This window comes from Gymnoscopelus braueri (genome assembly GCF_963280865.1).
Source record: "Gymnoscopelus braueri genome assembly, chromosome: 16".
NCBI classification, from domain to species: domain Eukaryota; kingdom Metazoa; phylum Chordata; class Actinopteri; order Myctophiformes; family Myctophidae; genus Gymnoscopelus; species Gymnoscopelus braueri.
Window position 1 is genome coordinate 23,403,064 of NC_137616.1, and position 60,270 is coordinate 23,463,333.

Sequence of the window (60,270 nt, forward strand, 5' to 3'; positions counted from 1 at the left end):
TGTACACTCTAGGCCTAGGGGCATTGTTTGTGTTGACATGAGAGGGGAGAATGTTTGTGTTATGAGAGCGAGGGGCATACTGTGAAACTGGGGTGGAACGTAGGGGCATAGAGTCTGGTACTGCTTGCTGAGCATCAAGTGCTATAGACTGATTTTGATCATATTGTGTCATGTCTTGGGCCACTACGTGGTTCTGTACATACTCACTGGTTCTTTGCAATGGATCTTGAGTGGCCAATTCTGTTAAGTCTCTATTGGGCTCGCCTTCCAGTTCAACTGCAGCCTCGTAGACCTCTGCCTCTGCTGAAGCTGCAACTGCTGCTCTCTGTATATGCAAGACATGTAGGTTGGCTTCTACCTCTGCTATGCGTCGTGCCTTTTCAGCTTCCACCTCTGCTCTCCTACGAGTTGCCTCAGCTTCAAGATCTGCTTTCTCTCTCATCATGTTTGCCTCCCGTTCTGCGTAGGAGACCTCTGCCCGTGCTGCCTCTGCCTTTGCTCTGGCTTTGGTGGCTGCAGCACTGGCTGCTGATCTGATGGAGCGCCCTGAAGTCTTGCTGGAGTGCGCTGAAACCTTGCTGGAATGCACTGAAGCCTTGCTGGAATGCACTGAAGCCTTGCTGGAATGCACTGAAGCCTTGCTGGAGTGCGCTGAGGCCTTGCTGGAGTGCTTTGAATCTTTGGAGCCAGAAGCTTGTGACCTGGTCACAAAACTCTCCTCCATATTCTCTGCAGTCTTCTCCATACTGGCTACTAGATTGATTGCAGCTTGGTATCTTCTGGTTAATTGAGCATGCAGAGTGTCAATCTGTAGACAGCTCCCATTTGTTTGATCGTTGAGTGGATGTCTTCTTACTATTCTGTCCTCACACTTGCGTGTCTGTGCAAAGGCTAGACAGATAGCGTACAAACTCCCAAGGCAATTTCTTTAGAAGAGTCTTTACTGTAGTTTTGCATTGGGTTCACATTGATTTTGTAAGACTGTAAAACATAAAAATAAACAAAGACATGGGTTTCAGAAAAGCATTCAAATCACAAACAAATATACTGTTATTATTTGCAACTGAAATACACATACACATAATATTCGAATTTACTTACAGACATATCTACTCCAAGACACACAAAGGTTGGAGAGCTGTGGAGAACACACTGCTGCATGCATGCTTCTCAAAAGACCATGTAGGAATGAAATACTTGCTTTGGACTGTACCATGTCAAGGAAATAATTAACACAAAGTAACCACAGGGTGGCGAAACTGGAATGTACCATTTAAGAGGGGTTGACATAACATAAAGCAACCACAGGGTGGCGTGTCACAATAACAATTAAAGAGGTCAGGGGACAGCACAACACTAACACCACCACAAAAAGAGAAACAGAGCAGAGAATCGCCTTCTCAAACACCACGGCCAGTGAAAAGACTACGGCTCCATCCCCCAACACCGCTACTGAAAACCCCTGGGGAAAGACAAAGTGTGGTAGAGGTAAGAAGTTCACATTTGTCACACAGTTGTCTTATTTGTTTTCTGTGTGTTTGATGGTGTTTTCTGTGTTTTTAGCATATTTTAGCTTGTATTTTGCATGATTTTCTGTACAGCACTTTGTAAACCCTTAACCCTGGTTGTGATATGTGCTATACAAATAAAGTGGATTGGATTGGATTGGATCAATGTGCTAACGTAATGCTATTTATTACCTTATTCGTCAGTATCGGAGGCAATTCTGCAGTGGTGGAAAAAGTACTCAAATGTTTTTAAGCAAAAGTATCAATACTACTATGTAGAAATACTCTGTTACAAGTAAACGTCCGGAATTAAGCATTTACTTGAGTAAAAGTACTAATGCATTGGCATCAAAATATATGTAGAGTACAAAAGTAAAAGTACTCATTATGCAGAATGTCCCATTTCAAGTTTTCAAAACGTATAAAACACTTTTGAAATGTGCAGATCTTCAAGCTCAGATCTGCTATTTTCAAGTAGCCAGAATATATATATATAGGGCTGAAGTGGTTAATGTATGTTATTGATAATACTCAAAACCTACAAAGTAACTAGTAACTGAAGTTTTCAAATAATTGTAGTGGAGTAAAAATATAATATTTGCCTCTGAGATGTAGTGGTAGAAGTAAAAGTATTGGAAATACTCCAGGTAAAAGTAAATATACTTAGTTACTTTCCATCACTGCAATTCTGTGGCTAAATCAAAACCACATAACGGAAGTTACGAATGTAACTATGGTTCTGTGAATTCCTGGATGACTGCCAGTAGGCAGTTACAGTAGTGAATAATGCCTCTCGCGCTCCGCGCAGGTCGAGTATTTATATAAACAAAGTCATGTGACGCGTAGGCTACCTGTGCGTCCGCCGTCCCGGCTACATAAGCACATGATAGCCTGCGCGCGGCCTCTAAGAATCTTCTCGCCCTGAAAGATTCCGAGTGACCAGTATTACTGGCAGTCATCCAGGAATTCACAGAACCATAGTTACATTCGTAACTTCCGTTCTGTTTCATTCCCTCCTGACTGCCAGTAGGCAGTTACAGTAGTGGATGACTTATACCACAAGTGTCACGAGGAATTGCACCCACCTCCTAGTCTGCCGTAGCAGCCAGTGGCAGGATAGCTGACGCCAGTGAGGATCCAGAGGCCACGTCAAGGCGATAGAACCTCGAGAATGTGCAAGGCGCTGTCCAAGATGCCGCCGCACAGACGTCCGTCAGTGACACCCCCTTCATCGCCGCCCAGGACGTGGCTACGCCCCTGGTAGAATGGCAGATGACATTTGAAGGGGCAGGTTTACCGGCTACTTCATAAGCCTTTTTAATTGTGTCAACTACCCAGTGGGATAGCCGCTGTTTAGACAGTGCACATCCCCTATTCTTTCCGCCGTAGCAGACAAATAGCTGCTCTGAGCGTCTAATACTCTGCGTTGCCTGAATATACAGTCGCAACGCACGGACTGGACACAGTAAGTGGGCCCTTTCCTCCACCTCGGATGTAAACGGGGGAGGATGGAATGCCGCCAACTCTATGGCCTGATTAGTATGATTGGGGGGCAATACCTTAGGTAGGAATGAGACATTCGGCCAAAGTGTAACCCCAGAGTCGTTCGCCTTCCAATGAAGGCATACTGGACTAATAGAAAGTGCGTGGAGCTCACTCACACGCTTGGCTGTCGTGACTGCTAACAGAAACGCAGTCTTAATGGATAAAGAGCTCAAGGACGACCCCGCCATAGGCTCAAAGGGCGCCCGGCTCAATGCCTGCAGGACCAGAGGTAGGTCCCAAGTTGCAGCACGCCCCACCCTAGGGGGGCGTAACCTCTTGGCACCACGCAGAAACTGTGTCACCCAGTAATGCGCACCAACTGACCTGCCATCAATATGGCTATGATTAAAGGATATAGCGGCCGTGTGTACCCTCAACGTGGAGGCCGCACGGCCGGCATCAAGTAGACACTGTAAATAATGTAATACATGTTGTACAGGGCAAGAGACTGGGTCTAGACCCCTGTCGCTGCACCATGATGAGAACGCAGCCCAGCAATTAGAGTACACCAACCTTGTGGAAGGGGCTCTTGCATTCCGCAAAGTCTCACATATTGAGGGGTCAAGCACACTCAAGAGTGACTGATCCCTCTCAATGGCCATACCCAAAGCTGAAGGAGGCTCGGTGATGGATGCCATACCTTCCCGTCCAGCTGGGACAGGAGGTCCATCCTCACTGGAAGCTGCCAAGGATCCCCGTCCAATAGACTGAGGAGCGTTGAATACCATAATCTCGAGGGCCACTTGGGGGCCACCATGAGAACTCTGTGATTTGACAATCTCACCCTGTGAAGCACAGGCAACAACAGGGGGATCGGAGGAAACGCATACAGGGGCGCTCTCGGCCAGATGTTGGCAAGAGCGTCCATCCCAAGCGGGGCACTGGTCTCTGCCAGGCTGAACCACAGAGGACAATGAGTTGTGCCCCTTGAGGCAAACAGATCTACACGGGCTACCCCGTACCAATCCCAAATCAACTGTACCACCTGGGGGTGCAATCTCCACTCCCCAGAGGGCAGTCTCTGACGAGACAGATAATCTGCCACAGAGTTTACTCTGCCTGGCAGGTGCATTGCCCTCATCGAGGAAAATAGAGGATAAGCCCATGTCCACAGTCGCTGGGCTTCCCTCAGGGACTCCAGAGACCTGGTCCCTCCTAGATGGTTGACATGAAACACCACTGAGGTGCTGTCTGTCCGAATGAGCACATGCTTCCCCCTGAGAAAGGGTAAGAAGTGCTTCAGCGCCAAGGAAACAGTCCGGAGTTCTAGCACATTGATATGGCGTCTTCTCCACCGAGAGCACCATACCCCCTGGACTGACCTCTTCTGCCATACCGCGCCCCAACCTTGAAGCGAGGCATCTGTTGTCACTACCTCTGGACTGATGTTGCCATCTGCCTGCAGCCGCCTGGTCCCGTTGCCAGGGCTGCGGCTGAGGACTCAGGTAGCCCGAGCGTCGCGGGTCCCGCGCGCCACGTGGCTTAGAGGGTCGAACGGGGGGGGCCATCATGCCTCTACCCCGTTGACCCCAGGCTTCTGAAGCCTGTCGTGACTGCTGCCTACGTTCTAGTGCTTTGTCTGCCTCTGGCCCAAACAACTGGCCCGGCACAACAGGGAGCTTCCGTAGCGCCTTTCTGCATTCGTCAGACATAGGCGCCTGAGCAAGCCACACCTGACGTCGTGTCACGACCAGGGTGGACATCAAACGGCCAAGTTCACTTGACATTAAGCCGAAGGTCTCAAGAGCCACATCGTTAATGTCGCCCAACTCACTCCCTGGTTGCCCGCTCTCTAAGATCTTGGACTGGGCGAGGAGGAGCACAGAGAGAGAGTTCCCCATGCAGGCAGCGGAATCATATGCCTTTGACAGAAGGCCATCAGTGACCCGGCACTGCGAGCTGGGACAGCGGGCTGTGTTCTTCAGAGCCTCATCCGGAGGGAGAACCAGCGCCGCAATGCACTGGTCCACAGGAGGTATGTGAACCAGTCCATGTTTTTCTGCCTCACTCATGGAGGCCAGGGCTCTTGCATCCTTGCCTCGGTGGGCAGGTGCGCCTGGATCAGCCCAACACTGCTTCAGCTGACTTAAGTAGTGAGGCGAGGGTGGGACAGCAAAGGGTGGAGCCGCAGCAACCCGTCGGAAGAACGGGTTACTCACAACCTGAGCGGCCGGTGGCTCATCCAAACCGACCTTAGCCAGGGCAGCACGCAGCGTTGCACGCAACGTGCAGGGCTCATCTCCTAGCTCAGTGCTTCCCGAGCTCCTGCGGGAAGTCTCTGAGCCATCCTCAGCCTGCACACTCCCAGGCTGGGGATTACCCTGAGACCCCCGTTCGGGGGAAGGGTCGTACCTTGGGCTATAACCCCCGTCATGGAACTCAGAGTCTGAAGCTCTAGTTGACAGGACGTCAGCATTGTCTTCCTCCGATTCCCAGGCCGCCTGGTGTGGGGGAGGTGCTGGAGCCAGGCGAGGCAGTGGCTGCATCATTGCCTTAAGGCGTTCTATTTCAGCTCGCAAATCGTCCATTTCATGGCGATATGGAGCTGTGCCAGTTGCCGCCGACTTCCTCGGGGCAGGGTCACCGCGCTCACCGCAAGACCCGCGTTTGCGCTTCGACTTCCCACCGGAAGGGACCCCAGAGGGTGGAAGGTCTCCCCCCTTGTACAGGAGGTTCTCCACCTCACGCAGCCTGGCCTGTCTCACAGAGAGTGGCAGGATGCTACAATTCATGCATGCCTGGTCAGTCAGAGTTTCCTTAAGATGACCGATACCCAAGCATAATGGACACAATTCATGGCCGTCCTCGACCTGAAGGTGAACCTTGCAGTACGAACACACCCTATCAAGTCGGTTGTGTAGCCAGGCAATACCAGCGAGAGCTGTACAATTACAGAACGTTAGTAACCTCCAGCAACAACCACAAAGTGTAGCTAATCAGACAGGCTAGCTTGCTGTTAGCTTATCAGGCTAGGAAATCTGAACACTAACCAGAACGTCCAGCAGATTTGATACTCACCTTCAACAGTTTAGAACAGCTTAAATGTCAATCAGGTGTTTAACTAGGCAATCCTAGCGAGAACTGTGCAGCCACAGTATGCGTCAGGAACTTCCAGTAACTTTTAATTAATTGATTATTATTATTATTTTCAATCAATTTTTTTCTTTTAATTAATTTAACTTTTTAATTAATTTAACCTTTAATTAATCAAACAAGCTATTATAGCCAGGTAAATCAGGCGAGTGCACAGCACGCGACCGACACCCAGTGTGGAGGAATCACCCTCACAACACTCTGTGTAAGACAGTGTGTGTGTAGCTGGTGAGTGAGCCACGCTCGAAAATCCTCCCGATAGATAAAGAAAAGAGAGGAGGAGATAGTTTGACAACCACAGCCTTAAGAGGGCAATAAATTGCGCTCTCGACAACTGTCACAGGCAGGATGTCAACTCACCAAACAACACGTAGTGTCTTTCTCTCTTTGGACCTGCAAAACAAAGAACCGATGCACGGATTCTCCAGAGCAATACTTACCCGCGATGCACGCCAGGTAGCGAGAAGTTCAAAGAGGCCGCGCGCAGGCTATCATGTGCTTATGTAGCCGGGACGGCGGACGCACAGGTAGCCTACGCGTCACATGACTTTGTTTATATAAATACTCGACCTGCGCGGAGCGCGAGAGGCATTATTCACTACTGTAACTGCCTACTGGCAGTCAGGAGGGAATGAAACAGAACAACAGCACCAGTGGTGGAAAAAGTACTCAAATTGTTTACTTAAGTAAAAGTATCATTACTGCGATGTAGAAATATTCTGTTACAAGTAAGAGTCCGGAATTCAAAATTTACTTGAGGGAAAGTACAAAAGTATTGGCATCAAAATGTACTTAAAGTACCAAAAGTAAAAGTAGTTTTACAGAATGTCCCTTCTAAAATGTGTGAAGGTTTTTGAAAATAGGCGACGCGTTGTGAGCTTGTAGATCGGCTATTCTCAAATAGCCAAAGTTTACATAGGGCTGAAATGGCTAATGTATGTTTTGTAATAACAATCAAAATCTACAAAGTAACTAATAACTAAAGTTTTCAAATTATTGCAGTGGATTAAAAGTACAATATTTGTCTTTGAGATGTAGTGGAGTAAAAGTATAGAAAAATGGAAATACTCCAGTAAAGTAAAGATTCCCCTACTTAAAGGGATACTTCACTTTCGGGCCGGGGACACATTTAAAAAAAATATTAAAAATAAATGAAAAAAGTTATGGAATATTCATGGCCCCCTCACGACACGCAGTGTCCTACTAATGTGTGAGGGGGCCATGAATTTTCCATAACTTTTTTCATTTATTTTTAATATTTTTTTTAAATGTGTCCCCCGGCGGAAAGTGAAGTACCCCTTTAAGTACAGTACTTTAGTACATGTACTTAGTTACTTTGCACCACTGAACAGCACCAACATTCTCTCAGTCAAGCATGTTAACAACACATTGGCTGCCAAAGATGCATATCTGCGTTCTAATTAATTTCTCGCCTGGCTGCCAAATACGCAGATCTGTGTTCTTTTCTTTTTTTTTCTTTCTTTTTTTTCTTGTTTTTTGACCCAAAGACCAAGGAGATATGATTTATCGAAGATTTAAACTCCTATCCACTTCCTTGTTAACTTAAAACTTAAAAATTCTGTATCTCGGCTCCTGAGTACTTTTTTTTTCAATGAAAAATCTCTGGCAGTCTACAGCAAAAAATTGAAATAATTCTGGCAGATTAGGTGTTTTACAATGAGAGAGAAGGGTTTCACTTAGATCAAGCATTTTGCTGCTCTTTTCCTGTTTAAATTTACAATTGATTAAGTTTGACTTGGCCATTCCACATTCTCTTTGGTCTGCAATGCTCTGCATACCACTTTGTGTTATATGTACACACGTGCATGCAACCACGTACACATATTTCATATGAATTGTCTTTTTACGATTAAAGATTGGAAATGTAAAGCTCAAAAGCCTATTATCATCACCTGTTTATTGATAACCGAAGCTGTAGCCTATAATAAACCTAATATTATTCAGTCAACAATATTGTAAATAGTAATAGTAATGCACTCTGTTTAATCTTTCAGGTAATGATTCAATATCCTTCAGCTAAACCAGCCACAGTGAAATGTCCCACATCTGCAGCAGGGATTGTGGAAAATGTTGCAAAGGAAAAATGGTCAACTGCTGCTAACCTCATCATGAAACATGACCTACTGCTGGAAAAAATCCAAGAATCTGTGCTCATTCTCCTCGACAATGAATGCAGGAGACTTTGCCATCCTAAACAAGAGTTCATGCTCTTTCGTTGTTCTCCCGACGACTTGAAATCCTTCTCATTTGCAGAGATGCAGTCAGATCTCCAGCGTCTGGCTCCATTTCTGTTCTCACTGTTGTCCACCATCACAAACCAGTCTTCACTTAAAACCTGTGCTGCTGCATCTGTACTCTTGAGAGGAAGAAATGACAAACTCCCATCTGCTTTTGCATATTACGTTAACAGTATTCTACAGTGTGGTGGTGCAAAAAAGACTGTGTATCAAAGGCTCTGCAAGTTAGGAATTTCAACCAACCATGGCACAGCAGTCAAGAAACGACATTTACTGACAAACACATGTGGTGATGCATTTCAGCAGCTCAGAGCTCCCAGAGCTCCAAACAAAGTGTTCCTCAACCCCCAGCAAGACTCAGATGGGCACATTAAGAGATTGTCCATTGCTGAAATCATATTGGAGTTGGAGTAGTTTTACAACAGGTAGCTCCATTGTAGCAGGTTACTGGTAATTCAACGAAAGTTTAGTTTTGCTCCGATTCTATTTTAGAATGACTTTACTTTAAAATGTCATTTGGATTTGTGGTCAAGGTCAACAGGAGTTCACTACGCAGGACCTACTTTTGGCTATAAAAATAAAATGTCTTATTTGCTACTTTAAATTCAAACTATTGACTCATTTGACTGTATAACTCTCCGGTGGTTAAAGTTCTGGGTCTACGCTGTACTGAAACACCAGGGGTCTCTGGGGTGTTCAAAGGAGTCTGCAACCACCAAATGATAGTCCAACTTCATGAAAATTCTATTCACTTTAAATTACAGTACTAAAAAATAAAGTGACTATTATAACGATGCATTTGTTTTTTGTGTAGTTTGAACTACCTTTTCTGAGTAACTATAGCAAACTATATTTATTCTGAAGGTGTTTGCTCTTGTTCAATTTAAGTGGGATGTTTGAGTGGGAATTAATGATGCTTTCTGGCTAATATCCTTGTAGAATCGGCCTAAGGTCTTAATGGGTTTTTAACCAAAGGAAGCCGGTTTACATCAGATGTAATTCAACAGGAGTCACCAAAGAACAAAAGGCATTGATGTATATGTATATTAGCATTTATTTAGCTTTAAATGTGATAGCAATGACAACACAATAAATAGTTCCTCAGTGATATACTGAATAGGGCAGTTTTGGATTCACAGGAAATAATACTTTAGGAGCATTCACAGTCACAAACACTTAACAGCTAATGGACACAAAAAGTCATGTTCACATGAAGCGATACCTGTCTTTAGTGAATAGCGTGGGAGATGCCTTAGCAATGATGAACAACGTTTTTCAATATTGCATATTTCATGCACCACTACTACCCTGTGAAAAGGTTGATGTGTAAAACACTGGATATAAATGAACATTTCTTTTTTCTATGCTAGCTGTTAAACTGGGCTTTAGTTAGTGTCATGACATCAAAGTGCATTAAAACCAGCAGATTTTCCCTTTTGGTCTAGTGGATGAACAAACCACTTCCCTTATGTAGAGGTAACCAAAACAACATTCAGTAACATTACATTTAAGAAATGTAATTTTTATTATAAATAACTTTAACCAGTTAAACCCTATACTTAAACTAATTGTTTCCCTCTACAACAAATCTCTGCAGAAAATAACTGCTCTACAGTCTCACAATACATTACAATGCAATGTGTTGTGAGCTTGTAGATCTGTAACTTTCGCAGAATGTTCACCTTTTATGATATGCCCAGAATAGAGTCGCTGTAGGGTCTAAGTGGTTAAGTGAACCACTTGGACAACAACCGCTGTAGATGGGGAAAAAGCGGTCCAAGTACAGAGTCAACTCAGGTCCAGTTTACTGGTAACTACATAGGGCCAAGGCTTATCCATAGAAGCAATGAAATGTCCATAAATGTCCCGCAGTGCAAAGTGGCATCGGTGCAACACTAATACTGGCTATAGCCCTTTTCTAACAATGACCACATAAAAACCAAGTATATAGAATTGGTCCAACTGAGATAAGAATTCAATACTGACACTGGATTTTTTAAGGTTATTTTTTAACCTTTGTAAGCAGGCCAACCCACCTGGGGCACAACCAAATATAACCAAAAAAATCAGCCTCAGACCCATCAACAAAGCAGTTGATATCCAAGTCCACCAAACACTGTGCAAATAATAATTTCTGACTGGTGAGCCCTTCCAAATGAGAGCAATCCAGAAGGCCATCTTATCCATTTCATTCACTTCTCAGTCACTCTGTGTAAGAAATGGACAAACCCTGACTATTTCCTCATTATTCACCTGGACTCACACAGAAAGTGTAGTTATGTGGGTGGCTAGTGATGCCTCATAGTGTTAAATAAGGTACAGTACATAATGCAGACTTGGGGTTTGAAGGTTTCAGAGTCGTGGAGCAGGGGGTGACTGCAGATGTGGCAGCATGGAGCAAAGCTACTCAAAGGCCCAGACCTCTAAACTGTGGATGTTGAAGTCCTGCTGAGCACTCGGACCTGAGGACTCGGACCTGAATTTTAACAGGCAACAGCCACATTAACACAACAGCCTACCATCACAAATATACTACTTAAGGGTGTGTTAAGGGTGAAGCTTATTGTTTAAGACTTCATGTACAAAGTATTCCCAGGCGGTGCTCGTCAAGACTTTTCAGGTGCCCGCTCTGTTTTGGTACCCACCACCCAGATTTACCAAGTGTCCATTCTGTTTTGGTGCCTGGATTTACCGAGTGCCTCTGGTGCCCACTGTTTTGGTGCCCAGATTTACCAAGGGCTCACTCTATTGAGGTGCCCAGTTTTACCCAGTGCCCACAATGTTTTGGTGCCCACCTTTCATGTATTCGTAGCAACAGGCCAATTTCAGAGCGAATGAAGAGGAAGGAAGATATAGTCGATTTGGCTTAGGAATTATTAATTCATAGTATTTCTGTAATAATGCGGTTTCATTTTGTAAATAAAGAACATTTGATAAAGTACAGAATAAGAAAATCCTATAAATAAGAGGTCACAATTTACTTTTATTAAATGGGTAACACCACTGAAGGTATAATGTTAAACACATGAACCCATCCCAAATGTTTAAGGCATTTAGCAGTCCAAAGTAACTTGCAAGTGTGTAATCAGAGTTGTTATGAACCCTAATCAACAAACGACAGTGTAAATAGTCACATAAGTTAGAGTGCAAACTGCAAAGAGAACAATCTAGTGCTTCAAGGAACTTATACCACGTAAACATCAAACATAGCACCTGTCTAAATCATATGGCTTTCTAGATAACATTCTTAATATTTGTGGTCAAGCAAAAACAAATCAAAATTTCAGGTAGGAAGGAGTCAAACACCCAAAAGGCACTTTTTTCTAGTGTAATAAATATCCATGGGAGCAGTGTACAGAATTTTTTTCTGTTTTCACGTGTTCTTCTGTCCAGCACCTGGTCTGTTATCCTTTGCATAGTTCATGTGAGATACCATAACCAGTTACCGGACATGGCCTATTCTTTTTCACATTATGCTTCTGCCTATATTTCTGTTTTATAAACTACACCAATGCGGGATTTCATGACTTACAGTATGCGTCAGCCCATTTGATACACTACAATGGCATTCATTGTAATATAATGCCATTATATTTTGTCCTCCGTCTTTTACAATTCATTGGGAGCTCTTCTTCACTTTACATTTAATTTGAAGCATTAACTCGTTCAACACATTCTTCTGAGTTGTTTGATGCACCCCGAAGGCACATTTGATTGAATTTCTGGATGGACTATCCTTAAGCCACTTCAGTAGGTACTGTTCCTGTAGAGACAGAGGCATAATTCACTATTAATTCAGTAACATAATTGTGTGTGTGTGTGTGTGTGTGTGTCTCTGTACACAGAAGGACAATACACAAAAGAAAATAATGAAACACAGATCTCACAATTCATTAGTCAACAACAGCACTCACTTCAATAAATCTCTGTGTGTTTGGAAGGAATTTATGTTCCATATGCTCAGAAATCTGGCTGGCTGGGGCAAGCACATGGAGGTGGAGGTGATCTACTGATGTGTATGGGGGTTGGTGGAAGCCCAGCCTGTTGATACATTGATGACATTGTCACAACAACTAGTTATCAAAAAGTATAGAGAGACAATAAATATAACAGAGATATTACCGGATGATATTCAGAATGGGGTGTGCCGTGCAGTGTTCATTTCATCGACTACAACTATGACGAAAAATGTTCGTCGACTACCCTTTTTCACTGATGAAAACTAAATAAACTAAATAAAAACTAATCTATGATGACTAAAACTGGCACAAAAAAAAAGACTAAATATATTTTGTCAACAAATAAAAACTAAACTAAAATGTTAGCGAGGGACTAGTGGAGAAGAGAAGCAGCAGAACTAAGACAAGTAATTTTATGCTTGGTTGCGCTCAGATGTTGCTCTCTGAAAATAGCAGATCTACAGGCTGACAACGGGTCGCAGCTCGGCTATTTTCAGCTACAACCAAGTGTAAAATCAGCCATTACGACGCCATCAAGGCCTGCCAAAATACATTTTAGTCGACTAAATCAACTGTAGATTCAGTCGACTGTAATTCTATGATATTTAGTCGACTAAAACAGTAAAACATTTCAGATGGCTAAAATATGACTAAAACTAAATGGAATTTGATTCAAAAGACTATGACTTAAAACTGAATCAAAAGGTGCTGTCAAAATCAACACTAGTGCCATGATGAGCCAGAATAAAAATGTTGAATGTCACAGTTATGGTGAATGCAACTAAAAATGTTTGAGTCATCAGGGTGCTTATACGGGTACCTTATATCCTTCAGATCGGTGATCCCTTGCTCACGTAATGCACATTTCCCCATATCCGCCATCCTTTCAACTGTTGCATTAATGCATAAATTACTAATAAATAATTACGTAAAAAATATATTGCTTTCCAACAGTGGTGACTTCTGTTTTGATGGCATACTCACCCAGCCCAACATGTTCTTTGTCAAGTGACAAGCAGCTGAGTATGTGTTCTCTAGGTATAACCAGGTAGTGGTGGGGGGCAGCAGGGTCGATATCCCGGAAGCAGAGCAGCTTATCATTCTGATGGGAATGAGGAAGTGGTGGAAACAGTACTCACATTTTTTACTAAAGTAAAAGTATCAATACTGCAATGTAGAAATACTCTGTTACGTAGAAGTAAAAGTCCGGAATTAAAAATGTACTTGACTAAAAGTACAAAATATTGGTATCAAAATGGACTTAAAGTACCAAAAGTAGAAAGTACTCATTATGCAGAATATCCCATTTCACAAGTTTTCAAATGTATACAAATCTTTAGAAAATAGCAGATCTACAAGCTCACAATGCGTCGCATTCGAGACGCATTGTGAGCTTGTAGATCGGCTATTTTTAAATGGCCGAAATGTATGTAGGGCTGAAGTGGTTAATGTATGTTTTGTAAATAATACAAATCTAAATCTACAAAGTAACTAGTAACTACATTTTTCAAATAATTGTAGTGGAGTAAAAGTAGAACATTTGCCTCAGTGATGTAGTGGAGTAGGAGTAAAAGTACTGAAAATTGGATATACTCCAGTAAATACCTCAAAATTGTACTTATAAGTACAGTACTTGGGTAAATGTACTTAGTTACTTTACTCCACTGATGAGGTGTGTGTGTGTGTGTGTGTGTGTGTGTGTGTGTGTGTGTGTGTGTGTGTGTGTGTGTGTGTGTGTGTGTGTGTGTGTGTGTGTGTGTGTGTTTAGGTAGGTATATTCAATTATAGTCAATCAACCATTAGTTAGATAAAGGCCAGCAGTGCGCCTGTGTAAATTGCTATATTCTTCTGTAAGAATTTACTGGCAGTTCACTTTTAATTTAACGATTAAGTCAAGACAGAACTTCTTTCTCGTTCACAATAGCTCATTTCATCATCATAGGGGACTAAATGGCAAATTGGAAGAAAGTAATTTGCAAACCCAACCCTGGTTCAAAGGTTTCTTTCAGGATAGTTTCTACAATTAACTTAGTCAGCATCCAAATATTGATTATACAAAATAATACTGCCTTGAACAGTTCAAGGAACTCGAACTACCATATATTATGAACAGTAGTCTTCCCTGGCGGTAGCCTACCTGTAGAATGATTTCAGTGTCTTTGTCTTGATCGCTCGCTATCGTGCAGAAAACACAATTTTCTTCCATATTTACAAATGTTCCTACAGTATCGCCGGATGTTACAGTGTGTCTGTTACAAAAGGGTCTGTTCGGCTCCTGGTTCGCGTCAGTGTTGCCAGATGTTGTGAGAGAAATAAGCAATCAGGTCTAAGGAAGCAAGCCCAAAAGAAGGTCACATGAGCACTTGCCACTTTAAACCTATATTCATTGGCTATTTTCAAAATAATCTTGGGGAAGAAATTGAACAATTTGGAATATTTTAAAAACACAAATCTTATACACGGGTCCCTGGCACAAAATATTCTCAGTCCGCAGACAAATACATACAATTTGGTAGCCCCTACGGAACCTCTCCCTACGCTAAGTAGCTCCGAGATGAGGTCCCTCGTTGGTTCCTGCCGTTTGCGGTCGACATTGTCGCACATTTTCCACTTTTACATGTTTCTTACCCCTTTCTGCACATCGTATCCAAAAAGCAAAGCAATTGCGCCACTCTCTCAGATGTTTTAAGTTCTAGCGGAACATAACAGCTTCCAACGTGTTGAAGAAAGTATTTAATTTGCATCGGATTTCATCCGGTTCCATAATATTTTGCATTAAAAGGTGCAATTCAACATTTGACCAGTAGGGTAATCAGTGATGTTATCTCTACGGGCGCAACTCTTGCGCAATGTCTTAAAAACATGTAACCGGATGAAAACCGAGGCAAATTAAATACTTTCTTCAACTCGTTGGAAGCTGTTATGTTCCGCTAGAACTTAAAACATCTGAGAGAGTGGCGCAATTGCTTTGCTTTTTGGATACGATGTGCAGAAAGGGGTAAGAAAAATGTAAAAGTGGAAAATGTGCGACAATGTCGACCGCAAACGGCAGGAACCAACGAGGGACCTCATCTCGGAGCTACTTGGCGGAGGGAGAGGTTCCGTAGGGGCTAACAATTTGGGAGTCCTTGACAAGAAAATGTTTGAGAACCGCTGGTTTAAACAACAACATTAGGAAACAAGCCCAAATAAGCAACTACACTTTAGAAACAAGCGAGCCCAAACAACTGCAACTACCATATTTACAATCAACTTTACAGAAAAACAAGCCCAAAGTTGCTTATAAGCACACATGGCAACACTGGTTCGCGTCTGCGTCACTGATTTCCATCCAACAACAGCGTAGGAGTAGTTTCAGGTATTTCAAATTCTAGTTTGCTGTGATTTTATTTTAGAATGACTTTTGTCATTGTGATTTGTGGTCCAGGTCAACAGGAGTTCACTACACGGGAACTACTTTTGTCTATAAAAGAAAAGAAAATGTCTTAAGTGCTACTTTAAATTCAAACTATTGACTCATTTGACTGTATATAACTCTAACCGCAACCGGTGGTTAAAGTTCTGGGTCAGACTACTCCTGTCCTATGCTGTATGCTGTTGTTGGATGGAGATCAGTGACGCTAACTAGTGACTACTGTCTAGCCTGGTAAAGTCTACCCTTCCCCCCCAACCCCTTCAGCCAATCAGCGTATCAAAACAATTGACGTCATCTCAACGCGCTGTTTGTTCAGTTTTTCCAACCACTGCTAAAGCTGTAGCCATAGCAGACAGTAGTAGCACCGCCATAAAACCAAATAAGAATAAGAAGAAGACAGTAGTAGTAGCAGCAACAACATTAGCAACTGCAGGCAAAGTATTAATCTACCCTATCCATTATTCGTTATGGCTGAATCAGATGTGAACGATTTTTGCCGGCTCTGCAAAGAGAATTGTCGTCAAGGCGGTCGTCTATCGCATACCAAGAAGATTTACGAACGTGAAGGACCTGACAACAAAAGCTTATTTATGCGTCTGGCCGCAGTTGGTCTACAGTTGCAGCCACAGGAGGACAGATCCTTTCGTAGCTGCTATAAGTGCTTCAGACTGGTTAAAACAATAGAGGAGTCGTTATTAACACTCAAGAAATGGAAACTTGCCGAAGAGACTGGTCCCGAACCGGCCGATACTAGTAGCCAACCCGCCGCAACTACACTAACACCACCACAGACAGAGACACGGAGCAGAGAATCTCAAATACCACGGCCACGGAAAAGACTACGGCTCCATCCCCCAACACCGCTACTGAAAACCCCTGGGGAAAGACAAAGTGTGGTAGAGGTAAGAAATTCACAGCAATGTCCTAACGTAATGCTATTTATTACCTTATTCGTCAGTATCAGAGGTAATTCTGCAGTGGTGGAAAAAGTACTCAAATGTTTTTAAGCAAAAGTATCAATACTACTATAAGTACTAATTATGCAGAATGTCCCATTTCAAGTTTTCAAAACGTATAGAAAACTTTTGAAAATTGCAGATCTTCAAGCTCACAATGCGTCGCATCTGAGCTTGTAGATCTGCTATTTTCAAGTAGCCAGAATATATATAGGGCTGAAGTGGTTAATGTATGTTATTGATAATACTCAAAATCTACAAAGTCACTTAAGTTTTCAAATAATTGTAGTGGAGTAAAAATATAATATTTGCTTATACTTTCCATCACTGCAATTCTGTGGCTAAATCAAAATCACATAACAGCACCAGTGGTGGAAAAAGTACTCAAATTGTTTACTTAAGTAAAAGTATCATTACTGCGATGTAGAAATATTCTGTTACAAGTAAGAGTCCGGAATTCAAAATGTACTTGAGTAAAAGTACAAAAGTATTGGCATCAAAATGTACTTAAAGTACCAAAAGTAAAAGTAGTTTTACAGAATGTCCCTTCTAAAATGTGTGAAGGTTTTTGAAAATAGGCGACGCGTTGTGAGCTTGTAGATCGGCTATTCTCAAATAGCCAAAGTTTACATAGGGCTGAAATGGTTAATGTATGTTTTGTAATAACAAAACAAAATATCAAAATCTACAAAGTAACTAATAACTAAAGTTTTCAAATTATTGCAGTGGATTAAAAGTACAATATTTGTCTCTGAGATGTAGTGGAGTAGAAGTAAAAGTATAGAAAAATGGAAATACTCCAGTAAAGTAAAGATGCCCCTACTTAAGTACAGTACTTTAGTACATGTACTTAGTTACTTTGCACCACTGAACAGCACCAACATTCTCTCAGTCAAGCATGTTAACAATGAGAGAGAAAGTTTTCACTTAGATCAAGCATTTTGCAGCTCTTTTCCTGTTTAAATTTACAATTGATTAAGTTTGACTTGGCCATTCCACATTCTTTGGTCTGCAATGCTCTGCATACCACTTTGTGTTATATGTACACACACGTGCGTGCAACCACGTACACATATTTCATATGAATTGTCTTTTTACGATTAAAGATTGGAAATGTAAAGCTCAAAAGCCTATTATCATCACCTGTTTATTGATAACAGAAGCTGTAGCCTATAATAAACCTAATATTATTCAGTCAACAATATTGTAAATAGTAATAGTAATGCACTCTGTTTAATCTTTCAGGTAATGATTCAATACCCTTCAGCTAAACCAGCCACAGTGAAATGTCCCACATCTGCAGCAGGGATTGTGGAAAATGTTGCAAAAGAAAAATGGTCAACTGCTGCTAACCTCATCATGAAACATGACCTACTGCTGGAAAAAATCCAAGAATCTGTGCTCATTCTCCTTGACAATGAATGCAGGAGACTTTGCCATCCTAAACAAGAGTTCATGCTCTTTCGTTGTTCTCCCGACGACTTGAAATCCTTCTCATTTGCAGAGATGCAGTCAGATCTCCAGCGTCTGGCTCCATTTCTGTTCTCACTGCTGTCCACCATCACAAACCAGTCTTCACTTAAAACCTGTGCTGCTGCATCTGTACTCTTGAAAGGAAGAAATGACAAACTCCCATCTGCTTTTGCATATTACGTTAACAGTATTCTACAGTGTGGTGGCGCAAAAAAGACTGTGTATCAAAGACTCTGCAAGTTAGGAATTTCAACCAACCATGGCACAGCAGCCAAGAAACGACATTTACTGACAAACACATGTGGTGATGCATTTCAGCAGCTCAGTGCTCCCAGAGCTCCAAACGAAGTGTTCCTCAACCCCCAGCAAGACTCAGATGGGCACATTAAGAGATTGTCCATTGCTGAAATCATATTGGAGTTGGAGTAGTTTTACAACAGGTAGCTGTTTGTAGCAGGTTACTGGTAATTCAACGAAAGTTTAGTTTGCTCCGATTCTATTTTAGAATGACTTTACTTTAAAATGTCATTTTGATTTGTGGTCAAGGTCAACAGGAGTTTACTACGCAGGAACTACTTTTGGCTATACAAATAAAATAAAATGTCTTATTTGCTACTTTAAATTCAAACTATTGACTCATTTGACTGTATAACTCTCCGGTGGTTAAAGTTCTGGGTCTACGCTGTACTGAAACACCAGGGGTCTCTGGGGTGTTCAAAGGAGTCTGCAACCACCAAATGATAGTCCAACTTCATAAATTCTATTCACTTTAAATTACAGTATTAAAAAATAAAGTGACTATTATAACGATGCATTTGTTTTTTTGTGTAGTTTGAACTACCTTTTCTGAGTAACTATAGCAAACTATATTTATTCTGAAGGTGTTTGCCCTTGTTCAATTTAAGTGGGATGTTTGAGTGGGAATTAATGATGCTTTCTGGGTAATGTCTGATATGATAGTGCTATACCAAATTATTAAATTAGTATTAATCTATGTTATCCCACCCAGACATTGCACATAGATTAATTTAATTTAATAAATTGGTTTGACTTTGTAGCATGGTATCCAGGTATTTAATACATGTAATTCAACACTGTGACCGGTAAGGCATTCGTGTCATTTTAGATTTTAACCACTTTATTCATTATTTTATACTTTGGCTATTCAAAAATAGTAGATCTACAAGCTCATAGTGCGTCACTTCGTGCCACGCTATGAGCTTGTAGATCTGCTATTTTTGAAAAATCTTAAAGTTGTGCAAATCTTTTAATATACGTTTTTTTAACTAAAATCTTTGCTTCTGGGGGTCCGCGGCCAAATACATTTAATTTTGGGGGTCCTTGACGTAAAAAAAGTCTGAGAACCACTGACATAGAAACGTACGTTTTTCGAAAAAACTTAAGATTTAAAAGACATTTGTAGAATCGGCCTTTGGTCTTAATGGGTTTTTAACCAAAGGAAGCCGGTTTACATCAGATGTAATTCAACAGGAGTCACCAAAGAACAAAAGGCATTGATGGATATGTATATTAGCATTTATTTAGCTTTAAATGTGATAGCAATGACAACACAATAAATAGTTCCTCAGTGATATACTGAATAGGGCAGTTTTGGATTCACAGGAAATACTTTAGGAGCATTCATTTTCAATATTGCATATTTCATGCACCACTACTACCCTGTGAAAAGGTTGATGTGTAAAACACTGGATATAAATGAACATTTATTTTTTTCTATGCTAGCTGTTAAACTGGGCTTTTAGTTAGTGTCATGACATCAAAGTGCATTAAAACCAGCAGATTTTCCCTTTTGGTCTAGTCGAGTGGATGAACAAACCACTTCCCTTATGTAGAGGTAACCAAAACAACATTCAGTAACATTTCATTTAAGAAATGCTTTAACCAGTTAAACCCTATACTTATTATTATTAACGAATTGTTTCCCTCTACAACAAATCTCTGCAGAAAATAACTGCTCTACAATCTCACAATACATTACAATGCAACGTGTTGTGAGCTTGTAGATCTGTAACTTTCGCAGAATGTTCACCTTTTATGATATGCCCAGAATAGAGTCGCTGTAGGGTCTAAGTGGTTAAGTGAACCACTTGGACAACAACCGCTGTAGATGGGAAAAAAGCGGTCCAAGTACAGAGTCAACTCAGGTCCAGTTTACTAAGTGCAGAAGGTTTAAGTGGTAACTACATAGGGCCAAGGCTTATCCATAGAAGCAATGAAATGTCCATAAATGTCCCGCAGTGGAAAGTGGCATCGGTGCAACACTAATACTGGCTATAGCCCTTTTCTAACAATGACCACACAAAAACCAAGTATATAGAATTGGTCCAACTGAGATAAGAATTCAATACTGACACTGGATTTTTTTGTCTCATGTAGTGCTTGTAGGGAATAGGGATACACTTTTTGTATCCATTGTTTTGGATGGTAAAATAAAGAAACATGGACATTCAGCATAACATACTTCTAATAAAAAAAAGATGAACATTTAAAACCATAAAAAAAAACTTTGTGAAAACAAACTGTGTAAAAAAAATAACAATTTAAAATCTTGTATAAAATATGATGAACAGAAAAAGGTATAAAAAAAAACTTTTGGTCATTGCAAACATTTCCCTTTGCACGTTACCTATCTGGCGAACGAGTTGTTTTAGATTGTGAAGGGGAAATGTTATGAAAATGATAAACAGCAATGGGGAAATGCAATGGAACATTCTCAGTCAAAACTATGACTAAAAATATGAGAACACTACAGGATGGCCATCTGAGGAAAGTATACCATTCCTCACTGTAAACAATTAACTCATCTGCCTGCTTTTAAAGTGGGTTTAAATGGGAGAGTATGCAGATTTGGTTAGATAATTGAAATCACAAATGCATCAACCCCGCCTACCCACACACACAGTAGGACAAATCTCTTCCATTTTGACATATGTATATATTCCCAATAATACACATTACAACAATCCGTTTTGCACAAAGGAACCTACAGCATTACTGGACACCCTTTTTTGATACAGATTATAAGCCAGCTTTTTTCATATACTGCAACTTCAACAGTAATTTAAGCATACAGGGGTCCTTTGGCCCTCATAGTCGTAGGGTTAAAACCCACCCTTATATTCCCTTACCTTTCCTTTTGGTATGTGGTGGTAAGGCAGTCCTACATGCTGGGATAATTGGAGGCATTGTGGAATGTCTAAGGCAGCATACAAAGTGAGAGGAAATAACAGCAGTGACATTTCACACTTCCTCTCTTCATGGGACCACAAACCAGACCTACAGTAAGCAGGCCAACCCACCTGGGGCACAACCAAATATAACAAAAAAATCAGCCTCAGACCCATCAGCAAAGCAGTTGATATCCAAGTCCACCAAACACTGTCCAAATAATCATTTCTGACTGGTGAGCCCTTCCAAATGAGAGCAATCCAGAAGGCCATCTTATCCATTTAATTCACTTCTCAGTCACTCTGTGTAAGAAATGGACAAACCCTGACTATTTCCTCATTATTCACCTGGACTCACACAGAAAGTTTAGTTGTTATGTGGGTGGCTAGTGATGCCTCATAGTGGTAAATAAGGTACAGTACATAATGCAGACTTGGGGTTTGAAGGTTTCAGAGTCGTAGAGCAGGGGGTGACTGCAGATGTGGCAGCATCGAGCAAAGCTACTCAAAGGCCCAGACCTCTAAACTGTGGATGTTGAAGTCCTGCTGAGCAGCAAGGGGTTGATTGTTGAAGGTAGCACAGCAGGTGGTGGTGCCCCGGTACAGTTCGGCGTCCAACCACAACCCCAACTGACCGCTGAAGAGGATGGAGAGTGTAAAGGAGCAGTGGAGTGAATAGAGGATTTTTTTTGGGATGCAGCATTATATTAGTCAATTGATGACAGTAAAGGTCCTTACACACCGGCGAATATACGCAAAATTCGGACTCGTTCCGAATAATTAAAAGACGCTTTTTCGTTTCGCGAAACTGATGGTGCATTGACTTTATAAGGTTTAAAAAAAAAACGTATTTATTCGCATGAAGAATTCGCCCCGGTGTGTAAGGACCTTAAGGCTTTTACAAGTCAAGGGCTCTAATGCGGCATGTGTGGCATGGGGTTTGAACCTTTGAAGCTTGTCCTGGAGTCCGGGATTGCATTTGGAATGAATTCACGTGCAATCGCAAGACGTGGCTACCAACTGAAGTTGTCGCTGAACAATGCTCAACAGTTTAAAACGTATACGAAAATGGATACCAAGGGAAAAGGGGGAAACGGTACAATCACCAACTCAATAAATTCTCTCAAACCTCTTTGTCAACACCTAGATCAACAGGCTGACGACTGACAGACATGATGGCTCATATGGTTAAGTACAGTATATCTACTCACCCTCCTCCTCCCATCTGGAGAGAGTCAGTAGAGCCTTTCACAAAGTACGAGTTATCCCCTGTCCAGCGATACACCTGCCGAATAAATAGCAAACTATGTCAGAAATGACCACTTGACTCATCTTTCAAGACGAAGATTTGCAATTTGCTTTGAAAAGCATGGATCGCCGTTTAGTTAAATAGGAAGCAAGCAAATTAGCATAAAGGGGCACAGCCAAGCCAGATTTCCATAGTTTTTTACCGAATGGGATCCCAGATCCCACTCGACTAATAAAGTCTAAAAGTTTAAGTAAGACAATTTATCGAAACGAAACTGTAAACATGTGTAACTTGGTACAAACCTTGATCTCAGGACAGAAGCTGTAGAGGAACGTTTCACCAGTGCCATAGCAGTGCTCGCTCACTTTGAAGGGATGAGTAGATAATGCCCCAAACACCTGAGTCAAAGAAGGATAATTAAAGTACAGGACCGAATACATTAACAGTAAACTGGCTATTACCTTGCGACATAATGATGTGCACATTTTTATGATCTGCATGCACTGTGTAGTGTATGCATGTTAGAGAAAGTTTCAGGCTAGTTGAAGAAATGATTAGTTAAGATTCAAACCACTAGAAGTTGCACTGGAGATGCTCTGGCAATTTAACCTCATGAATTGGGTTACTAGTCAAGGGCTATTTGAAGTGTTTTGTTACATTATCCACACACATTATCCATCTGGATACATGTATGCATGTGCATGCAATGTACAAGGTTCAATCAAATTCAATTCCTTTATTTTCATTGCAGGTGCAACAAAATTTCAATTTGCAAGTCCAATGCAGTAGAAATAGAATATACTGTATACCTGGTTGTCCATGTCTTTGATGACCAGCAGCACAGGACTGTCCACGTCCACCAGCATCCTGTACAGGGTCTTGAGGCTGGTCCCGTGCGCCACGGTGCCGTAGGCCAGTCTCCAAGGGTAACCCTGCACACGGGCGGGTAAGCGGCATGCAAGCTGGACAGCAATCAGAGAGAGAGAGACTGGTCGGTTTGTGTTTGGGACTACATGAAGAGTATCTGGCAACAAGTAGAGCTTAATTTATACTCTGTCGTACGATGGCGTCGCTTGCCGCCAAGAAACCGATTTACAAGACTGACGTTGCTTGCAGATCAGCTCTTCTCGGCAAGCGACACGGTCGTACGACAGAATGAAAAGAAGGCTTTAGAATGTCTTACCTTTCTTTTTTTTTTTTTTACTTTGACTTTATTTTTCAGACAACAAAACGTTTGTTCACAAAAGACATTACAAAAAAGGAATAATGTCTTACCTTTTCAATGTGCGTGTCCTGAAGTATAGAACTGAGATCATTGAGGATGGGCAGTGCTTCCACTGTCAAGTCTCCTTCATAGCTGCCGAAACTCTGCCTGCGCTTGGCCTCATCGATGGTGATGATCTGGTAGCAACGACCACAGTTCAAACACATGGTTATTCAAATAGTTAGATCATACATGATGAATAAATAGAATGACCCTGCCTCACAAACCTAAGTCTAGATTGACTGGTTTATGCTTAGTTTATGACTTGCAGTTGGATGAAGCTTGAAAACGTCACTGCTGGTGGACGTGTCAATAAATTGCACTACAGTGTGCAGACCTTCTTTAATCTTCCATTATTGTTCAGCAGCTGTCTTAAATGTTTTTTTGGATGTGCTCGACTGTTATATACAATGTTTCCAGTTATAAATAAATCCCTTTTGAAAAAGGTGTCAGTGAAAATTGATTGGTAGCATTCGTAACTGTCATAAAGCAGTGATTCTTAACCTTTTTACACCAAGTATCACGTCAGAAAATATTTGGCACACCAAGTACCACCATTATGACTGATGTTAAAATACAGTAGCGTAGACCTATCCAACCTATTCATCTATGCACAGTTCACAGTAACACACTTACAGGAGACACATTTATTCCTAATAAGAATATGTCTTTCACAGTTGTATGGTAGCACTAAAACTGCCACTTTAATTCCTGCAGTTGTCACACAACGCCACAGACAGATCTAACATTAACAAATGTACGTAATAACTGTACTACTGTACTAGCCTACTTCAAAACACACACACACACACACACACACACACACACATAGTTTAACTTTACCAGCTTTTGCAATGCAGAGAAATGTCTGCCTGTGGCTTTATACCCACAGGTGGAACAGGTGTTGACTTGGTCTGATTAAAGGTAGGGTAAGTGATATGGGTAAGTGATATTTTTGGGTTAAAACAAAAAGTATTTTGTTAAAAGGTTAAAATACTATATTCTGATAGTAATCATTGCTATAGAGTGTTTTTTCAGTAACAGATGTCTCCCTGTCTCTCCAGCTCTTTAATAAACAGAAAATACATTTTTCGGTAGGTGTCAAAATCTCAGCCAATCAGGAGAAAGTACCCATTTTTAAGCTTAATTTGTATAGTGTTCCAGTTCCAATTTTGCCTGCTCATTTCTTAGTGTCATCACTTCCAATTTCACTTGTTTAATCTGTATCCTGATTGAGTTCTCTGTCCTGGTTGGATAAAATTGGAAATGAAACAAACGAAAATGCATTTTCTGTTTAATAAAGAGGTGGAGAGACAAGGAGACTCCTAATACTGAACAAACACTCTATAGCAATGAGTACTATCAGAATATAGAGCTATTTAACAATTATTTTAACCAACGCAAATCACTTACCCTACCTTTAAGTTTGTCTCGTTAAGAAATCAAGTGCTTGTCTTTCAGGCAGCACTGTGTTTGATTGTAAGATGCCATTTGAGATGCAAGGGTTTCCTGCATTCATTGCATACCACACTGTCTGTAGGCTCTTCCTCAGCCCATTCCAGTTTAATTCAAATATTTGCGTCATATTAACTCTTTGACTGCGGTTGACTCGATAACGCGCCAATTGCTAGTTTGTCCAGTTGGCCGTCGACGCGTTAGACGCGCGTTCATTGTTTAATCTCTGATCGCGCTATTCTGATTATTTTTCATTCTAGGTTTCGAGTTCCACTTACTTCACCCACACCTGCATCCGGTTTTATGACGCAGATTCAGTTTCCGGTTTTCTTTTTTTTTTCCCCCGGTCATTTTCGGCCAGAATAGGGAAACACACCGCAGCTAGACAAACTATATGAAAATTAAATAACAAAATAACACAAAAAAAAACACAAAAATCGTTGGCACTGGGGGAGTACTTTATGAAAATACTCTGGCAGTCAAAGAGTTAACTGGTGGCTTTTTTCAAGTGTTCTGTTATCCTGAAAATACACTGGTCCTGTTACTCAGCCAGTCCAGTACAGACAGTCCAGACAACTTTCCCCAATCAATACCACAAATTTTACTGTCAGCTGAATCTCATCGTAACTAAGATATTCAATAGAAATTCATACTTTTTATTGCCAGATTTAGCTACTACGTCTGTGAACTTCCCTTGCAAACTGTGCTGCAACAACGCTGTGCTCCGCTCTGCCGAGCCTCCGTCTGATCAGCACAGCTGATGATATTTATAATGTGATAGTCATTCCGGCACATTCTTAAATCTTCCATTAACTCTCTCAGTGCCAGACCCCGAGTTATCCCGAGTTTTAGGGTTATACCCTCAGTGCCAGAACGAGAAATCCCGAGTTTAAAAAAAAAAGTGTTCAGAACCCAAGATATCATTATCTGAAGATTTGCAGCTCCATCCACTCTTTGTTTAACCTATAACTGAAAAAGGCTGTATCTCGCTTCCTAAGCACTTTTGTTTTACTTTGAAAAAAAAAAGAAAAAAGTTGGCATGGTTCGCAATAAATTCTTTTTTTCATTGGCACTGAGAGAGTTAACGGCTAGGTGTGCTGTCATGCTCATTTCAGCACGGCTGGAGAGACTATTTCAATCTATCAGATTTCTTTGGTCAGAACTACCCGCTGTATAATATATAATATTTCACTCTTTTCTCCTTTTTGGGAGATTCCTCTGCGTACCACCAGAGGGGGTATGCAGAGGGGGTTCTCAACCACTGGGCTAAAGGCTAATGCTCACATCATTCTATATTTCTATACAAAAAATGGTCTGCATATAGGGTGGTTTGTATGCTTCCTTTATTTAAGCAAAACATTACAAAAATAAACCACTTCTTTTGAGACAATGTTGTAGAGAGTGATCATAACGGCATGACCTCCCTGTCTAACCTTCATCCATCAATACTTAGTATGAGTATTTGTGTTACAATGCGATGTTCAGTGTCAAAGCTGCACTATACAGACTGCCTGCTTGTGTGGATGTTCTACTTGGACGGTCTATGCCTCGATTGGCGAAATGGAAATGGCAACTTTTATAAATACTTTTATAATTTCAGGCTTTCAAGTGGTTCTATGACTTCGTTAAGACATCATGCACATAGTGGCATAAGCTGTTATTGGTCTACTTTTGAGTGGACAGACATACAGTAGTAATAGTAGATACCGGTACATACATACAGACAAGCCTAGTTATAAATACCTTGGCCTGTTGGTGCCGTAAAAACTGCCTATTCCTACGGAGCTTACCTCCCAGCTACAAGATGCGGGATCACTGAAGAAGTTATCAATCATATCCAACTCATCCTTCTCCACCACTACGAATCCCTGCTCCCGAGCATCCTTCCCATATGCATCCGGAGACCATTGGACAAAGAATGCATACAGGTCGTTGACCCTGGAGCGGACAAATATTGCACCAGTAAGAATGACACACATACAAATAAAACAGATTTTGGGGTATTTCTATGAAGCCTACAATGCGTTATAAATACTTTTTAATGCATTAGAATTTTATGACACAGTATAATTACAGAAGGAGGAAGGCACTGGAGCACACTCGGACAATTAAAGCCTTTTTTATTTACAGGGTGTCTAATAAGTTATCCTTCTTTTAGTTATGAGACACCCAATACATAAAAAAGGCTTTACTTGTCCAAGTTTGCTCCAGTGCCTTCCTTACAAATGGTAAATTCCTTACAAATACCAGTCCCACTCCTGAGATGCACCGGACCAGCCTGAATTTGGCTTGAGGCACGTTGGAACCCCTTTGTTACTGTATAATTACAGTTATAAGTACTCATGCCTAAGTACTCATAAAGCATTACAACAGGCATTTTCTAATTACTTATAAAGTCAAATATCATAATAATACTTCATCATTGTTGGTCAGTCAGTCTTTTGTCTTTAGCCAGGATCGTAGTACATTATAATAAAGAAAAAAGCAGCATTAAATCTATGCAAGAACACACAAAACGTTTCCGTCTACACTTCCAGGAATGCCATTAATAAAATGCTTTCGACTTTATTTGTCGAAGAGGAACATAGGTATAAGTAAAAGACATGTATTTATGAGTGCTTATAACTATAAATGCACAGTGTTACAAGCAGATTCAAATGCATAATAATTATGTTTATAATGCATTATAGACATGGCCTTCATACAAAGTGTTTTTGTTTTTCAAGTAGGCTTAAGCGGCAGTATGTGGACATGTTGATGTTGATTGACTGTTCTCTCACCTTTCCTGTGGCACAGCAAACCAGTACTCTGGCTGCTTTCCCCGCCCCCCGAACCAGTGCGTGGGGCTAGAGGGCATCCCTGTGGCAAACGACTTCCTCATTGGCTTTCCCACTTTGAAGCACAGGAACATGGGAGGGCTCTTGCTCTTCTCCTCAGAGGAGCGAAGCATGTCTATACAGAACGAGCAACAGAAGAAAATTTAAGAAATTTTCTTTCAGTTTTCAAGCAAACGAATGCTGTCATTTGCAGCATTAGCTTACATTAAAGCAAACATCAAAATGGAAATGACCCAAAAAAAGGCTGGATGACTGACAATGAGTTTGCACACACATTACATTTATAGACACACGTATACAATAAACATGAAATAATCTGGTTTAAAACTTAAAAGGGACACCGCTGAAACTAAATCCCAGTGTCATCATCGGGCATAAGTTATCGCACGCCCGACGATGCGAAATGACACATTTGACGTAATTGGTTCGTGAAGTCAACATTTCGTGGAGAAGTATACACCATATATAAATGATCTCCTCACACAAAACAATGTGATTTAGTTTCAAAGTCGGCCAAGTATCCCTTTAAGAGACAGGTTATGAGAAAGAACTCTCACCTGCTATGGGTGCCTGCATCCTCTCCAATAGCCAGGTCTTCATCTCTGCCTCATAGGTCCTCTTCTGTCTCTCCGTCTCGCTCAGTCCTTCCCCAGCTGTTGGCCCGTTCTGCAGCTCCAAATTAAGACACAGGTCCTTAGGACTGCTGCTGCCAACGATATCATGTACACCGTTCATTAAGTCTGCGTCTGCGGTCCCTTTAGATTTGATGTCTTTGGTTTTCAATCCTTCCATGCCTGTAGGTTTGCCATTCACGTCAACCGTTTTTTCAGTTTCTGAGGAGGATTGCAGTGATTCTCCATCCTTTACAGAACCGCTATTCTGAGGCACGCCCTCGTCCTCTTCCAGATTCACTTTGGTCTGACAGAGCACTGGCGTCAGATGAGAGTCTTCCTTTTCAGATTCGTCAGGTCTCAGAAGCTCCTGCTGATCCCCGCTGATAGTGCCATGTGCTTTGGAAGACATCCCCTCCGATTCCTCAGCGCTCCCGTTGGCCGTGGGCTCCAGCTCTGTAAAGCCCTCGTCTGACAGAGTCTTCTCTGTCTGCTCGTCCCCTCCACTCCCTGCCATTTAGAAGATTACTCTTCAGTCAATTAGTATTATTAACAATTCAATTTGCTGAACATCAAGAACAAATATCTTCATTACGGATGCTTGTTGCACATTCAAGTTCACACTCAACAGTTGACAGTAATTCTTTCACCGGACACTTGAATTAATTCAGCTGCCACAGAATACAAAATGACCTGCATGGATCATGTTCGGCCCGTATAATTTGGGTTAGGTTACCAGTTTCTGAGAGGGCTGAGTCGACGTCATCCAGGATAATGGGGCGCTTGGAATCCAGAGCCTCATAGCGGCTGAAGGGGTTGAGATCACGCTCAGAGGGCAGCTGTTCCCATTCCCCGGGCCTGTACACAGGACACAGATCCTGGGGTAGATCTCTGTGGCATTACAGAGCACCATGCACACACCGCAAACCACGATGAGGGGGGAAGATGTTGAAAATAAAAATAAATATCTAACAGAAATGAACATGATGAAATTTAACTGAAAGATGACTGAACAAATTGTGAGGCTTTTAAGTTGTAAAGTAATTCAAAATGGCAAGAATTTAACAAATGAAAAAGAAAATAATATATATAAACGAATTAAAATAAACAAATTGTATATACTATGAATAAAAAATGAGCATTACTTGAGAATTGTTCAAGCAACAAAATGGCGTGGGTTGGAAGGAGACGGAGTGAGTGAGAATGAAAGTAGGATAGCAACACCACACATAGGGATTGATACAAGCAGTTCATATTTTAGACACCAGCAGTGAGATACGTATGTAATGTATTCAGAAGTTGAAAGGAAGAACAAGGAAGTTAAGTGAATTTTAGGTTGAGAAAATCCTAACAAAAAATATATATATCAAGAGCAAAGATCAAGGACCCTTACGACGGCAGGGCATCCTTGAGCTTCATGCGAGAGACGTCGTCATAGAGCGCCACAGAGACCACCTCCTCCATAGGACAGATCAGGCCGTACTCCTCGCAGCCATGCTCGATCACCAGGGGGTCCGACTTGTGGGGGTCAAACATGATGTTGTTTGGCGTCACAATCATCACTCCGCCCACCACACCCTGCCAGATCAAAACGAACACAAATAATAAGACAGAAAACAGAACATGCCAAAATATCTAAATTGCACAACTCTTGTGTTACATCAATAACATAAGGGTCTAGGACAAAATCAACTACCTGAATGGATAGTAAATGCCAGTGACTTCAGTTTATGAACTAAAAACTAGCAAATATCATTATTTAAATAAAGAAAGCTCTCACCATGCCATCTGTGAAGTATTTGCAGCTCATCTTGAGGAATTTAACCGGGCTTTCATCCTCCGAAGGTGGAGATGGCTCACGTCGTAGGGGTTTTGCTGACGAGCTGTTTGAAACACCACCCTGGAAGACAGTACAAAGCCAGATCAAACATCAGATCCTACAGGTCTTGTTCACCTCTCCTCTATGCTGCCTTGTTGTGCCCTTATACTGTTAGTGTTCCCTTCCCCTGCCTATAAAATGTGAAAATGGATTTAACATAACCTTTCCACCGAAACACACACAAGAACAGGGCCAAAGGTCAGTCTTTTTGCATGAAGCAAAACAGTCAATGCCTAGAAGAAAACTGTTAGTTCAAAACTTTGGCATTTGAAAATAAACTTTTCACAGTGTGGCTCTATGGCCATCTCTAAAAGGGTTGTCTGTGTGTCTGTGTGTGTGTTTTTCTGGAGCTAATCTCACAAACTGCGGGACAGGTTTTCACATATACTTATTAAATATTTAACATACAATTTATAATGATGAAAGTCAATGGGGTTTGGATGGGGCTGAAACCTTGCCCGAATTTGGAGTCATACGTCATAGATATGCCATAGACGAGAGTCTGAGATACACATTGGACCCACATGATCATTTTTGCCAGACCCAAGGGGTCGGCCTACATGAGGCTTTGACCCATTTCGTCCATACATGGGCATAAAAGTATGTCCATCTTGTCCCTTTTTTGACCATATATGGACACATTCTGGGTCTGGCAGAACCAGGTCTCCTGGTCTTGTTTTAAAATTCAAATTGTTTTTGCCATTTTTCCCCCCCAATTTAGTAGTTATTCCCAACACACTTGGTATTGAAGCATTTTCCTCTTCCGATACACATGGAATCGCCTGCCACTTCTTTTCATCTGCCAGTGAAGAGCTACACCAGGAGGTACGTGGTGTACGCCATTCCTCAACAGACAACAGGCACCCTTGACCAACTAGTTTAGCGAATCCCTGTTCGGCTTGGCCAATTGTGTTTGTTGGAACACCTGGCCAAGTGAATGCAGCGTGTAGTCGTGGGTGATTCAAACCCCTCATTTCCGTGGTGGTGGCCAGGAACTTTACCCCTGTCTGAGTGCCCCCAATATATATGATTTGGACGTAATGTTTTTCCTCTCCTTGCCCCCCCCCCCCCCGTTTACACAGACTTGTAAACAGTGTGTTATAACTTACATGTGATGCTTCCTGTGGTCGTCCATTTGTGGAGTGAGGATCACAGGAACTCTCAGACTTTGACTCTGATTCTGACAGACTAACATCAGGGACAAACAGTTTCTGCAAGTGTGACGGAGACTCTGCATTAGTCAGAACAAAGATGGAAAGGGTGAATCTGCAGAATGTGGCTGCAGAATGTGGCAGAATGTGGCGCCAAAGTCCTACCTGACCAGGGTAAACACTGCGAGAGAAGAGCTTGTTCAGCTGGACCAGTTTGTTTGGTGTGATGTTGAAATTAAGTGCAATGATGTTTAGGGTATCAATGGGTCCAACCTGCAACATGAGATCAAATCCCTTATGAACTCATGTTTCATATGAATACAGGGCTCAACATAGTATGAGAATCCATCTTCAGGAGGTGTCAGGCTATGACTGTAGAATGAACTACTCACAATGTACTCCACTGTTCCTGGGGGCCTCTTTTTCTCTCTCTTGGCCTGACTTTTACAGCTGACATCTGTGAGAGACATACAGGCAGAGTGAGAAAGAGAGAGAGTGAGCAATCAGAGCATAAAGAGAACCAGAACAGCCTGGTGATAAAATATCAACAGAAAACACTGATATAATCTCAATGAATTAATAAGAGCGCTTTATGGTGACAAAGGAGAACTTCTCTATATTTGACAATCATTGCATCAGTCATAGGACGTTATTACAACATATACGGTACTAACACCATCCTTCGATCCAAATAAGAGCAGCTATTCACAGGTGCATTTTCATCAGCAAAATATACATCAGTGTTCAGCTAAATCATTAAAAAAAATGTTTTAGCAATGAGAGGCTTTCAACAGACATTTTAAAATTAGGACAGGACAAGCATTAGCTATTTGTGTAGTTGGTTGCTTTATGACTCATTGTCGGTCAATATGCTGCATCATCATTATCTAAAACACCACCCCACACATTCTGAAGAAATCATCACACATGCACAATAGACATTAAGTAATAGTAGATGGTCCTAGTCAGCATTTTCTTGTTGCTAGAAGTTATAAGTACAACACTCCCAAACACGTTCCTTCCGGGCACTCCCTCGTCCTTTATGGAAAGTGTGGGCATGAGCATGACTAAGCATTAGGGCAACCAGACTACTGCTATGTGTGTTAACACAAGACAAGACCTCTCTTGATTGTGTGACACTGACAACAGTAATTCATTCATTGGCTTTATACTGAACTGTGACTGCTGTTAATTCTAATGACATTGAAGTAAAACACACACACACACACACACACACACACACAGCTTAGCTGTGTATCATAATTCTAACTGAAAGGCAGCAGTAAATGAGAATTTAGGAGAACTGTAACGGTTCCTGAGAGCTGGTGTTGATGTTTGATTTGATGTTCATGTCGTGCTACAGGAAACAATGGTCTTATTGAAATGTCAGTGCAGGGTTTACACAGCTGCTGACCCGATGACCGATGTACTGATAATAGTTGTCCATTAACACTGTCAACATGGACTTGATGAGCAGTCTACTCACCCTATACAACACCCTAAACAACCCTAAGTTAACAGCTGCTGATGAGAAACACTATTAAAATAAAAACAAAAAAGGCTACACAAAATAAGAAAAACAATGTGAAAGCACCCACTCAAATGTAGGTCCACTGCAAAAGGTAAATTCATATTAATTAAGGCCACAATGTCCATTTTTAGGTTTGGCATTGGGAATATGTTTTTTCTTGTCAGGTACAGGTACCAATTGCATCTACCATCAACAACTCAAAGTGATATGCACAACTACCTCACCTTAAAAGAGAAGGAATTAAAAAGTTATGCAATTTCTGTATTAAAAAGGAAGTTTTCCATTTCCATTTAAAAACAAACGTGACTTTATCATTTCCTGTGCACAGAATCACATCGTTGCATCAGCAGAGTCTGCAGCCATACATCCGTACATACTATCCCTACCATCGGCAACTGTTTTTCAAGCCTAACTGGAGCAAATGACTGACAGTGTTTTCTTTTTAAATATGTTCCTGTGTAACAAATCAAATCGAAAGTTAGTCGCCTTGTTGTGTTTGTCTACACTACAGTATTGACTTTATTCTGTCCACATTTAAAATGTATTGGTTGTGTTGTCTGCTAGTCTTTTTTTCTTTTCAGTTTCATTGGTGGTTCTACTGTAAAAAAAAAAACAATGTTTTTGAGGCCACTATGCAGTCTGAAAATGTTGTGATAAAATTCTGTATAACAAGTGTGGAAGAAGGTCAAACTTAATGAGGTGAAAGTTTAGTTCAAAATTGTAATACCTTTCGGTGTACCAAATACAGTATGTAAGTGTCCAAGTCACAAAAAATATTGTGGGGTTTGTCTGTATGAAAGATTTCCAATTAAAATTAAAATTACAAACCAATGTTTCTGTACAGAGTCGTGGGTTACAAAATGTTTTTTTTTTAAATGTTCCCCCTTTAGAATTTAGCTAACAGACATGCATTACCTGAGCCGGCAGATGGATTTGCTGTGATTTTCTCTGTATTTTCATTCTTGTCCTCAGGGTTGGTGACAATCAAGGTATCTGAACAGGAGATGATGGGCAACTTCAGGGGCGAATTAGCTGGATTCTGCTCCACCACACTCTTCTCTGGTTGGCTTTGTTTGAGCTGTCTCCGCCTCTTCAACCTGATTGGATTTAAGAGGAGAAAGGACTCAGGAGTGGGGGCTAAGTATTTATGTTTACTTTCACCCAACTAGTAGGCTAACAAAGAACAGGACTGCAGCATTAATGGGCCATGCAAGTCAATGCGTGTCACCGTTTATTCACAGCTCTTACCATAAATCGTACATAAACAGAGACCATCTGCCCAATAATAGCTTTAGTTTTTTGATTTTTGCATATGTTTACATTTTCTCCAAAGTCATTAAAACATTACCTCACTTACATGAATAACTAAGTCAATGTTGGCTTAACATCATTGCACATTTAATACTAATAGTCATGGATGTTTTAAATTTAGTTTGTAAATCTTCTCTCCAGGGACTATTTTTGAGAGACTTTTCAAATCAATCCATGCTTTAAAATGCAACGCTAACAATAAATAACAGCACAATGGCATATGTACTGTATATAGCATGTTTAAGTTGTTCACCCATTAGATCGAGGACACAACTCACAAGTACTCTCATAATAGTTAATAGCTTGGTAAATAAATCAAATCCATGATAACAGACTGTCCTCTCACTTTACTTCGCTCCCTTGGATGTCTGTTCTTCTTGTCCAGTCATGCCATGATTAATCATTAATTAATATGGGAATGATGTAATAGCATGGCCATTGGCCAAACGGCATCAGGGTTCATTAACAGGCGAAGCTGCAGCAAATTCAGCCTAAAACAAATGACACAGTTCAGTGGCTCCACAGGTTCCCTGTGCACTAAAGGAATCATGCAACGATGGTATGCTCAAAACCTAGCCCTTTGAGTGAGAATGAGTAAAGATGAGACCATTTTGAGTCTTTATATGCCTTACAGAGCCTGTATAACCTGAGGCAAGGAGGAATAAAGAAGATGTAAGAGAGAAATATCCTAAGTGTGTTAGTGTCCTAATGGATGGGCAGCAGTGGGTCGATAAGACTGCAGACACGCAGCTCAGGCCTTTCCACACACACACACAAATGCACAGTGTTAATTTAACTCTGAAAGTGTACATGGTCCATTTGGTTACATTTGTACACTCTCAGAGCTACAAATAGATAAATGAACACTGAGGATCCTACTGTGTAGCCGCCGCCAGTCATTCTCCCACTCTATCTGATGCAGTGCACATCTGGCAGAGAACTCGGGAACCTGCAGCCACATTCCAAACAATACTGCTGTTTCACTTCAGCACACTCTCCAGCAGAGGAATGCAGTTATATCGGTTTGCACGTCTATCTTATTGCTATTCTATTCTATCTTTCCCTCCTAGACTCCGACTGTACCACGGAGACTCCCCGGCCTAAATACGCACTCCTAATAATGCAGACAAGTGTTCCAGACAAACTCCTCTTCCCTTTCAGTGGCGTGGCTCATTTGTGTCTCTGTCACAAACAGCACTAAGCATAGATAGGTTTCCATGCCAGGCAAAACAAACAGCAAGCTCTTATAATGGCCATGGTGACAGTTTCTTCCATTGCAAACAAGTCATTTGCATAAATGTGGCATGTAACTCAGGCAGTCATAGTTAGTATCTGTGTGCATTTGTAAGTGTTCTGTGTTCCAGGAAGACCTTTGCTCTGTGTTGTGCAGAGAGGAAGAAAGGGAACATGTGGTGGAAATGGAGTTGGAGCTGTGCAGACGCATGCAGTAACTGTGTCTGTTCAGAGATAAGGATTGTTTTTCCTGACAAAATGTTCACCATATCTTTTCCATACAGGCCCACTCAGCTATGGTGGGCTTCCTCAAACGGTGGTCTGCAAGAGCCTAAAGCCTGTGTTATACTTGGTTGCGTACCATCTCCTAACCTAGAAGTCCACAACCCTGTATGTTCCTATTTTGGAACAGGAGCAAGCTGAACAGGTGGGAATTACCTCTTGATGTAATACCATCAAGTGTTTAATTTTTCCATACATTATCATTAGTTACTAAAACAGATGAATATATTAAATAACTAAATTGGTTTGTGCCACAAGCATCTTATGACATAGCACAAGCTGCTAATGTGAGTACTAAATAGGGCTGCAACTATCGATTATATTCTTAGGTAATTGTTCTATCAAATACTTTTTTGATAATTTTTTTTATTTTTATTGATGTGTTAAAAAAAAGGGTTTTCATTCAATTAAATCGATTAGTTCAATTAACTGTTGCACCCTTAGTAATAAGCAATGTGAACCATCTACAATGTACTTATTAATCCATCACAAGCCCATTTTCAACAGCTTTGATATAATAGTATCACAACCAGCACTTAATTCCTGCTCTTCTATGGTTCATGTTTTGGCTGACTTGGCCGTATTCTATTGTTTAACTCGGTGGTCTTTTTCACATAAGCATTGCTTCCAATTACACCACTTACATTACATATATAAAAACACACACTGCCGGTCCTGTCTGTTCTTCAGTAACTGAATTACATGTGTAATGTGAAGGGCTGCTGTTGTGTTGCTTGCTCAGCCAATAACACAAGCGACAGTCGTGCATTAGCCTCGGGTACCCCTGCGTTGTTGTTGTTTTTTGTTTAGTCGTGCATGGAATAAAATCTTAAAGAGTAGGATACTACAAAACGTAGGCAGGTCATTTGAGTGCTCCCACTTTTCTCACCTTAAAATAGTCCATTATGTTAGATAAGACTCAGTCAATGACTCAGACAAACCTTATGTCACACTTGAACCATTGTAAGTAAATTACTTTCAGATTTGTTATCAAGGGAGATTGGGGAAATGTATCTAATACTTTAACACATCAGGCTGGATAAAATGGAAGCACACATTGATGGTAAATAGAAATGGATGCCCATAATGCTACAGAGGTATTAGTTTTACCACACAAGCAATATATCAAACCTGCACTATCCAATTGCCCCTTACCTCGCAAAATAGCTCTGCTTCCTTTCCCTTTTCTCCATCTGGACAGCAGGGTTCTAGAAATGCATGCGACCAAACTGTGTCCAAGAAGACACCAGAGTCCACACACGGCTTTGAGACAAATCACCTCTCCTCTCACGCTGTGCTCTCAGGCGCCCTCCTAATCCTGTTGGAGGAGGGAAGAAAAGAAGGCTTTAGCAGGCTAACCGTGTTACTTCAGTAGACCGGTCACTGTAAGAGCACAGTGATTGATTATGAGGCTGAGGAGGCCACTGGTCATGTCATCAGCCTAAGTGGAGGGCGATGAAAAGCATATTCCACAATAGCCACTCTGATAGTAGCAGACCAATATGGAAACCCATTTCAGTGGAGTAGGTCAGTAGGAGATTTGCAGAGTCAAGAATGTGACAAAAACAAAATAAATATCCATGAATTCAAGGCTTCATGGGGTGTGTAATTGATAGAAAATAAGTCATTTTGGGGTGACACAGAAAATAGCTGCTTGCCAAATATCTACTATGTCTGATATTACACACCCAAACAGTATTTCTAATATTATTACAGTAGGCTGCTTGCATCGGCATGGCAATTAATCAAAAATATGTAGCCTTGGATCAAGACTATCATAGATGTATTTTATACGAAAGTAGTCAGAAGTCAGACTCGCTAAAAATACATCTATGATAGTCTTCATCCAAGGCTACCAAATATGTAAATGTACATCATGCAATCATAGAAGAAAGTATCAGACCATAACCATTTAAATCACTTGTAAGTTATTTGGTCTGATGAAAACAGTATTTGTATCTGAACTGAACAAACAGTAACAAACAGTTTCGATTTCCTGGCACAGTAAACTCCCCAGTGTTCCCCAGTAAATCCATGTTAACTCCGAGACCCGAGAGTATACAAATGGAATCAAATGGATTTGGTCGTACGTGTTGTCTGTACCATTGTAGTAAAATTAATACATTTTACAATTGAATGTATAAATGTGATCATATCCGAGGTGAATTAGTAGTCAGATGGCAATAACCACGGTGCTAAGATCGAGGCCAAATGAAAACAAAACCTACATGATTCAGTCTCCATGCAGATCTGTGGGATTCCTCATCCCTTTCAGCATCAGCCTTCCTTCATTCACTTAAGCGGCAGTGGAAGTCAACCAAATGATAATACACTACGTTACAGATAATAAAGTAGTATATACAGATAACAAGCGATGTTGCAGATAACCTGCACTGACTGCACAGAAGAAGACGAAGCAAACACGCAGCTGAAGGTACAGGGTCCAGTTAATGATGCTAGTGAGTTAGCAGGCTAGCAGCCACTGTGTGTTTACAAGAAGACAATAGCAACCTGGAGCTGCTGGCGTGGGGAGTTCATTATTATTACCGCGTCAAAAGCTTCTCTTTACTCGAAAATTAAACACCTCCTGCGGAATGGACCGACGATAAGTGAACGCCAATGCACACATGCATTTCTATGTGAAAGTCGATGTTATGCTATGTATGTACTAACCGTTACAATTGCTGACATACCTTTTTTGCATCCTTAACGACTTTATTATGTCAAGAATCGACAGCCAACTACGCCACCTTGTGGTAGGAAGGTCGGTAACTGAACCGAACCTCAAAGCAGGGCCAGTGGTTCCCAAACGATTGAGCTCAAGACTCAAAAGAGAAATAGACGTTTGACCGGGAGCCAAACTAGTGAAAATAGCAGCTAGATCTGCTATTTTCACTACTTAAACACTTAAAAATGTATTTATGGAGCTTATTTGGTTTATTTTATTTATGAAATACTTTTGAAATGTGTTGGAATTCATTTGTGATTTTTTTAATGGAACACATTACGAAAGGGACATTTACTCGCGGCCCATAAAAATTGGTCCGCGACCCAAACATGGGTCCCGACCCTGTTTGGGATAAATCTATATCATGTTATCCTGATTATCAGACTCAGATAGTGGGCGGGGTCTATGGTCTGGAACCAGGCTAATATCATGTATTATTACTTGCAAGTAATGAATGATATAGATTTAACTGACAATCAACAAATAATGTAATATTTTAGTTTCCCATAATTGAAATATAAAAATCCAATGTTGAGAATATTGAAGGGCCAAGGGGACTCGGGTAGCCTGGGACCAGACGAATCTGCCAGTGTATAAAAAAGTTTTGCCCACGCAGTGATATAGTCTGGCTACGCGAGGCTAGGACTCGGGAGAATGATTCGCTATCAATGTTTGGGGGGGGAATCTTATTGGCTCTGAGTTTGGCAACATTTATCTGACATTCAAACATTTTTGACGGCCCAACAACCGACAGCTCAATGCAGTTTTCCAATTAATTATTATTCTATTACTTATTATTAATAAAGTGTATAACTATAAGAAGCCAAAACATTACCGGCTTGATATCCTTCCCTGGTGGTCTAGTGGTTAGGATTCGGCGCTCTCACCGCCGCGGCCCGGGTTCGATTCCCGGTCAGGGAACACACTTTTTTACATCATTAGTTTTTGGCCTTATGGCTTTGTGTGTTACCCTGATAGCACCAATGTATAATCGTACCACTGTACTATTGGCAAACTATTAATACAGTATTCAGTCAACTAAAGTGTAATTATTAGGGAAGTAAGGCTACTTACTCTATAATCGATCAACTTTGCCACTAGATGGCACACTTTACCATAGTAAATGACTTACAGCAACAACAACGTAGGTCTGCAGAATGTCGAAAAGGATTTGACATTAGAGCAACTAATTGGATAATAATCTCTCACTGTAATAATTTCACTGTAATAATTTCACAATTCCCACTAAAACAGTGGGAATAGTTTTTTCAGAGACAACGTTTTATTTAATTTGCAGCCTACCCTGAACCATTCAAAAACCTGTTTTACTACTGACATTGCTGACAGTTTTTTGGGTAGCCTATTAAATAGGTAGGTAAAAAGGATATTCTCTGTTAAATTGCATAAATTGACAAAACGCTAATTTATCTGTGTGGCATACTAGTACGAGAGAGAGAGAGAGAGAGAGAGAGAGAGAGAGAGAGAGAGAGAAGAGAGAGAGAGAGAGAGAGAGAGAGAGAGAGAGAGAGAGAGAGAGAGAGAGAGAGAGAGAGAGAGAGAGAGAGAGAGAGAGTCCATATACAACAGTATAATAGCATGTGTTTTTGGAACCTGGATCCTGGAGAGCCCTCTAAAGGTGGAAGGAGACAGGCTCAGACATCAGGCCTGCTGATTGGCCAGCCCAGGTTTTAACCAGTTTCTGCCTGGCTATGTATCTTGGCAGTTATTTTGACAGCGCTATCAGAGAGAGAGATAAGCTGTCTTAGGAATCGCCATGGCGCCGGTGTGTCCCTTCTCCAGCCTGCTCAGACATTCATTCACCCCCCTGGCCGAAGCAAGGGATTGTGGGGGACTTTTGGTTGGGAGCAGGGTTTGTGTTGGCAGGAACCCCACAGTTCTGGGTAGCATCGTTCCCTTCAAGGGTTACCCCTGCTGAAACACCCATCCAGCTCACTCCCGGGACCACAAACTGTACACACCCAAATCCAAAATATCACTATATCTCTCTTTCCCTGTGTCTCATTCAGACATTCTCTTTTTCCCCCCATAAATGCCAATTTGCCCGACCTCTCTCATCTGTCTGTTGTTCTTTAATTTCTATTGTTCCTTAAAAACACTCTTTCCATTTAAAATGCAAAATACGCCCAGGTCCCCACTTTTGCACACTGTCCGACTCTCCCTCACTTTTATGCCTTTCTTTTCCATAGGCCTATAGGGACGGCAGTCACGGTGAAAAGATGGATGGGGGAGAAAATAGAAACGAGAAGAGGCAGACAGAACGGTATAGTCTGACTGAACTGTAAGCAAAAAAGCACTAAAAAATAAAACCCAAAGATGAACTCCGGTAAACTTTTGACTCTTTGCAGAGTAATGTTTTCAAGATGTGTCTTCCATACAGCACTGTCCAATAGTTAAAGTGCATCACCCTATGTGGCGTCCCTGGGTTCTGCGTCTCTAACGTTTCTACAGCAGGGTCATATAAGATCTGTATACAGGTAGTCCTGTCTCAGACTCTGATATTAGAATTTTTATGGTACTATTCCGTCAGGGCCCACAAACAGCATGGTGCCATTACAGAGGCTGTTTTTTGTTTTAAGATTATTGCTACAGGGGAGTACAGTATGAGATCAAAGACACACACAGGCATGCGCACGCACACACACACACACACACACACACACACACACACACACACACACACACACACACACACACACACACACACACACACACACACACACACACACACACAGAGAGAATGGAATTTATGTTGCAGAAGAGGAGCAGGGGTTGCATAAGGGGAACCAGAGGGACAAAAGGGCAGATGAAGCATCTTTTTGCAGGGTTTTGTGTGTCTATGAGGGAGAGAGAGTGAGTGAGACAGAGTGAGCGCCTACAGTTTGCATGTGTGTCTTGAAAAATAATATTCGGTATATACTGTATATCTACTGTAATAGCACACAATGAAGAAGATTGATAGAGTCCTGTGAATAACACAAAGCCATGTGCTTTATTATTATCAGGTCATTAAAGGTATAGAATAAATATATGTAAAGAAGAGTGATGGGGGCTGCGTTCAAAGCCTTATCACTCTATTGACTTTAATGCTCTGCTGAGATGGTGCAACCCTGATGTTTTGTGTTCTTTTTCTTTTGGCAAGTTTTGCTTTATTAGATAGCAGAGTGTGGAGAGACAGGTAACCGAGGTCAGAGAGAAGAAAACATGACGGGAGTTGGATTCAAACTCCAAGGAGCATGTGGTCCATGAACTAACCGGCTGAGCCACCAGGCACCCTTGTGTCAGATGTTTTATTTTTTTTATTATCATTTAACACAAACTATTGTAATAACAACGGCCTGACCCAGGACAGGCCTTGGAGATGGATTAAAATCATTTTCTGTCAGACGTCACACACTCCCAGCTTAGACTAGCGCCACTGATAACTTCAAGTACATTGTGACAGAAAGAAGCCGCAAAACCTAAACAACCAAAAAGGATCATGTCACACAGACGATCACTGATAGGACATTTTCAGGGGGTCAGAAGTCAACTTTAACCCACCACCAACCATAATAAGCTCTATTTTGATTGATATTTTCCCATCAGATGGATTTAGTTTTACATCTTTCTGTTTATAAGCAGACACAAATATGCTGAAAGAATGCTGCAAGCTAATTAGAAAAGGAAATATCTGACCCATGGCTAGTTATTAATGATGCTGATGATAGTGACTTTTTGTTGCCAGATCTTCTCTGAGGAAACTCATTCACAAACCTAAACAGCAAATGTTGACAGATTTACAAGTTCTGCTTGAGATGAAGAGGGAGTGAGCAAAGGAGAGGGAAAGAGAAATGGCATGGCACAGAATAAAGGGGAAAAGTCAAAGACAAAGGTCAGAAGAAATGTTTAAGAAAGCAGAGAGCAAAAGGCACTAAATCACAGCTCAGATATGACTAATTGGGAATAAAGAATGTAAGAATCTGATTAGGTGGGGTGCCCGCCGGCCTAGCGCTCCGGGTGCTTATCATATATAGTATTAGGCTCTAACGACGTCGACAGCCTGACAGCACATCGCGGGTTCGAGTCCTGATTTCCGACGACCTTTGCTGCGTGTCTCTCCCTGTTTCCTGTCTACCTCCTGTACTATCAATAAGGGCATAAAAGCCCCAAAAATATCTTTAAAAGTAATTTTAAAAAAGAATCTGGTTGGGTAAAGAACACAACAAGCTAGCACTTAAAGCAGAAATAACTTGGGAGGGTTAAGCTTTGCATGGAATCATTTTATGGAACTGGAGAAATCTTTACTGTTGCTACTTGTCTGTTGGAGTGGGAAATATAATTCTACATCATTTCCTGTCGTTGGATGGTGTGTGTGTGGCCTGTAACAGACCACAAGCTGTAATGGTTTGGTAATGTGACATAGTGTTGTGGTTTTGAACAGAGATACTAGTCTCTCCATTGGTGGTCTGGGAGAGTTCAGCATGGCTGATAGAGGGACACCACCTGGATTAGCCATCAGGTTAATGACAGCTGCAATAAATACACACGCACGCACACATGCACGCACACACGCACACACCTGCGCACACGCACGCACGCACGCACGCATGCACGCACATGCATGCACATAGAGATAGAGAGATTTAAAGTGATGGGTATATGGTTTGATGCTTGGACACTGAGACAAGATGAGATGACAAGAGTACATACCAAAAACCCAGACAGATACAAGCCTACTGTATCCCATCCAGTGCCACCACACCCAGCGTCAGCCTGCCAATCAGCCGAGGCACTGCAGCCCATGACCTTTGACCCGGGAACTGAACAGGAGACTTAAAGGTTATCAGTGAAACATTGAAGTTCTTAAATCTGATGTCCGAGGAAAGCTATCGCATTGGACAGAGGATACACCTTGGGCTTACGGAATGTTATAATAGCAGATTTACAAGCTCACAGCAACGTGTTGTGAGGTTGTAGATCGGCTATTTTTGGCAGAGATTTGGTGTAGGGGGAAAAGACGAGGGGCCTATTAGACCCCTGGGGGACTCCGGTCAACAAGGTATATGTATATTGTATATAGGGTTTAAGTGGTTTTTAACGGTTTGCAACTCAGGTGAATAAGTGAAAGAGGGACATAATTGGCTGTCGGTTTGCCAATGCACGTGCACTAAGTGAAAGAAAGACAGGACTCCTCTTCCAACACACACCCTCATCACATGACCATGGTGGAGGAGCAAATAGTGCGTGGTCTGTTTACCCTGCTTATCGGTTTATGTTGTAACATGTAGAGGCAGTGAGGCACACACAGGTTGACCCCTAAACACACACACACACACACACACACACACACACACACACACACACACACACACACACACACACACACACACACACACACACACACACACTCGGAAACCATACCTTGGTCAAACCCTTCAAAACCACTTGAACCCCAGCATTCATATTTTGGGGAGGAAGCAGATCTACAAGCTCATAATGCAAAGTGTTGCGCCTCATCGTGAGCTTGTAGATTTTTGTTGAAGATATTTGGTGTATACGGAAAAAAACGGTCTAAGTACAGAGCCAACTCAGGTCCAGCATACTAAATCTAGAGGGTTTAAGTGGTTATAAGAAAAGGTTGAGGTAATATGTAATTAGTCTTTTTATTCTTCGCTGCTGCTTTTTTCACCTCCCGCATTACTGGCATTTAATCTGATCTATAATCATAAAGGTCAAACCTCATTTTGCAGAGGCTAACACACAAGGAAAACCTGCAGTAATTAATACGTTATTATTAGCTAACCCCCGATAATATCTCTCCCTAAGGAGATTTTTCAGCTATCTTCTGATCTCATCTCCCATAAAAAGGGGCTTGTCCTGTACAGTAATGTACACTTTTCAAACATAAAAAGGTCCAGTACCTGTTGAACTCATGGCTAAAAAGTACTAACCACAAGCAAACACAGGCCAATAAATAACAGTCATAAATTCCTGCCAAGGATATATGAGTAATGGCTTTGGCTTTCTATTTATGATGGTAAGATAAGTCATCTTTTCATGTACTGTAAAGGTAATATTCCTGTGTGAGGCAAGATATAAGGAAGAGAGTTAAATTTGACATGAGTGTGTAGTTAGTGTGTCTGAATGTCTGCGTGTCTATGACTTTTGATGTGTGTGTGTGTGTGTGTGTGTGAGTGTGTGTGTGTGTGTGTGTGTGTGTGTGTGTGTGTGTGTGTGTGTGTGTGTGTGTGTGTGTTTGATGAGTTCACATGTACTCCCACTCACACACTCAGACGCTGGTTAGTCCAACGCAGCGCCACATCAGTCCATCATCACAGATATGGCTTGTGGCTAGATAGCAGGTCTGACGGCACACAAGACATTTTGTCCACTCTGTCATGTTTACTTACAATGATAAGATTTGATGGATTCTCCACAAGCTATAGACACACACAGCAGACACACACATTTGTTGCAGATGTCTAATACAAACGTGCGTGCATGCACACACAGTCACAACTGAAAAGGAAGTAATGAGTACTATTCACCTCATTGCTCATTATTTGGAACAAGACAATCTTTGACTAGGTAAATTAATATACTGCAAACAGCCAATCACAATAACATATTATCTATAACAGCCATTGAATACATGGAGTCTATATACTGTATCATGCACACAGTGCACAGCAATGGCCGTTCAAGCAACATTCCTGAGCTTAAATAAGCAATACAACTAGTACTCTTTTTCCAGTTATCCTTCTCCTCCTTCTGAGTACAACTGCCTTGTGAGCACATCTCTACTAATGGATGAAAACATGCCGAACTAAATTAATTTAATGTACAGCTCAGAGAAAAGGCTTTTGCAGCAAACCCCCAGCTTTGGTTAAGTCTAATCAAATCCAGTTATCTTTTGTTGGATGTGATGAGCTGCACTCTGTGATCTGTTGTTTAGCCTGCACAGTGTTTCACACTGGGACCGTTTACTTTGGTCTGGAACGTGGCCAGGCAGGGGTCTGGCATCTGACCACTGATTGGCCTGCTTCAACTATTCTGAACCAATTAAAAAGACTAATGAGACCCTCTGCTTCGCATATCACCCAGAGGGCACACAAGGGGGCACTAAGGCGGGCAGCATGGCATGTTACCAAGAGGGAGGAAAAGAGAGGACACACTAGTGTTACGGAGGTGATCAATCACACGCACATGCACACGCACACACACACACACACACACACACACACACACACACACACACATGCATGTTTTCTGTGCTGTACTTGTTGTTAATGTTACAGGATCATGTATTAATTCAGAAAAATGCAGACAAATATTTTTATTGTACGACCTAAGGTTCAAGAATTATTGGCCAAAACATGAAGTGGGCTGTTGTAGCGGCACCATGAAGACGATGAGAAAAATTTGGGTGAAGGTTCTTTCTTGGCCTACTGTGAGTGTGCATGCAAAGTTTCACAGCATTCAGGCACTGTGTTCATGATTTGTGGCATTTTGTGCAAAACGAGTCAGTCCTGCAAAGTTTGGAAGCCAATTGTAGCCAATCGGAATGCAATATGAGAAATCTGACAGATACGTCTTGATCACATGACTACAGAGATAAGGTGCACTGAATTTCATGAGGTTTGGACAAAATCTCTAGGAATAGTAAGAAAACATTTATTTTGCAAGAATCTGCCTCATGGTGGCGCTATAACTGGACGATTTGAAAGATCGACAGGGAAGGTTCTTCCTTGTCCTACTTGAGGTGTGCATTCAAAGTTTCTTGACGATCGGTCCAGCGGTGCTTGTGACATTTTGTGCAAAATGGGCCCCTCCCGCAAACTTTGAAAGCCAATCGTAGTCAATCGGAATGGAGTCCGTAGTAGAGTAGTAGGCCTATTTTGGGAGTTGCATAATGATGCAAGGAGAACAAATCATTTTGATTGTATGACCTACGGTTCAAGAGTTAAAAGCCAAAACGTGAATCTGCCTCTCATAGCGTCACCATGAGGCCGATTTGAAAACTGTAGAGTGGCATTTCTTCCTTGGCCTTCACGGCAATCGGACGCAGCATTCATGATTTGAAGCATTTTTTTCAAAACGGGCCACTCCTGCACACTTTGAAAGCCAATCCTAGCGAATCAGGATGGATTATGAAAAATCGGACAGATCAGACTTTGGACAAAATCTGTAGGAGTAATATCCAAATTTATTTTTTCACAAAAATCTGCCTCCTGGTAGCCTGACACTCAGCCTGAATTTTCATTTCGTTTCACTCCATTATTCAGTCTGAAAGCCCTCTCAATGCAGCGGAGTTCTGAGATGGGGGCGTGGCCAAAGTGGGACTCCACTATGAACCAACGCGATTGGTTCATACTGGATTGTCCCGATCCCGATTCGTCGTACAGATTTTCAACCGAGAAACACCCGCCTTCGAAAGCGTCACCAGACCCTGAATGCTAGGCAAAGGATTCAGGGGGTGGAGCCAGGCTAGCCTCCTGGTGCTATAATAAGTTGGGCAGAGGTTCTGCTCTGGCGTGTGCGTGCACAGTTTCACACCGATCGGTTCAACGGTGCCGGAGCTTAGCTGTTCACAGACAGATGGACGGACTCAAGGAGACACACGGACGGACGGACAGGGGCGAAAACATAGTCTTGGCCACGCCTTCGGGCTGGCAGAGACAATGAAGTGTTGGCAAGAAAATGCTGAATGTATTGGCAAAAGGCTTTATCAGATCAAAACACACTAAAAGTAAATCAATAAATGCATAGCTAACCAGTAAACAAACATGATTATCAATGAATTTTGTTTAAAACATTTATCTATTAATTACTCAATTTAGTATGTTTAAACATGAATATTTAACATAGTCTTTTGTCAGTACTTTGCTATTTGTATTTAACATTAATGTTCAAGAATCAATCAAGAGAATCAATCAATTTATACAATACAGGTACAAACAGCGAAATGTTGGTGGGATATGTTCTGCAAAGACTGTGCTAACACAAAGATACAACAACAAGATAATAAGAATGAAAGTAGATGCAATGTAAAAAATAATAAATGTTTTTAAAATGAATGAATAAAATGTTTTAAGCCAATTACAGGCAGATATTATGTAATATCAAAACTCTGTTTGAACGTCATTGTTAAATGACTCATGAGACCATTTGTACCCAATAAGGAAAAGAAAATAAGGTTTCTGCAACAAACAGTGATCTAATGTTTTGAAGAAAATGCAAAATGGTGGCAAATCTAGTTAGGCAGAAATGGGCCTGGCCTATATTGGGAGTATGGGGAATCAATCCATTTCACTATTTCACTTGTCTATGTACATTGTGCAAGTAACATTTTGAGCAGCCAGATTTCTTTAGTTTTTTGTTCTTTTGTTTTAGTTTTTGGACCTTGTTCTTATTTTGGGCTCTGACGGCTGCAGGGAAAAAGCATGTTTGCTACACATGATTCTGTCACCCAATAGATATCTCCCATGCGTGACCCAAGTCTGACTCGTGACCCACAGTTTGTGCGCCACCGGTCCAGCATACGCAAGCATTTACACAGTGCACCTCACGCTCACCTCTCACGTCTACCCTTGCTCCACCACTCACCTCCCCTCCCCTCATTCTCTCCCTCCTTCGATTATTTACACCCAAGGCCGCCGTGGCCACTGGAGAAATTTAGGGAGTGAGAATCTGACAAAGCAAGTGAGGGAGAGAGCGAGCGAGAGGGGAGAGCCAGAGGAGAGACAACGAGTGATTCAGAGACAACGCTCTCCTTCTCTTGTTGCTTCATAAGCCTGATTTATACTCTGTTATACAGTGGAATTACACACCGAAAATAGCAGATCTACAAGATCAAACTGCGTCGTCATGCGACACGTTGTGAGCTTGTAGATCGTCTATTTTTGGCAACGTATGAGCCCCCCCCTCTCTCTCTCTCCCTCTCTTTCAAGGCCACACTTCTCTTCCTCCTACTTGCCGAGCTGAGGAGAGGTCAGAGTTAGAGAAGGACACACAAATGTTACAAATCTTCTCCGTCTTATCGGGAACAACACAAAGATAACTGCGTCTCCACTCCCCATCCGACAGATCCATCTCCGAAAACATCTCACACACACACACACACACGCACACGTACACACACACACACGCACACGCGCACGCACACACACGCACGCACGCAAGCACACACGCACACACACACGTGCACGTGTTTGCAACTGATACATTGTTGATGGATGTTTCAATTTACTCCCTTTTAGCTGAGAAAAGTAGACTGGAATATACATGCAGTATACTGTAGTATAATAAAGGGATCTTTGAATAGAGTTCAGTACAAAATGCCTTGTTGTTATGGGGGCATTTATGCAAGAAGTGACACATGCAAGAATTGTATGATAAAAGATACATGTTTTGTGTGCATGTATCTATGCATGCACTGCACTGTATGCATATTTTGGGAGTGCAGCTCCTGCAAACCGTAATGAAACTTGCACCTGTTTAATCATTGCTCCCTCCAACACACATACAAACACACATGCAAAAACAAAATCAGTGATTTTCTAAAGTGACAATAGCCATTCCAGCACTCAGGGCTAAGTGCCTCCTTAACCTAGTCTCAGATACTAGATATTATTTATGTCCTGATTAGTCCCTGGTGAATTTATGTCTCACAGAGCAATTCTGGCACTGACTTCACAGCCTGTTATGCCCCAGTAGTCACACTAGTCATTTATGGAGATACATGGGCCAACGTCTTTGTTATCAACCTAAATGATGACGACGTCTTTAAAACCTCAATAGTCACTTTATTGTTATGATGATAATGATTGTATGCATGTGTGTGGTCTGGGGTGAGGGTGGGGAAAGGGTTTGGGGAAGGGGGGTTGAGGAATGTAAACCTTAATGTAGTCTAATTCTCCTTACTTGTGAACTCGAATGTATTTTTGTTAAGTGAAAGTACATAATTTTTGCCACAGGCTTTTCAGAGCCTGTGGCAAAAAGGCCGAAGGCTGATAAATAGACGGGGAGGAAAAGTGACGTTTGCGCGACCTTTTGATGATTGGCCGATTGACAGCACGTGACCTCGTCTGCTGGAAACCTCGTCCGCTGGAACACGGCTGCAGCCAGCGAGCGGAACAGAAATGGATAGGTCACCACATTTGGCGCAACAGTTGGGTGACTTTCACACCTAAAGTCCTCTAAAATTTTCCGGTCGGAACAAGAACCTGACACACTCTCGAACAGGCCGTTAAGAGCATTTCTAGGGAAAATCACTTCATTGCCATAGTCACTGGAGGAAGTGGGGAGAATGAGGTCTGTGTTAATCTTGTGGGGAACTGGAGATATTTGACTAAATGCACATTTTCTGCCACTATTTTATGTCTCTCGAGTCTCGACGAGTTCGTTCAGACTTCTTTCCCCTTCCTCAGTTGTACAATGGCGTCTTCAAACACTCTACTACAGCCTCAGAGCACTCCATGGTGGAACACTACACAATAGATATAGGACGTGGTTCACGATAGATGGTATAGTGATGGACCAAGTTTGGGATGTACTGCAGGCTATCTGAAAGAAGAATTATGTGCTATTTTTACAGGCCAAGTGCATGAGAGACTCTTTATTTTGAAATGTTAAGTCGTTTGGAACAGAGATAAGAGGGCTCATTAACTGTACATTGTAAGCAGGGTTTGATATGTAAAAAAAAAGAAAAGAAAAAACTGAGGGGGGAACATTTTCTCAACAACTTAAGACCTATATATAGTATATGTTGTAATTAAAAGGTAGTATAATTTAGATTTTTTTTTCCCCCCAAAATAGGAACACAAGAGATTAACATAATTGTTTTATTACATTGTAAAATTGTGATGAATAGTGATTATCGTTAACATAAAAGATGGTCTACATTGCCCAAAAGGAAATGCATGTATTCAGTCTGCAAATTCAAATTCAGTCATTCACCAGAAGCAGGGATAAAACATGTCCCCACCATAAAAATGAATGACCAGAGGGGGATACCCACCCCATCTTGTCTTTCTTTGAATGGGATACATTGCTTCCAGTAGATCAAGCAGCAGGAACTTGTTGTATTAGTGCGTGTGCATGTCCATGTGCATGCTGCACGTGTGTGTGTGTGTAGGTGTCAGCCCCTGTGCCTGCGTGCGTGAGGAGGACGTGTAGGGCCAGTGGGTCGAGGTGGGCCGGGCCCGTGGTTCCCACAGCCTGTGCGGAGGCAGTCTCTGCTGTGCTATCAGCCTCCGTCTCCGGCCAACCCCCCCCCCCCCACCTCCAGCAAAAGTGGGCCCCCTGACGTCACCCCTTTCCTGATAAGGGGGTCCGACCACAAGCTGGGGGTGGGGCTGGGGTGGGGGGGATGGGGTGGATGGAGAGAGGCAGGGAGGGTTGGGGGGAAAGAGAGAGGGGTTACACTAACAGAGCCAGTCCTGGATAAGGCCCTTTAGACAGATAAGAGAGAGGAGAGTGTGGAGCCTCTTTTGTTTTCCACTGAACTCCTCCTCTCCAGTCAGTGCACAGTGAAATTACGGTCCCATTTTCACTCACACTCAGTTTAATGAACACTCTGGATTTTACATTGTGCGTTCTCCTTTCCTGTTCTCTCCTACTACTCTCATTTATTTTGTGTTAGTTCTAGTTTTCTTCTCTCCAAATCCTCTATCATCCCATGATCCTGGTCTCTTTCTTCCTCCTTTCCCTTCTGTCTGTCTGTCCAAACAGGACCATTCCTCCCGTTATCAGGCTTATGCTGTCCAGTGACGGTGTCTGGATTGAGGCGACTCTTTCTCCTCTCGCTTCCTCATTGTGTTTTTGTTCTCTTTTACAGTGTTTGGAGAGAGGGAGGGGCAGCGCTCTGACTGACAGGAGGACAGTTTATTTTATGTTGACAAAACATAGGGCCGCTGGCAGTGATTCTCTTTCCTATTGCTGCGATAGGGACTGTGGCATCAATTTAGCAAGGGTGTGGCAAGTTTACCTGATGACATCAACATCAATGGCCTTTAAAGTATCAATAAATAGCCTATTCTACCAACTCAACTCAACTCAAAGTTTATTTATGGAACACATTTAACATGACCACGTCAACCGAAGTGCTGTACATGTTAAAACTAAACTAAACAAAGCGATGAAATATACCAATATACCAATGAAGTGAAAACAAAAACTAAACATTAGCACCAGTAAGGGGAAAGCATAAGGTGCCAGGATCAATTGTCACCAAATGCCAGGAAGAAGAAATTAGTCTTTAGAGATTTGAAAACATCAATTGACTGGGAAGCTCTGATATTATATCAATAGATAAGACTATTGATAGAAAAGGTACAACAGCATGTATATCTTCAACTCGAATTCTACAAGACACGTATACCAACATTCTATGGTGTCTGAAGCATCTTGTAGGTATATGAAAATATGAAATATAAAAATAACTTAATAAAAAATGTCATGGAACTGAAATGATGAAGTTTAACATCTCAATTATAGATTAAAAAACTTTAACTTTAAAAACAGTAGAGGTCTGCATACATAGATTGAGACAACTTAAAGCTAAGCTTTCAAATAGAGTCTCACCTTATCAGGATGATCATTTCTGTAGGTTACACAATGTGTAAATCAATAATTGATATTCGACATTCAGCACCATGGACAGCGTACGGGTCAGAGAGCAGAACAGAGAGAAGGTTATTTTATTCACACCCAGTTTTGATGCGTGTTTGTGAATCAGATTAAGCATACATGTAGCAAGGACCGCCTGTCTTGACAAGCCACGAGTTTACTGATTCCCTCCATACTATGCAACAATATCACTCAAACAGACAAGATCGCCAGTTCAGTCAGTTCAGTCCAAACGCAGTTCAGTCCAAACGCAACACAATACTGAGAGAATCAATGATGATAAGCCAGACCGGAGTAAAGTTATGAGCCTACTAGTACTAATGCCTTAAAAAGGTCTCCAGCCTGGAGGAAATAACGCATGGCTGCACAGGTCTAAAAGTGAGCTTAAAGCTATACGCAATAAATCAAAATGATTTAAAGAATAAACAATTACATTTGGTGCAGTTAATATTGGTATTGTTGCAGCCATCTGAAAGAACTGTATCACCTCAGAGAATGCCACAAAACATGTGTTCAGTTTTGCCATGAATGACAAGCTGCTTTTAATTTTCCTACAGCTCAAACTGAACTGAAAACTTTGGCTGCCAACAGCAGGGTGATGTCTAGTAGTTTCTCATGTTGAACACACTTGTTGAACACAAATGAGACACAAATGAGACAAAGAACAATCAAATGCCTGTAATGCTCCTCTGCAATCAGTGCTATACTCTGTTAGGAGCACCGCAGCAGAGATAAAGGAAAGTGAAATGAACATTTTCCTGAATGAGCCATTCACCTGATGAAAACACATAACGTTACCCTAGTTAAGCAGTAGTACCTGGCAATACCATTTTGCTTGCATTTTCTTTACAATAATTTGTAACGCAGAACTTTTTCCTGAAATTTGTTTTAACAAGCAATTTTTAATATTGACGAGGGAGCCTTGCCATATCCAATTGACACACCTGGATTGTGAACTATTGGACTATCTGCATGCAGGCACCCCCCCCCCCACCCTCGCGCTCTCCTTCCCATAAGCGCACACCTTTGCATACCATCCTGACTAGACTGATATCTCTTTGAACCTCTCTGTATGAACTCAGCTTGAACTCTCAGTGACACCAGGGGGCCATTGTTTTGGTGATGTCATCTTACCTTTGACTAACCTGCTTCTTACCCCTGACTTGCACCTTTACTCACAAACGTACACATGCTCTTTGTCTACCACATCACATTTCCCCTCTGCCTACTTTACAAGTATATTTAGCTATTGGCTGTGTGTGTGTGTGTGTGTGTGTGTGTGTGTGTGTGTGTGTGTGTGTGTGTGTGTGTGTGTGTGTGTGTGTGTGTGTGTGTGTGTGTGTGTGTGTGTGTGTGTGTGTGTGTGTGTGTGTGTGTGTGTTGTGTGTTCCCTATTTGCTCTTTAGGCCCTGACTAGCCCGCAGACTTTGGCCACTGCTTATCATTGCTCCTGGGATCCCTGAGTCTCAATGGATAAAAATACACTCAATATCATACACACACACACACACACACACACACACACACACACACACACACACACACACACACACACACACACACACACACACACACACACACTCCCTATCGTGGAAACACCCTGCCATGTCTTTGGCGATTGGCAGCAGCAAGCTTGTCAATCCATTTTCAGGGCAATATGATTGGCTATGCCAGACTGTGACAGGTTGAGGCAGTGCTGGCTTTCTGCTCACAATGAGCTCACTTTTGGAACTAAGTGTGACTGATGTTACAACATATTAGATATTTTTATCAGGCCTATTTTAAATTGTAGAGCGATAGATGGTCAGGCAAGCAACACCCGGCAGGGGCGGAATTTCAAATATTGGCGTACAAGCAAAAAAAAGAAATATTTGAACCTTTTGAGTGCATGGGTAGCTTTCCAAACAGTGGAGGTTGTTGGAACAAAAGAGGGTTTTGATAATTGAATTCTTATCATTGATAATTCACTGTTGTGTGATGTGTGTTTGCTCTGCTCTTCAAACATTGTCCAGTTCAGCACCTCGCCCCTTCACGTATGACATCCTGCAGCTCAGATGTTAATAATCTATTCAAGCGCACACTCCTAGTTAATTAATGTGTGCGTGTGTGTGTGTGTGTGTGTGTGTGTGTGTGTGTGTGTGTGCGTGTGTGTGTGTGTGTGTGTGCGTGTGTGTGTGTGGTGAGTGCGCTTGCGTGTGCGTGTGCGCATGTGTTATCTTCTGCTGAAGACCAGGTGTCGAGCTAGGTAGACTAAAGCTCGGTTTATACCTCATCATACGACGGTGTCCCGTGGTGACCATAGCCGATGCACAAGCCCACAGCGTGTCGCGGATTTGACGTGTTGTGGGCTTGTACATCGGCTATGGTCGCTGCGGGACACCGTCATACGACGAAGCATAAATCAGGCATAAGTTGTGTCTCTGCTGTGTGACTCTTTGACCCTGCCTTCTCAAACAAACCTAATCCACAAGCATAGCACAGATACCTTGTAATAACACACAATAACACGCACATATAATGCTTACACACACACACACACACACACACACACACACACACACACACACACACACACACACACACACACACACACACACACACACACACACACACACACACACACACACAAATGGACCAGTAATTGAGGATTTTAAGGGAAAACGTATGAATTATAATGTAATAAAAGAATAAGAAGAATCTAAAAACCTAATTCAGTTTAAGTTTAAATACTCGGATAATAAAAGTTGAAACGGCTGAATATTTAATTTGACAAAATAAATCAATTAACAAAAAGAGATAAATGAGGACAGAACTTAAAAAATCAGTAATCAGCCAACAACAGCAACAAGTCCAGACGTGTTAGTGCTCTAAATGTATCTTTCTCTCTGAGGTCATTTTGAGCCCATTTTACAAGAGGAGATGTGATTCATAGACTTGAGATAAGAAACACACACACACACACACACACACACACACACACACACACACACACACACACACACACACACACACACACACACACACACACACACACACACACACACACACACACACACGCACACACACACAGACGCACGCACGCACGCACGCACGCACGCACGCACGCACGCACGCACGCACGCACGCACGCACGCACGCACGCACGCACATACACATACACACACACACACACACACACACTGGTCTGACATCGATTAGCACTCTGTTGTTATCACTAATAAACATCCATAATGATCAATGAGACTGAGCAGGGAGAACGCGTTCCAAAAACAGGTGAGGTCAGCAGAGCTACAACAGATAACCTACAGGTGGTTCTTTATGTGAAAAGAACCAACGCTTACTTAGCAAAAAATAAAGAACGTGTGTCTGTGTGTGTGTGTGTGTGTGTGTGTGTGTGTGTGTGTGTGTGTGTGTGTGTGTGTGTGTGTGTGTGTGTGTGTGTGTGTGTGTGTGTGTGTGTGTGTGTGTGTGTGTGTGTGTGTGTGTGTGTGTGTGTGTGTCTGGCCTCTGCTCCACAGCCTACATTGGCAACATGCTCTGTCCTGTGTTTTCCTGTGCCTACATTTGAAGTCTTCTTCCTGGAGCCAGAGGTTCCTGTAGAAGGTCTACCACAGGTCTGTCCGTGTGTGTGTATATGTGTGTGTGTGTGTGTGTGTGTGTGTGTGTGTGTGTGTGTGTGTGTGTGTGTGTGTGTGTGTGTGTGGGGGGGGGGGCTAAGGAAGAAGGGCCATAGTGAGTCACCAACCCCAGGGGACACAGTCTCCAGCCAAGACGGGAGACGATTTCCTGGTGCCTGGTATGGATGGACACATGCATGCGTATGCGCGCACACACACACACGCACACACACACACACACACACACACACACACACACACACACACACACACACACACACACACACACACACACACACACACACACACACACACACACACACACACACACACACACACACACACACACACACACACACACACACACACACACACACACACACACAGGCACATCGATCTAAGCAAAACTAGCATGCCTAAATAGTCAACATATGCAGAACCATATTCTCCTTCTAAAAATACAAGTTTCCCTACAGTACATCACTGACAATATGTGTGTACAACCTTTTTATGCATAAACCACGTACACTGTCAAATGTGCGATACCAAGACATTTTAAATGAGGGTATTAAGTGGCATATACATGATTTCTCATGTACACACAGTAAAATCCTCAGTGTTTATCTATTCCTTTGTAACTCAGAGAATGTACAAATGTAACATCATTTGTACACTCTCATTTGTACACAAATTATTTCCATTTCATTTGGAGCCTTGACACACAAACACAGGCACATGCTTGTGCATAAACAGTATCTTGACTGCCCCTCTTCACACACCTTCCATAGCAACAGTCCCACCAAACCTTTCTCTCCTGACCCCACAAACAGGCATCCCTATCTAGGTTCTCACCAGACACCTCATTCATACACACACTGACAGGAGAGACACCCGCAAACACACATACGCACAGTTGCATACAATCCCTAAAAGTGTGAATACGCGTAATAATGGCCTCACACACTTGCAAACACTTACTGTAGATTGACATGTAAGTACACACACACACACACAGACGCACACGCACGCGCACGCGCACACACACACACACACACACACACACACACACACACACACACACACACACACACACACACACACACACACACACACACACACACACACACACACACACACACACACACACACACAGTAGAGTATATTTTACGGTCTAGAAAGACATTCAATCAAATTATTTTAAAAATGATTTCTTATCAGATGCCTTGAGAAGGCCACATTAGTTCATCTCCAGGGTCATGGCCACGCCTCAGCTTTATTAGTATCCTTTAACAATATCCTGACATTTCTTTAACTGACTGGAAGAGCCTTTGTTATAAAGCTTAAGCCAGAATTAACACCAAATTGATTCAGTTTAAATTGAGGATCTGAATACATACTGTATATATTACACTCTACCTGTTGCAACATTTTGATGGTAACAATCCTGATTCATGTATTAATGTTTTGTAGAAGAAAGCATGTTATTTAAGCATGTTATCTATGGAGCTGCCCAAAGATTTAGCATTTCCACGCTTTAATCAGAGAGTTAAAATGAGAGAGAGACAGGAAACAAGGAGAGAGAGTTGGGGAAGGACATGCAGCAAAGAGCCTCAGGACAGATTTGAACCCTGACCGGCAGCGCGAGGACTGAGCCTTAATGGTTTGCGCTTTAAAAGGTGAGCCACTGTGGCGCCCTGATTCAAACTATAACTGCTATCAGCATATAGGGACATTTTGTTGAATTTCTTGACGGTCGCCTTAAAAGGGGTTCGATGACCATTTGGAAATAGGAATGGTGTAATATTTATTACTATTAATTATAACAGTTACACATAATTGCAGGGTTATTCATTTTTATTCTAATGTTTAATTGTTTACCTTACTATCTTATTTATATTCATATACTGCAATACATTATATATTTTTCATTTTATTTTTCATTTTATTTGTTATCATTTATTACATTTTGTTATTTAATAAAGATAATTTAAATTGATATATAGGTATATAAAATAATGATATCATTAACTTCCAGACAGGATATGGAAAAGAGCGATAACAATACTAGCAAGCACATTTTATTTGGAAATTATCTTGACTGGCCTTTCCATCTAACACCTTCTACCCCTCCCTGTATGGCAGCATGTGCATTATACTCCTACATTATGTCCGGAGAAACAATAAAGCCACGACTCATTGCCGACTAAGCTTCCCCCGTGTATACATTAACATCATGTCCTTACAGGTTAATGGCCCCACGCCTCAATATTAGCCTGCAATTGTGGTTTCTTTATCAGCACCTAGAGTTATACATTGATGATAGTTCCCCATTTCCATTGCAGCGCTATTGCTCTATTTGCCTTGACTTGTCCAATGGAGGGGCCAAGGCCTGAGAATCAATATTGTACTAGGTGAACTACCATGGGCACATTCTGACCTGTACAATCTGTCAAATATCTACACAGAGAACAAGGGAATAAAATATGGATAGATAGATAGATAGATAGATAGATAGATAGATAGATAGATAGATAGATAGATAGATAGATAGATAGATAGATAGATAGATAGATAGATGGATGGATGGATGGATGGTACGGTACGGTTCGGTACGGTACACTTCTCATCACTTTTCCTTGTTCCTGCCTAATACTGTTGTTATAACTGGGGCTCAACCTCTCTGTTGCAGCATTCCTCCTAGCCTGAGCCAAGGACCTCTAGGGTTGTTGGTGAACTTGACCCTTGGGGAGAAGCATAGGAAGCCCTGTGGATATGGAGGCGGATTTCTGGTTTGTTGCTCTGTTTAACTGGTCACCTTTCCTTGTATACGCATTACAATGACAGACATTCTGTCTGGCCAGCAGCCAGATGGCACGAGGACACAGCCTGCCACACAAACTCACTCGCTCACTCACTCGCTCACTCGTTCACTCGCTCACTCGCTCACTCGCACTCACGTGCTATTTGCAAATGACCAATTTGAACAACTACAATCATTATGGATCAGATCTGAACAGTGGTGCAAAAAGTACTCAAATGTTTTACTTAAGTAAAATTATCAATACTGTAATGCAGAAATACTCTATTACAAGTAAAAGTCTGGCAATCAAAATGTAAAGTAAACTTTAGTAAAAGTGCAAAAGTCAAGGCATGAAAATATACTTAAAGTACCAAAAGTAAAAGTACTAGTAGTTATCATTATGTCTAAAATGTATCTAAAAAAATTGAAATATAGCATATCAATGCGTTGTGAGCTTAGATCAGCAATTTTCAAATACCATAGCCAAAGTTTAAATAGGGCTGAAGACCTGAAGTGGTAAATGTATGTTTTACACGCACATAATAGCCTACATAGGCTACACACACACACAAACGAACATGCAAACGTCGGCCTTTATTGGCAATTTGGCATGCTAGTTGAAGGGTGTGCAGAACAACATCAATCTACGCGAGTCTGTCAGAGGGAAGTGGCCGGACAATGAAGTGGTCTCGTGTGTTTACGTTCACAAGTGTTGATGACAGGTATAAATCTGTCTGAGAACAACAACCGGCTGAAGACTGGCGTCGACCACTCGTTCAGCGACCAGCCCTCTCCATCATGTTGACTAATTCTTGTCAGGAAATAATATCATGACCAGTGGTGTAAAGTAACTAAGTACATTTACTCAAGTACTGCACTTAAGTACAATTTTGAGGTATGTTTTACTTTACTGGAGTATTTCCAGTTTTCGGTACTTTTACTTCTACCCCACTACATCTCATCTCAGAGACAAATATTATACTTTTACTCCACTACAATTATTTGAAAACTTTAGTTAGTTACTTTGTAGATTTAGATTATTATTACAAAACATATACATTAACCACTCCAACCTATATACATTTTGGCCAATCTACAAGCTCACAATGCCTGGTGGGCTTGTAGATCTGCTATTTTCAAAATAAAACTGAAATACAAATTTACTGATAATTAAATATTCAATAATGGACTGTGCTTTTTATTGTTTATTTAATGTAATTTATTGTACAGAATTCCCTTTGGTCAGAGAGTCTTCAACTCTTTCGATGTCAAGGCCACAGGATTGACGGGTTAATGTT

General features: G+C 41.6%; 3 protein-coding genes and 1 long non-coding RNA gene across 5 annotated transcripts; 2 read left to right on the forward strand and 2 right to left on the reverse strand.

The window, feature by feature from the left end:
- Window positions 1–1,355: 1,355 nt before the first annotated feature.
- LOC308103630 lies at window positions 1,356–9,198 on the forward strand. The gene is made up of 2 exons (XR_013934759.1): window positions 1,356–1,488; window positions 8,162–9,198. It is a non-coding gene; the product is annotated as an uncharacterized lncRNA (long non-coding RNA).
- Window positions 9,199–11,183: 1,985 nt separating this feature from the next.
- Window positions 11,184–14,613, reverse strand: LOC308103339 (adenosine 5'-monophosphoramidase HINT3-like). The gene is made up of 5 exons (XM_080453262.1): window positions 14,501–14,613; window positions 13,348–13,465; window positions 13,184–13,253; window positions 12,319–12,445; window positions 11,184–12,167 (listed from the first exon to the last, which is right to left on the reverse strand). Exons 1-5 carry the CDS (start codon window positions 14,567–14,569, stop codon window positions 12,021–12,023), a joined length of 531 nt encoding a protein of 176 aa, XP_080309388.1. The 5' UTR covers window positions 14,570–14,613; the 3' UTR covers window positions 11,184–12,020.
- Window positions 14,614–16,131: 1,518 nt separating this feature from the next.
- Window positions 16,132–18,956, forward strand: LOC308102773 (uncharacterized protein). The gene is made up of 2 exons (XM_080452633.1): window positions 16,132–16,680; window positions 17,980–18,956. The coding sequence occupies exons 1-2, from the start codon at window positions 16,246–16,248 to the stop codon at window positions 18,634–18,636; spliced, it is 1,092 nt and encodes a 363-aa protein (XP_080308759.1). The 5' UTR covers window positions 16,132–16,245; the 3' UTR covers window positions 18,637–18,956.
- Window positions 18,957–19,892: 936 nt separating this feature from the next.
- Window positions 19,893–38,918, reverse strand: ncoa7b (nuclear receptor coactivator 7b). 2 transcript variants are annotated; one of them, XM_080452406.1, is made up of 17 exons: window positions 38,892–38,918; window positions 37,354–37,516; window positions 34,288–34,469; window positions 32,234–32,298; window positions 32,007–32,114; window positions 31,800–31,901; window positions 30,592–30,711; window positions 30,205–30,389; window positions 29,548–29,702; window positions 28,758–29,321; window positions 28,144–28,315; window positions 27,154–27,301; window positions 23,920–24,045; window positions 23,454–23,606; window positions 22,947–23,042; window positions 22,607–22,680; window positions 19,893–22,032 (listed from the first exon to the last, which is right to left on the reverse strand). In XM_080452406.1, the coding sequence occupies exons 2-17, from the start codon at window positions 37,389–37,391 to the stop codon at window positions 21,897–21,899; spliced, it is 2,424 nt and encodes an 807-aa protein (XP_080308532.1). In that variant the 5' UTR covers window positions 37,392–37,516; window positions 38,892–38,918; the 3' UTR covers window positions 19,893–21,896. The 2 variants fall into 2 exon arrangements, with proteins under 2 accessions (XP_080308532.1, XP_080308531.1); XM_080452405.1 differs by lacking the exon at window positions 38,892–38,918 and adding an exon at window positions 38,427–38,859.
- Between the last annotated feature and the right edge of the window lie 21,352 nt (window positions 38,919–60,270).

Coding starts and splice junctions, on each gene's coding strand:
- LOC308103339 (XM_080453262.1), bottom strand. CDS start 14,569: ATGGAAGAAAATTGTGTTTTCTGCACGATAGCGAGCGATCAAGACAAA. Junction 13,254..13,347: donor CAAAGAACATGTTGGGCTGG/GTGAGTATGCCA, acceptor TTAATGCAACAG/TTGAAAGGATGGCGGATATG. Junction 12,446..13,183: donor ACCGATCTGAAGGATATAAG/GTACCCGTATAA, acceptor ATGTATCAACAG/GCTGGGCTTCCACCAACCCC.
- LOC308102773 (XM_080452633.1), top strand. CDS start 16,246: ATGGCTGAATCAGATGTGAACGATTTTTGCCGGCTCTGCAAAGAGAAT. Junction 16,681..17,979: donor AAAGACAAAGTGTGGTAGAG/GTAAGAAATTCA, acceptor TTAATCTTTCAG/GTAATGATTCAATACCCTTC.
- ncoa7b (XM_080452406.1), bottom strand. CDS start 37,391: ATGGAGAAAAGGGAAAGGAAGCAGAGCTATTTTGCGAG. Junction 32,115..32,233: donor CAGGAACAGTGGAGTACATT/GTGAGTAGTTCA, acceptor CTCATGTTGCAG/GTTGGACCCATTGATACCCT. Junction 24,046..27,153: donor CCGCATCTTGTAGCTGGGAG/GTAAGCTCCGTA, acceptor CGTTGCTACCAG/ATCATCACCATCGATGAGGC.